The sequence below is a fragment of the Ranitomeya variabilis genome, chromosome 3 (assembly GCF_051348905.1).
Source record: "Ranitomeya variabilis isolate aRanVar5 chromosome 3, aRanVar5.hap1, whole genome shotgun sequence".
NCBI lineage: Eukaryota > Metazoa > Chordata > Amphibia > Anura > Dendrobatidae > Ranitomeya > Ranitomeya variabilis.
In genome coordinates this window covers 75,235,481-75,307,569 of record NC_135234.1, presented here as the reverse complement: position 1 = coordinate 75,307,569, position 72,089 = coordinate 75,235,481, and the positions used below count along the sequence as shown (strand labels likewise).

Sequence of the window (72,089 nt, the reverse complement as noted above, 5' to 3'; positions counted from 1 at the left end):
TCATAATTGCGTTCCGCAGGCGAAAACTTTCGGGAAAAGAAGGCACACGGTTTCATCAAGGAACCATCAGAATTCCTCTGTGACAAAACGGCCCCTGCCCCAATCTCAGAAGCGTCAACCTCAACCTGAAAAGGAAGAGAAACATCCGGCTGACGCAACACAGGAGCAGAAGTAAATCGGCGTTTAAGCTCCTGAAAGGCCTCAACAGCCGCAGAGGACCAATTCGTCACATCAGCGCCTTTCTTCGTCAAATCGGTCAGGGGCTTAACCACACTGGAAAAGTTGGCAATGAACGGCGATAAAAATTAGCAAAGCCCAAAAATTTCTGAAGGCTCTTCACAGATGTGGGTTGAATCCAGTCATGAATGGCTTGGACCTTAACAGGATCCATTTCTATAGACGAAGGAGAAAAAATAAACCCCAAAAAAGAGACCTTCTGAACTCCAAATAGGCACTTAGACCCCTTCACAAATAAGGCGTTATCACGAAGGATCTGGAATACCATCCTGACCTGCTTCACATGAGACTCCCAATCATCGGAAAAAATCAAAATATCATCCAAATACACAATCAAGAATTTATCAAGATAATTGCGGAAAATATCATGCATGAAGGACTGAAACACAGAAGGAGCATTAGAAAGCCTGAAAGGCATCACAAGGTATTCAAAATGGCCTTCGGGCGTATTAAATGCAGTTTTCCATTCGTCACCCTGTTTAATACGAACAAGATTATATGCCCCTCGAAGGTCAATCTTGGTAAACCAACTAGCCCCCTTAATCCGAGCAAACAAATCAGAAAGCAAAGGTAAAGGGTATTGGAATTTGACCGTGATCTTATTAAGAAGGCGATAATCAATACAGGGTCTCAAGGAGCCATCCTTCTTGGCAACAAAAAAGAATCCCGGTCCCAATGGTGACGAAGTCGGCCGAATATGCCCCTTCTCCAAAGACTCCTTAACATAACTCCGCATGGCGGCATGCTCTGGCACAGACAGATTGAAAAGTCGGCCCGTAGGGAACTTACAGCCAGGAATCAAGTCAATAGCACAATCACAGTCCCTATGTGGAGGAAGGGCACTGGACTTGGGCTCATCAAATACATCCTGGAAATCTGACAAAAATTTAGGAACATCAGAAGAGGGGGAAGAGGAAATTGACATCAAAGGAACATCACTATGTACCCCTTGACAACCCCAACTAGTCACAGACATAGATTTCCAATCCATCACAGGATTGTGTACTTGTAACCATGGAAAACCCAGTACAACAACATCATGTACAATATGCAACACCAGAAAACGGCAATCTTCCTGATGTGCTGGAGCCATGCACATAGTCAGCTGAGTCCAATACTGAGGTTTATTCTTGGCCAACGGTGTAGCATCAATACCCCTCAAAGGAATAGGGCTCTGCAAAGGCTGCAAAGAAAAACCACAGCGCTTGGCGAATTCTAAGTCCATTAAGTTCAGGGCAGCGCCTGAATCCACAAATGCCATGACAGAAAAGGATGACAATGAGCAAATCAGGGTCACAGACAGGAGAAATTTAGGCTGTACAGTACTGATGGTAACAGATCTAGCGACCCTCTTAATACGCTTAGGGCAATCAGAAATAGCATGAGCAGAATCGCCACAGTAAAAACACAGCCCATTCTGACGTCTGTATCCCCGCTGTTCTGCTCTAGTCAAAATCCTATCACATTGCATAGGCTCAGGACTCTGTTCAGAGGACACAGCCATATGGTGCACCACTTTGCGCTCGCGCAGGAGCCGATCAATCTGAATGACTAGAGACATAGATTCGCTCAAACCAACAGGCGTGGGGAACCCCACCATAACATCTTTAAGGGCTTCAGAAAGACCCTTTCTGAAAACTGCTGTCAGAGCATCCTCATTCCATTTAGTGAGCACAGACCATTTTCTAAATTTCTGGCAGTATAATTCTGCCGCTTCCTGCCCCTGACACAGGGCCAACAAGGTTTTTTCTGCATGCTCCACAGAGTTAGGTTCTTCATACAATAATCCGAGCGATTGAAAAAATGCATCTACATTAAGCAATGCCGGATCCCCTGACTCAAGGGAGAATGCCCAGTCCTGAGGGTCACCACGCAGCAGAGAAATGACTATTTTAACTTGCTGAATGGGATCACCAGAGGAACGGGGTTTCAGAGCAAATTTGCAGTTATTTTTAAAGTTCAAAAATTTGGATCTATCCCCATAAAACAAATCTGGAGTAGGAATTCTAGGCTCTAAAGTCAGAGTCTGAACAACATAATCTTGGATACTCTGTACTCTTGCAGCAAGCTGATCCACACGAGAAAACAAACCCTGAACATCCATGCCCGCGCCAAAATCCTGAACCACCCAGAGATTAAGAGGAAGAAAAAAGACAAAACAGACCAAAGAAAAAAAAAATGGTTCAGAACTCTTTTTTTTTCCTTCTTTTGAGATGCATTTAACTCATCTTTGGCCAGTTGTACTGTTATGGTCTGGTGATTTAGGAGCGACATGCAACGAGCTCTGAGCAGGTGGTAACTACTGACCGCAGTTCCTGATCTCAACACCACACTAGAAGTAGCCGTGGGATGTTCCTGTCACTCCCTAGACACCTCGTCACAGCCTAACTAACTACCCCTAAAGGTAGAAACAGGAAAGCTATCTTGCCTCAGAGAAAATCCCCAAAGGATAGGACAGCCCCCCACAAATAATGACTGTGAGTGGAGAGGGAAAATGACATACGTAGAATCAAACAAGATGTAGCAAAGGAGGCCACTACTAGCTAGACAGATAGTACAGGACAGAACACTGTGCGGTCAGTAATAAAAACTAGAAAAAGTCCACCGCAGAGAATGTAAAAATCCCCACACCTGACTAAAGGTGTGGAGGGCAAAATCTGCTGCCCAGAGCTTCCAGCTTAGCTGAATAGATCCATACTGATAAGCTGGACTAAAGAGAAAAAACATAATATGTGCTGAACAATAAGTCCACAACAAGTGGACTGCAAAAGGACAAGCAAGGACTTATCTTTGCTGAACTGGTCAGAGTGTCAGAGAAATCCAAAAGAGCCGTGACTCCAAGCAGGAACAATTGACAACTGGCATTGACTGAGGGATAAGGCCAGACTAAAATAGCCGAGCCAGAAAGACGATTAGTGGAAGCAGTTGCTGATGCTAAATCCAAGAAGCAGCCATTCCACTCAAAACCACCGGAGGAAGCCCAAGAGCAGAACTCACAAAAGTGCCACTTACAACCACCGGAGGGAGCCCAAGAGCGGAATTCACAACAATACCCCCTAGAGTACCATCATACTAACAGTCCTTCTAAGGGCTAATCCTATGCTTTGCTGTTTGTATCAGATAGATTCTTCATTTAGCCTAGGGACAGTTGCAGGAGTTGAGAGCATGGCAGAGTACAGCCTCTAAGCGGGGCTTAGGGCTTTGCAGTTAATTGTTAGATTTTCAGCTCTGGCAAAAATTAAGAGACCGCCACATTAAAACTCTGTCATGGGCAGCCCATTCTCCAGACCTGAAACCCATTGAAAAACTCTGGAATGTAATCAAAAGGATGATGGATAGTCACAAGCCATCAAACAAAGAACTGCTTAAATTTTTGGGCCAGAAGCAGTGTGAAAGACTGGTGGCAAGCATGCCAAGACGCATGAAAGCTGTGATTAAAAATCATGGTTATTTCACAAAATATTGATTTCTGAACTCTTCCTGAGTTAAAACATTAGTATTGTTGTTGCTAAATGATTATGAACTTGTTTTCTTTGCATTATTTGAAGTCTGAAAGCAAAGTTGTTGTTTTTTTCATTTTGACCATTTCTCCTTTCCAGAAAAAAACTATAAAATTTATTGCTTGGAAATTTGGAGACATGTTGTCAGAAGTTTGTAGACTAAAAGAACAATTTACATGTTACTCAAAAATATACTTATAAAGAGAAAAATCAGACAAACTGAACATTTTGCAGTGATCTCTTAATTTTTGCCAGAGCTGCATAGCTGCTACATATTACCAAATTTTGGGGGGAGGTGAAAAAATTGACGATATTGTCATTCATACAGTGTAACATGCTTAATGTTACATTATGGTGGTATTACTCTCCAAAAAAACATTCAAAAAATAATTCTGGATTGAATTTGTAATCCATACAATGTAACATGCATCGTGTTATATTATGGTGTTATAAACCTTCAAAAAACAGTTAAAAAATCTTTTTGGATCAAATTAGTCATCCATAGAATTTAACGTGCTTAGTGTTACATTAAGGTGATATATGAAACTGCAAAATAACGTTCACATTTTTTTTCTGGATTCAGTTAGTCATCCATACACTGTAACGCGGCTAGTGTTTCATTACAGTGGTATATAAATCTCAAAAAAAGGTAAAATATTTTTTATAACTTTTTTATAGTTTTATATAAATATAAAACTGAAAAAAGTAAACAAATTTTTTTTATGGATTCAATTATGATCCGTGCAGTGTAACGTGGTTAGTGTTATATTACGGTGGTATTGCGCTACAGAAAACCTTTTAAAACATCTGTCTGGAATGAATGAGTAATTCATACAGTGTAATGTGCGTAGTGGGCAACAAGGCGAAAAAGATGGCAGAATCCAGTGAGACTCAGAGAGTGACCGGAAGAATATTGAAGCCAGAGCAAGCTGGCACAACAGCTGAGGTGGCAGGAACCTGTGGTCCGAAACTGTCCACTTTCCCGGAACCACCAAGGCCCGAACCTAGGCTGTGGCCTTCACCACTGGGGTTCTTGCGGACTGTGGACGGGTGAGCCAAGATCCAGCAACTGGTGAGTGGACAGCGGGGCATAGGCTCGTCGGAAGAGAGAAGGAGGCGAGCCAGGACTTGGGCTGGAGACATGCTAACAGGCCCACTAGCTGCAAGGTACTAAGAGTTGGCATCCCAGGGGGAAGTTGTTAGACACGACCGGCAGCAGAGATGAGGGTCCATAGAATAGTTTGGGGCCCGTTATTACATTTTGTGGCTAACAGATATAAATCATTCAGCTGCAGCAATAAAAACTAAAACTCCGAGCACTACAAAATACTCAGAGGACACCCGAGCGTGCTCGGGAAATCTCGAGTAACGAGTATATTCGCTCATCACTAGTGTCAACGGACTCCTTTAACACATACCACAGTTCATGATGCACAGATAAGAAATATAGGTATAGTATAATGCCAAAGATTTCACTTCTTACATTACGTGAGTGATATCTATTGTAAATTGTAGATCAGCTCAGAAATTGACGAATCCTCGCAGCGCAAACAGAGTGATTGCAGACTTATCATTTTAGACCAGACAGTAAAGCCCTCCATACAGTATTATGAGCCTCACATAGTCCTCCAAACAGTATTATGGGCACCACATAGTCTATCCATACAACATTATGGCACTGCATTGTCTTCCATATAGAATTATGGGCACCCCATAGTATAATGGGCCCCATATATTGCTCTATACAGTATAATGGGCACCATATACAGTAATGTTCCATACTGTATAATGGTCCCAATATATTGCTCCATACAGTATAATGGGCCCTATATATTGCTCCATACATTATTATTATTATTATTATATGTTATAGCGCCATTTATTCCATGGCACTTTACATGTAAGGAGGGGTATACATAATAAAAACAAGTACAATAATCTTAAACAATACAAGTCATAACTGGTACATGAGGAGAGAGGACCCTGCCCACGAAGGCTCACAATCTACAAGGGATGGGTGAGAATACAGTAGGCGAGGGTAGAGCTGGTAATGCAGCGGTTTGGTCGATCGGTGGTTACTGCAGGTTATAGGCTTGTCGGAAGAGGTGGGTCTTCAGGCTCTTTTTGAAGGTTTCGATGGTAGGCGAGAGTCTGATGTGTTGTGGTAGAGGGTTCCAGAGTATCGGTGATACGCGAGAGAAATCTTGTATACGATTGTGGGAAGAGGAGATAAGAGGGGAGTAGAGAAGGAGGTCTTGTGAGGATCGGAGGTTGCGTGTAGGTAAGTACCGGGAGACGAGGTCACAGATGTATGGAGGAGACAGGTTGTGGATGGCTTTGTACGTCATGGTTAGGGTTTTGTACTGGAGTCTGTGGGCAATGGGGAGCCAGTGAAGGGATTGACAGAGGGGAGAGGCCGGGGAATAGCGGGGAGACAGGTGGATTAATCGGGCAGCAGAGTTTAGAATAGATTGGAGGGGTGCAAGAGTGTTAGAGGGGAGGCCACAGAGCAGGAGGTTGCAGTAGTCCAGGCGAGAGATGATGAGGGCATGGACATTATAATTGCCCCATATATGTTTCTCCATATAGTATATAATGTGCCCGTATAGTATATAATGGTTGCCATATAATGCTGCATACAATTTAATGGCCCCCATATATTGCTCCATACAGTATAAGGGGCCCCATATATTGCTCCATGGAGTATAATGGGCCCTATATATTGCTCCATACAGTATAATGGGCCCCATATATTGCTCCATACAGTATATAATGGCCGCCATATATTGCTAAACACACTATATAATGGTCCCCATGTATTGCTCCATACAGTATATAATGGGCTCCATATAATGCACCGTACAGAATAATGGCCCCATACTGTATATTGCTCTGCACAGTATAATGGGCACCATATAATGCTCCATATAATATGTAATAGACCCCATATAATGCTCTATACAGTACAAAATGGGCCTTATATAATGGTCCATACAGTATAATGGGCCTGGGCCCCATATAATGCTGCATGCATAAAAAAAATCAAATACTCACCTCTTCTGTTCCCTGCAGGTCCAGTCTGCTCAGTGTCTCCTAACTTTCTGCAGTGTTCAGCACAGAAGGCACTCTGTGGTAATCTCATCGTTCCCTCTGCCCTGAGACATCACAGAATCAGAAGATCCTGAAGACAACGGAGCTGTGGGGAATGGGAGATGTGAGTATTTGAGAAAGGGGCCCATTGACACCAGCCCTGGTCGTCAAGGCGGGTCAAGTCAGAGCATGCACGTGCCTCTGCCTCCTGCTCTTTTATAGGGCACGTGCCCCTAAAAAAAATTTTTTTCTTCTTCTCTGTCAGAAGGCGGGCCCACTGGGTATTTCACTGTTACCCAGCCAGGCCTCTAACCGATTTGCTTAAAAGGGTGCTAACATGGTGTACCTTGACCATAAGGAAAAAAGGAGTATTCCAGCTCCAGTTTAAAAATATTCATTTATTCATTTTTTTTTTAAAGACAGCAAAGGCATCATGCCAAAAATTCCATCAGGTATTAATCAGGCATTAGGACATGGTACAGGAGAGAGGGTGTCCATCAAATGGAGGACATAAAACATCCACTCTCATGTACCATGTCCTAATACTAGATGGAATTTGTCACATGATGTCATTGCTATCTTTTTAATAAAAACTTTTTTTGATATGAATAACTTAATATTTTCTAACCGGAGTTGGAATACTCCTTCTGTTTTCCTTCTGCTTGTCATAAGTCTGATCAGGACACATATCCATGCTCCACTCCAGGCACTACCGAAGCTGGCTAAACTTCTTTCTTTTCTGGACCACAGCAGCTGCCAGTTAACACCCTTTATCACATACGACGATGCCTGGTTGGAGGTTCAGTGGCAAGAGCCACCGATCTGTCTGGTCTGTTATTACAATAACTGATAGAAGTAGGGCCAGCAATCCTCGGTGTCAGTAGCACATGTGCCGTGCCAAGGTGGAACTCTGTCATGATCTCAATGGCAAGAGAACATAGCATAAGCATATATAGGAACTAGCTCTTGGAAGATGGGAACTGAGCTGACCATGAACTAAACCTAACGCACAACTAGCAGTGGCCGGGTAGCATGCCTACGTTGATTCTAGATGCCCAGCCCAGCCGGAGGACTAAATAAAGCTAGCAGAGGAAAATATTAGTCCTAGCTCACCTCTAGAGAAATACCCCGAAAGGAGACAGAGGCCCCCCACATGTATTGGCGGTGAGTTGAGATGAAATAACAAACGTAGTATGAAAATAGGTTTAGCAAATTTGAGGTCCACTTACTACATAGCAGAAGACAGAAAGGACACTTTCATGGTCAGCTGAAAACCCTATCACAAAAAACACCATCCAGAAATTACTTTAAAACTCTGGCATTAACTCATAACACCAGAGTGGCAATTCCCGTTCACAAGAGCTTTCCAGACACAGTAACGAAACTACAGCTGTGAACTGGAACAAAATGCAAAAACAAACATGGACAAGAGTCCAACTTATCTAGTAGTTGTCTAGGAGCAGGAACAAGCACAGAGAGGCTTCTGATAACATTGATGACCGGCAAGCAACTAACAGAGCAGCAAGGCTATATAGCGACTCCCACATCTTGATGGGAACAGGTGAACAGAGAAGATGAAGACACCAGTTCAATTCCACCAGTAGCCACCGGGGGAGCCCAGAATCCAAATTCACAACAGTACCCCCCCCTCAAGGAGGGGGCACCGAACCCTCACCAGAACCACCAGGGCGATCAGGATGGGCCCTATGAAAGGCACGAACCAGATCGGAGGCATGAACATCAGATGCATTCACCCAAGAATTATCCTCCTGGCCGTATCCCTTCCACTTGACCAGATACTGGAGTCTCCGTCTGGAAACACGAGAGTCCAAGATTTTCTCCACAACGTACTCCAACTCACCCTCAACCAACACCGGAGCAGGAGGCTCAACGGAAGGCACAACCGGTACCTCATACCTGCGCAATAATGACCGATGAAAAACGTTATGAATAGAAAAGGATGCAGGGAGGTCCAAACGGAAGGAAACAGGGTTAAGAATCTCCAATATCTTATACGGGCCGATAAACCGAGGCTTAAACTTAGGAGAAGAGACCCTCATAGGGACAAAACGAGAAGACAACCACACCAAATCCCCAACAGAAAGCCGAGGACCAACACGACGGTGGCGGTTGGCAAAAAGCTGAGTCTTCTCCTGGGACAACCTCAAATTGTCCACCACCTGCCCCCAGATCTGATGCAATCTCTCCACCACAGCATCCACTCCAGGACAATCCGAAGATTCCACCTGACCAGAGGAAAATCGAGGATGAAACCCCGAATTACAGAAAAACGGGGACACCAAAGTGGCAGAGCTGGCCCGATTATTGAGAGCGAACTCCGCCAATGGCAAAAAAGCAACCCAATCATCCTGGTCAGCAGACACAAAACACCTCAGATATGTCTCCAGGGTCTGATTAATCCGCTCGGTCTGGCCATTCGTCTGAGGATGGAAAGCGGACGAAAAAGATAAATCTATGCCCATCCTAGCACAGAATGCCCGCCAAAATCTAGACACGAATTGGGTCCCTCTGTCAGAAACGATATTCTCAGGAATACCATGCAAACGAACAACATTTTGAAAAAACAGAGGAACCAACTCGGAAGAAGAAGGTAACTTGGGCAGAGGAACCAAATGGACCATCTTAGAAAAACGGTCACAGACCACCCAGATGACAGACATCTTCTGAGAAACAGGCAGATCTGAAATAAAATCCATCGAGATGTGCGTCCAAGGCCTCTTAGGAATAGGCAAGGGCAACAATAATCCACTAGCCCGAGAACAACAAGGCTTGGCCCGAGCACAAACGTCACAAGACTGCACAAAGCCTCGCACATCTCGTGACAGGGAAGGCCACCAGAAGGACCTTGCCACCAAATCCCTGGTACCAAAAATGCCAGGATGACCTGCCAATGCAGAAGAATGAACCTCAGAGATGACTCTACTGGTCCAATCATCAGGAACAAACAGTTTATCAGGTGGGCAACGATCAGGTCTCTCCGCCTGAAACTCCTGCAAGGCCCGCCGCAGGTCTGGAGAAACGGCTGACAATACCACTCCATCCTTAAGGATACCTGTGGGCTCAGAGTTACCAGGCGAGTCAGGCTCAAAACTCCTAGAAAGGGCATCCGCCTTAATATTCTTAGAACCCGGTAGGTATGACACCACAAAATTAAACCGAGAGAAAAATAATGACCAGCGCGCCTGTCTAGGATTCAGGCGCCTGGCGGTCTCAAGATAAATCAAATTTTTGTGGTCAGTCAATACCACCACCTGATGTCTGGCCCCCTCAAGCCAATGGCGCCACTCCTCAAAAGCCCACTTCATGGCCAAAAGCTCCCGATTCCCAACATCATAATTCCGCTCAGCGGGCGAAAATTTACGGGAAAAGAAGGCACAAGGCCTCATCACGGAGCAGTCAGAACTTTTCTGCGACAACACTGCCCCAGCTCCGATCTCAGAAGCGTCGACCTCAACCTGAAAAGGTAGAGCAACATCAGGCTGACGCAACACAGGGGCAGAGGAAAAACGGCGCTTAAGCTCCCGAAAGGCCTCCACAGCATCAGGGGACCAATCAGCAACATCAGCACCCTTCTTAGTCAAATCGGTCAATGGCTTAGCAATATCCGAAAAACCAGCAATAAATCGACGATAAAAGTTAGCAAAGCCCAAAAATTTCTGAAGACTCTTAAGAGAAGAGGGCTGCGTCCAATCACAAATAGCTTGAACCTTGACAGGATCCATTTCAATGGAAGAGGGGGAAAAAATATATCCCAAAAAGGAAATCCTCTGTACCCCAAAAACACACTTAGAACCCTTCACACACAAAGAATTAGACCGCAAAACCTGAAAAACCCTCCTGACTTGCTGGACATGAGAGTCCCAGTCATCCGAAAAAATCAGAATATCATCCAGATACACAATCATAAATTTATCCAAATAATCGCGAAAAATATCATGCATAAAGGACTGGAAAACTGACGGAGCATTAGAAAGACCAAAAGGCATCACTAAATACTCAAAGTGGCCCTCGGGCGTATTAAATGCGGTTTTCCACTCATCCCCCTGCCTGATTCGCACCAAATTATACGCCCCACGAAGGTCAATCTTAGAGAACCACTTGGCCCCCTTTATGCGAGCAAACAAATCAGTCAGCAACGGCAATGGGTATTGATATTTAACAGTGATTTTATTCAAAAGCCGATAATCAATACATGGTCTCAAAGAGCCGTCTTTTTTTGACACAAAGAAAAAACCGGCTCCTAAGGGAGATGACGATGGACGAATATGTCCCTTTTCCAAGGACTCCTTTATATATTCTCGCATAGCAGCATGTTCAGGCACAGACAGATTAAATAAACGACCCTTTGGGTATTTACTACCCGGGATTAAATCTATGGCACAATCGCACTCTCGGTGCGGAGGTAACGAACCAAGCTTGGATTCTTCAAAGACGTCACGATAGTCAGACAGGAACTCAGGAATTTCAGAGGGAATGGATGATGAAATGGAAACCACAGGTACATCCCCATGAGCCCCCTTACATCCCCAGCTCAACACAGACATAGCTCTCCAGTCGAGGACTGGGTTGTGAGATTGCAGCCAAGGCAATCCTAGCACCAAATCATCATGTAGATTATACAGCACCAGAAAGCGAATAATCTCCTGGTGATCCGGATTAATACGCATAGTTACTTGTGTCCAGTATTGTGGTTTATTATTAGCCAATGGGGTGGAGTCAATCCCCTTCAGAGGAATAGGAGTCTCCAAAGGCTCTAAATCATACCCACAGCGTTTGGCAAAGGACCAATCCATAAGACTCAAAGCGGCGCCAGAGTCGACATAGGCGTCCGTGGTAATAGATGACAAAGAGCAAATCAGGGTCACAGATAGAATAAATTTCGACGGTAAGGTGCAAATGGAAACAGATTTACCAAGCTTTTTAGTGCGCTTAGAGCATGCTGATATAACATGAGTAGAATCACCACAATAGAAACACAACCCATTTTTCCGTCTAAAATTCTGCCGCTCGCTTCGGGACAGAATTCTATCACACTGCATACTCTCTGGCGACTTCTCAGTGGACACCGCCAGATGGTGCACTGGTTTGCGCTCCCGCAAACGCCTATCGATCTGAATAGCCATTGTCATGGACTCATTCAGACCCGCAGGCACAGGGAACCCCACCATAACATCCTTAATGGCATCAGAGAGACCCTCTCTGAAAGTCGCCGCCAGGGCGCACTCATTCCACTGAGTAAGCACAGACCATTTACGGAATCTTTGGCAGTAAATTTCCGCTTCATCTTGCCCCTGAGATAGGGACATCAAAGTTTTTTCTGCCTGAAGCTCCAAATGAGGTTCGTCATAAAGCAACCCCAAGGCCAGAAAAAACGCATCCACATTGAGCAACGCAGGATCTCCTGGTGTCAATGAAAAAGCCCAGTCTTGAGGGTCGCCCCGGAGCAATGAAATCACAATCCTGACCTGCTGTGCAGGGTCTCCGGCAGAGCGAGATTTCAGAGACAAAAATAATTTGCAATTATTTCGAAAATTCTGAAACCCGGATCTATTCCCCGAGAAAAATTCCGGCAAAGGAATTCTCGGCTCAGATACAGGTGCATGACAAACAAAATCTTGCAAATTTTGTACCTTCGTGGCGAGTTTATTCAAACCTGCAGTTACACTCTGAAGATCCATTACAAACAGGTGGACACAAAGCCATTCAAGGGTTAAGAGGAGGTAAGAAGCAGCTAGACAGCAATTAAGGGCTAGGCAGCAGAACTCTGAGGGGGAGAAAAAAAAAAAAAAAAAAAATTTCCCTTCAACACTTCTTTTTCTCCTGCTTCAGCCCAAACAATTAACACTTTGCGGGCCGGTCAAACTGTCATGATCTCAATGGCAAGAGAACATAGCATAAGCATATATAGGAACTAGCTCTTGGAAGATGGGAACTGAGCTGACCATGAACTAAACCTAACGCACAACTAGCAGTGGCCGGGTAGCATGCCTACGTTGATTCTAGATGCCCAGCCCAGCCGGAGGACTAAATAAAGCTAGCAGAGGAAAATATTAGTCCTAGCTCACCTCTAGAGAAATACCCCGAAAGGAGACAGAGGCCCCCCACATGTATTGGCGGTGAGTTGAGATGAAATAACAAACGTAGTATGAAAATAGGTTTAGCAAATTTGAGGTCCACTTACTACATAGCAGAAGACAGAAAGGACACTTTCATGGTCAGCTGAAAACCCTATCACAAAAAACACCATCCAGAAATTACTTTAAAACTCTGGCATTAACTCATAACACCAGAGTGGCAATTCCCGTTCACAAGAGCTTTCCAGACACAGTAACGAAACTACAGCTGTGAACTGGAACAAAATGCAAAAACAAACATGGACAAGAGTCCAACTTATCTAGTAGTTGTCTAGGAGCAGGAACAAGCACAGAGAGGCTTCTGATAACATTGATGACCGGCAAGCAACTAACAGAGCAGCAAGGCTATATAGCGACTCCCACATCTTGATGGGAACAGGTGAACAGAGAAGATGAAGACACCAGTTCAATTCCACCAGTAGCCACCGGGGGAGCCCAGAATCCAAATTCACAACAGAACTCACCCTGACCTGTGCCATCAGAGAAATGTTGCATCTTTGGCCACAAGCGCTTGTCTACGTGTCAGTTGTTAAGTGGATAATACCAATTGCTGCGTTGGAAAAAGCACAGGAGTTATTCCTGGACACATGCTTGTACAAGGCGGGGACGCCACAGTGGGAGAAATAGTGGCGGCTGGGGACCTAGAAATTTCACACAAACTAATTTCTACAGTATATGTGACAATAGCTTCTCCATTACTAATCTGTGGGCCTAATGTCACCTGACAATACAAAGGTGAGATCAGATCAACCACACAAATATTAACCCAACTTGCCACCACCACAGTGCAAGTGAGAAGAGCCGTGCAAAGCGTCAGAATTGGCGCCTTTAATAGATGCACCTTTTCCAGGGTGGCTGTGTGCACTGCTATTTTTAGGCTGGTGGAGCCAATATCCATAGCTCCTTGCCACCTGAGAATACCAGCCCCCATCAACACACACACGTTTACACTAGCGCATGGCCGTGCGGTCATGCGAAGCTTATATAGCTGCAGCATGAACAGGACCTTCCAAAAAAGGACCAATAGAAAGCTGCCACAGAGTTGAGCACCTTCAGGACCTTCCTGGAGGACCAATGGGATCTGCTGCAGTATCTGAGCATGTGACCCTCGATCTCCAACGGGAGATCTTGCCCTGGGCATGCTCAGAAGGGGAAAAGCAGGACTTAGTCCCAAAAGCGTCTGCTCGCCGCTTCCCAGCACTGGCTTCAATGGCAGAAGCTGGAAAAGCAGTAGTAACCCTATGCACAGAGTGGGACTGAGCAAGACGCTGGGACCAATGTCTCTGCTGAGCAGACTCCACTGCGGCTGGAGAAGAATGGGAGACCGCAGCAGACATGGTTCGAGATTCCCCCTGTGCAGCAGCGGGAACTCGACTCCTAACACCCCACGCCCTATTTTTAAAAAAATGTTGTTGGGACCCCTTTGTTCTTCATAATCAGCCATGATAAAGCTGACAGCTGGTATTTGTCCTCCACAGCAGCTGTCAGCTTTGCTATGCTGGTCATCAAAAATAGGACAGACCCCAAGTCATTTTTTTTTTAATTTATTTATAGCGCAGGCTGATGAATACTCCCATCAGTCATCACTTTTATGAGCGAGAGCATGTGTAGGATGATGGGAGTACTACTCACATCAGCCAACGCTTCTGTGACCGTAGGTAAACTGTTTACCACCCATTACAGCTGCTGGCTCACACTGTCATCTGACAGCGTGGGAACCGTAGCTCTGTGACCACTGATACTAATCTTACCACTGAACAGAGGTAGTGTATCTACAAAAGTGTAACAGAAAGCACCTAATACTGAATAGATGATTAATTGAATCCAGACAAATTTTTTAACACTTTTTTTGTAGTCTTATAAACCACCAAAATGTTACATAAAGAACCTAATAGTCAATGGATGACGAGTTGAATCTAGACACATTTTTCAATGTTTTTTGGAGTGATATATTACACCAAAATGTGGTTCAATAAAAGGTTTGTTCACCACTAATCTATTGCAGTGTGCTCTATAGCCATAGCGCTCCTTAAATTGACCACATTTTTTCCCAAAAAAATTTACACTCCCCTTGAAGGATTGTGGCTGGAACCGCTTGGGGCCATAAAGTTCATCTCCAGGCAACAGGACCTGAAGTGAAGTCACATCCTGTGAAGTGGCATCACATGACTGGATCTCGGGCCCACATGACCAGACCAGGAAGCACAGCACAGGAGCAGTCCTGGAGCAACAGAGCAGGATTGCAAGGAGAGGTCCGCTACCGGAGTTGTGCAGGGGTGCACAACCCTTCCAGGTGAGAGGCTAATCCCCCCACCTTCCATTGCAACATCCCAATCAAACCACCTGGTGCTTCTCATGCTGCGCTCTTCCATGTTTATTGTGTTATATTACACCAAAATGTACCACAGAGCAAGTAATAGTATATAGATGAGTAATTGAATACAGAAAAATGTTTCAATGCTTTTTTGAACTGTTATGTAATACTAAAATGTACCACAGACTGCATAGTTATATATAGGTTGAAAAAAGACCTAGGTCTATCATGTCCAACCTTTCTCCACCAATTATACATTTGGTCACCAATTTTACTATAACCCACAATGTTATGTGTATCGAGGAAATCACCAGCCCTTTTTTAAAAGCTGTCATAGTTTCTGCCACTACTACCTCTTGTGGTAGGGAATTCCACAGTCTGACTGCTCTAACTGTAAAGAACTCTTTCCTTTTAGCTGCCGGAATCGCCTTTCTTTCACCCGTAGTGAATTCCTCTTGGTCCTTAGTATTGCCTTTGGAAGAAATAAGTCATGCGCAAGTCCTTTGTGCTGGCCACACGTATATTTATACATGTAAATGAGAGCCTCCTGAGGTGTCTTTTTTTCTAAACTAAACATGCCAACTTTTCCAACCTCTCATCATATGAGAGGCTTTCCATCCCTCGTAATAATTAAGTTGCCCGCCTTTGAGCTGACATTATATGGATGAGTAATTAAATACAGAAAAATGCTTTAACACTTTTTGAATACTTAAAAAAATTTCAACTCTTTCTTGCAGTTTTACCTACCACTATAATGTACCACACAGCATATTCTATGAATCTGTAATTCAATACTGAAACATTTTTTACTGCTTTTTGGAGGGTTATATACTACTGGAATGTACCCCAGAGCATGTAATACTCTATGGATGAGCAATATAATACCAAGAGAAATTTTAATGCTTTTTTGCAGGGTTATATACTAGAGAAATATACCCCAGAGAACGTAATACTCTATGGATGAGTAAGTAAATACTGAAAAAAATGTTCAAACTTTTATGAAGGGTTATATACCAATGAAATGTACCCCCGAGGACACAATATTCTATGGATGAGTAATTGAATATTGAAACATTTTTTAAAGCTTTTTAGGAGTCTTATATACCACCGAAATATTACAGAAAGTACCTAATGCTCTAGGGATGAATAACTGAATCCAGACAAATTTTTAAACACTTTTTTGGAGGCTTGTATACCACTGAAATGCAACAGAAAGCACTTAATCCATAAATATTTTATATTGCTATTTTGGAGTGTTATATATTACAAAAATATAAAATAAAGCACTTAATACTGTATTGATTACTATTTGAATCCAGAAAAGTTTTTCAGCACTTTTTTATAGTTGTATATACCTTTGTAATGTCACAAAAAGCATCTAATACTGTATGGATGACTAATTGAATCCAGACACATTTTTCAACACTGTTTTATAGTCTTATATATGACTGAAATGTCACAGAAAGCACCTAATGCTGTATGGATGACTAACTGACTCCAAATCAATTTTTCAATGCTTTGTTTGGAGTATTAAGCTACACCAAAATGTAGCACAGAGCATGTAATAGTTTATGAATGAGTGACTCAATACAGAAAAATGTTTCAATGCTTTTTTGGACTGTTATGTAACACCGAAATGTATGACATACCAAGTAATAGTATATGGATGAGTAATTGAATACAAAAAAGTTTCAATGCTTTTTTGGACTATTATATAACACCAAAATGTACCACAGACCACATAATACTCTATGGATGAGTAAGTAAATACAGTAAAATGTTTCAGTGCTTTTTTGGATTGTTATGTAACACCAAAATATATCACCTACCACGTAATAGTATATGGCTGAGTAATTGAATACAAAAAAAATGTTTCACTGCTTTTTTGGACTGTTATGTACCACCAAATTGTTCCACATACCACGTAATAGTCTATGGATGAGTAATTGAATATGGAAAAATGTTTCAATGCTTTTTTTGGAGTGTCATATACAACCGAGACTATATTCAGCCACTCTACCTGCTCCTGCAGCTCTCTCTCCCTCTGCTAAATGTAGATTATAGTTGATACAAACAGCAAAGCACAAAATTATTCCTTGGGCTATTAGTATGATGGCTCAGATTTTGCATCAGTATCAACACTGCATGACTCTGATTTGTTAAACTGTGCACATACAAGCCTGAACAAGCACACTCTTCCTCCAATCACAACTGTCGCAGAGTTGTGCAATGGCTTCAGTGTGCTGAGCCTGGCGGCACCTATCCATTTGTGAACCCTGATGATATCACATGGCCAGCCAATCACAGTAATGCCATTACCAAGAAGGCTATGGCATTACAGTGATGCACAGGCAATCCCTGCATGCTTATTGGCTGTGTAACAGGAGCCAAACATGCAGAGTGGGGTTTCTAGTTTGAAATTGAGTCCCGGCTAATGCTCGCTGAGTAACAAGCACATGTAAGCGCTCAGATACTCGAGTGATATCCGAGTAGAACAAAGCACGCTCACTCATCCCTACTCAGAATATTATAATAAACGTATTTTCCCACAAATCAGGGCATTTTCAATTTGAACGGATATTATTTAGATTGAATCAAATCTATGGGCAGAATCAAGTTATACATCTACAAGAGACATCCATTTGACATTGTGCTACATGTACATGAGACTTAATTGCAACAAAGCTAGAGAAGTAGTATTGTTATAGGGTTGCAAATGTTATAGATGCATACTTAATCTAGGGCAGGATGGGGCCAAGCTTTACATTTTCCTTTAACCACATAGGAGGACACTAGTATCATAAATGGTAAATGATTGTTTGAGGCTCTGGAAAACATTTGCAATGAGTCCTAGATGCCTCTTGTTGCTGCCCTTACATCCAGCATTAAGACCTAGTCATTTGCCAGCGTTGTACTCATTGGGCGTTGCAGTTATCTGATAATTTATAGTAAATAAAAATTTGCAAAAGTTAACTATGTAAAAAATAAAGTATGTATATTTATATATATATATATATATATTTATGTATATATATATATATATATATATATATATATATATATATATATATATATATATATATATATTCTGCTTTTCAGATTTCTCGATGTTTCCGAGAAAGCAGATCTTTTGCTTTCATGTCACAGTTTTCTGTTCTTGGACTTCGCTATACCAAATGTATCTCAGGTTTTATTTTTTTTGACTGACCTTTCATTGCCCACTTGATAATAGGAAGAACATTTGCTTCACTTGATATGGCCAAAGTCCATGTGCTTTATCACTAGACAGCGAATGTATCTTTGTGTCCGGTGACAAACGAGTTGAACCTGCGCTAAAATATTTCACAAGACGACTTTTGCAGGTGACGAGGGGAATAGAGAGGAGATTAATTATATAAATAAATAATAATAATTATAAGCAACAAATGTGTGCATGTGAACATGTGTCTACATCTTTGCAGTGAGCGTGATGTGAGGAGGAGACGGGAAGTCATTTGTCACTGATTATTTGCAATTCAGGAAGCTACTGCTTGTTCGAGAGCCAATGGCTGCTGTAATTACTGTCACTTCTTACGCAGAATCTAGTCAGTTGGCTGCAAAACATATTCGTGCTACATGATCCTTTACCAATCAATCATCTTATATTTCCGTTTGTTACACTTTGTTGGAAAAGTCAGATAATTGGTACAGGGCTTTAAGCTTTTACATATTAATTGTGGAAAATGTAAACAAGTGTGACATTTATTGTGATAGAAAAATATTTGTGCTGCAGTATTCGGGCTGGAATAATTACTAAATCAATAGTTTATACTTTAGTCATATAAGTTTACATTTGAACATGATTTCTTTACATTACATCCGAGGTAGGAATAATTACTTAGTAATGTTGTATTGATCTAGAGTTTGGCAAAGGCTCTAAATTGCACTTTCCATATTTTTTACTGGAAGAAAATATGCCACATGCTGTAAGTTTTTTCAGTTAAAATGACAGACACAACAGCAACACCAATGGCGCACAAAAGACTCATTGACCATAATGGTGATCATTAGGTCTCCATTATGAAGAACGACAACTTACTTAAAAAAAAATGTTTCAAATGCAGATGTGAACCCAGCTTTAATTAAGATTCCTTAGTGCAATAAAATATAAGAATATAATTGTATATTTGCATGCAGCTGATTTGTTGCACAAACTTCGGCATCTGTCCTTTATAAATGGATTAGGACTTACAGAAATGTATGTACTTGTTGGCCGAACAACCCCACTGAAAACAATGTAGTTTAGATTCACCCTAATGTCATACCTGGCTTATATCACATCTCAAAGAGTAGACTTTTAGTTAGAGATGAGCTAACATGTTTGGAAAACGTTCGCCAATCTCAAATTTCGCACGAACGTAGCACATTCGGATTCGTGTTCGCTTTCACGAGCATTATTACTCAAAGTCGGCAAAATTCGGTCACAGTTCAGTAAATCATCACGTTTCCACTAATTCTTTTGTTATTACTTTGGCTAGGATAGTGGTGCTGTATGATGAGCAAGGGGGATGGGTTTGATGAGGAGAGGGGGTATGGAGAGGTTAGATGGGCATGTGAAGAGATTATAGGAGCAGCGCGCACTTTTTTTCCCTTAGCTGTATGTGTGTTGATTCCAGCAACATGTCACATGTCCCTGGCCTTATAAAAAGCAGATATCTTGTTTTGCTGGTGCCATTGTCTCAGTGTCACAGTGCAGAGAGGTCACTCCTGTGCTAGTGCAGTTGCTGAAAGTGAGCTTGTCAGTTAAATACCGTAGATAGGATCCTGTCCTGTGTAAAATCGATCTTCCAGCATTGAAGTAGATGCAAAATCTGTGTGGCAATCTCCGGAAGCCCCATTTGAGACTCCAAATAGTTTGTCCTTAAACTGTGTTACAGTGGCAAATCAGAAGGCCAGATTTCCACGTAAAAATCGTTAGGCCTAATATTGAGGTGCAGCCAGGAGGCCCAATTACCTAATCAAAATCATTTGTGATAAAACTGTCTTTCAGCGGCAAATCAGAAGGTCAGATTTCCACATAAAAATTGTTAGGCCTACTATAGTGGCACAGCCACAAGGTCCAATTAGCTACTCCTAATCGTTTGTGCTAAAAATGTGTTTCAGTGGTAAATCAGAAGGCCAGATTTCCATTTATAAATCGTTAAGAGTGGACTAATATATCTAATATAGGGTTGCAGACTGGAGGGACAATTAGCTGCACCAAATAGTTTGTGCTAAAACTGTATTTCAGTGCAAATCAAAAGGCCAGATTTACACTTTAAAATTGTTAGGCCTAATTTTGGGGTTCAGCCTGGTGGGCCAATTAGCTGCTCCAAATAGTTTGTGATAAAGCTGTGTTTTAGAGACAAATCATAAGGCCAGATTTCCATTTAAAAATCATTAGCCCTAATATAGTGGTGCAACCACGATGCCCAATTAGCTACTCCAAATCATTTGTGATAAAACTGTGTTTTAGAGACAAATCAGAAGGCCAGATTTCCACTTAAAAATCGTTATGCCTAATATCGGGGTGCAGTCTGGAGGGCCAATTAGCTACAGCAAATTGTTTGTGCTGAAACTGTGTTTCAGAGGCAAATCAGAAGGCCATTTTTCCACTTAAAAATCGTTAGGCCTAAAATTGGGGTGCAGCCACGAGGCCCAATTAGCTACTCCAAATCGTTTGTGATAAAACTGTGTTTCAGTGGCAAATAAGAAGGCCAGATTTCCACTTATAAATCGTCAGGTATAACAGTGTTGTTCAGGCACACTATCTAAGAAAATAAACACTGATTTCTCATTTAGTGACAGGTGATTGACAGCTGTGGGCCTAAGGTTGTGAAACAGCAGGTTACAAGAGGGTAAGCTGCTTACAACATGAGTGGGGAAAAGCGAGGTTGTGGTGGAAGGGAGAATAGGCTTGGTGTTCGAAGTGTACGTGGGTTATGTGCTAATGTGAATGAAAGCTAAATTGAACAAACACCATCTCGGCCTATCCACAGACCACTGACATCCGTTACTGGATGGGCTACTCGACTTCCTTTCTTTGACAGCCGCACAGCGATACAACCTTGCAGATGAGGCTCAGAAAGAGCATGTGCTACACTGGATGGCAAGCACTGCATCAAGTTTCCTCTCCTCCTCTTGCTCCACCTTAACATCACACACAGTACAATCCTCCCCAATAATCCTTGATTCCCCCAAGTCAAAAATTTCCAACCGCCCAACTGACTATGGGAAACCTGAGATGGGCCATTGTGCAGAGCTGTTCACACATTCTATTCCATGGGCATCAGAGGTCTGCTCCAAAGAATCACAGAATCCAAAGGAGGAAAGCACAAATTTTTTTCATGTTGTAAACACGGCCGGATGAAGTAGGATCCGAGCATAATCCAAACCATCATCACCAGACGTTAACCACAAAGGGTGAAGTTGATCCTGATGAGACTCAGATACTAAAGGTGCATGCGGACTGTACCGTGGTGTCAGGGTAGGAAGAGGAGGGGGTACTCTCAGCGTGAGGAGTGTGAGAACAGAGAGGATAATGATGAGATACATCCCACTTGGTATTAACTCAGCGGCTGAGTAGCTCAGCAGAGGAGGTGGAGGAGAAGGAAGACTGTATCCTCAGCACCAACTGTGGCCTGCACGGGTTGCAAGTGTGCAGTTCACAGGGGTAGCAAGGGTTGCCTAGTTTGGGCAGTTTTTGAGACTGCAAAGGATGACCCAACATATGTTATCTGTCAAATTTGCTGAAAACTCAGTAGAGGCAAAAATTGCAATAATTTGATTACATGCAGGAACCAGCAAATGCACAATCAACATGCCTTAGTGTGTGAATCTCACTGCGCTAAAATGCAGAATACCAGGCCTCACCAACAACCGGCAGTCTCATCAAACCAATCTGCAGCTTTTTACTCCTCCATCACCATTCCAGGTCTCCAGCCACAGAAACTACAATTGTTTACCCACCACAGTCCGGGTGAGTGAGAACCAGTCAGCAGTTACGGAAGTAGACATGACTGGTCACATAAAAGAATGTTTCCTCCTACACATGGCAAAGCTAAGAGCTTGAACTCCACCATCTCTAATCTGTTGGCCACTTAAATGCTGCCTTCCACCTGGTGGATACAGACAGTTTCAGAAAGTTGATGGCTATCACAGTCCCCCAGTATCAGTCGCCATTACTTTTCTAAAAAAGCTTTGCCTGCGCTACACCAGCATGTTGCTGACAACATCACCTGTTCCCTTAAAAAAATTATGTCTGTTAGGATGCATTTTACCACTGACACCTGGATGAGCAAACATGGGCAGGGGCGCTACATCTCGTTGACTGGGCACTGGGTGACTCTGGTGGCTGTGGGGGAAGGCAGTCTTTTTGCCACATCAAAAGTTTTGAAATTCTGAAAACTTGTGGGACAAACATCTGTATCTAGCTAGCAGAGTGAGAAAAACTCTCACGCTGCTAGCTGGGATCTCACCGAGGTCACCGCAGTTCAGCCCAGCTGGGAAAGCAGCCTCAGTGACTGAGGTATCCTCGATGACATCACCGCCAGTCCTTGAGGCTGCGCTCACAGCAGTTCAATCATCAGTGGTTCTCAGCCTGGACGGTCACATCTTGGCACCGTTCACGTTGAAAACTGTTTATCCCCAGACATGGATGACGGCGTGGGAAAGAATGACAAACAGGTATGGTATATTGTTGTTTTTTATTTTAGCTTTATTACAGGAGAACGAGAGCTTCGGTGGAATTAGGCATTAGATGAGTATAACTGTGTTTGTTATTTTTAAATAAAAAAGTAAAAGTGTGTTTTGTTTTATTTCTAGTAAAGGACTTTATACCATATATCATACCACTATAGGATTAGTAATGGAGAGGTGTCTTACAGACACCTCTCCATTACTAAGCCATGGGCTTGATGTTACCTGACAATACAAAGTTCACATCAACCCCACAAGTATTAACCACGTGCCACCACTAGAGGGCAAGTGGGAAGAGCAGGGCAAAGCATCAGAATTGGCGCATCTAATAGATATGCCTTTTTTGGGCAGCTGCGGGTTGCTATTTTTAGGCTGAGGTGGCCAATATCAATAGCCCCTTACCACCCTAAGAATACCAGCCACCAGCTGTCTGCTTTATCAAGGCTGGTTGTCAAAAATGGGGGGCTCCAACATAGTTTTTCTAATTATTTATTTAAATAATTAAAAAATACAGCTTGGGGACCCCTCTATTCTTGATAAGAAGCCTTGCTGAAGCAGACAGCTGGGGGTTGCAGCGAGAGCAGTAGATGGCTAATGAATACCCCCATCAGCCACTCCTGCTCTCGCTGTTACTAGCGGCAGCAAGCGTCTGATGATGGGAGCTGTAGTCCCATTAGCTGACACCAGTGACCGGAGGTGAACTTTATACCTCCGATCATAGCAGAGCACTCATGCTGCTTTTTGACAGCATGGGAACCGTGGCTCTCTGACTAATGGGGATGATTTCACCAACGATCAGAAGTGGTGTTTGCTGAGCTGTCATGCACATGACAGGATGGCAAACACTGGATGTTCGGGCCCCCCATTCAAGTGAATGGGGTCCAGTTTGGGTTCGGATCCAGGTACTGTTCTGGTACCCGAACTCGTACTTTTTGTAACTGTTCGGTCACTGGACCCGGACATCCAGGTGTCCCCCCACCTCTAACCTTGAGTGTTACTTCACCACCAAAACAGCATAGACCTGGACCTCATGGAAGCATCTGACACATGAGCACCTTCTTGTTACACGATCTTCAACACAATGCCCATATTCTTAGGGTTAGAAATAGTGCTGACTACTGGTTTGACACTCTGTTAGATCTACGGTACAAGAGTACTAATTAGGACATTAGCTAAGAGAATTCTTTACTTTATACATAGTTACATAGTTACATAGTTATTAAGGCTGAAGGAAGACTTTAAGTCCATCTAGTTCAACCCATAGCCTAACCTAACATGTCCTAACATGTTGATCCAGAGGAAGGCAAAAAAAACCCATGTGGCAAAGAGTAAGCTCCACCTTGGGGAAAAAAATTCCTTCCCGACTCCACATACGGCAATCAGACTAGTTCCCTGGATCAATGCCCTATCAAGGAATCTAGTGTATATACCCTGTAACATTATACTTTCCCAGAAAGGCATCCAGTCCCCTCTTAAATTTAAGTAATGAATCACTCATTGCAACATCATACGGCAGAGAGTTCCATAGTCTCACTGCTCTTACAGTAAAGAATCCGCGTCTGTTATTATGCTTAAACCTTTTTCCTCCAGACGTAGAAGATGCCCCCTTGTCCCTGTCTCAGGTCTATGATTAAAAAGATCATCAGAAAGGTCTTTGTACTGTCCTCTCATATATTTATACATTAACATAAGATCACCCCTTAGTCTTCATTTTTCCAAACTAAATAGCCCCAAGTGTAATAACCTATCTTGGTATTGCAGACCCCCCAGTCCTCTAATAACCTTGGTCGCTTTTCTCTGCACCCGCTCCAGTTCAGCTATGTCTTTCTTATACACCAGAGACCAAAACTGTGCACAGTATTCTAAGTGTGGTCGAACTAGTGACTTGTATAGAGGTAAAATTATGTTCTCCTCATGAGCATCTATGCCTCTTTTAATGCATCCCATTATTTTATTTGCCTTTGTAGCAGCTGCCTGACACTGGCCACTGAGTATGAGTTTGTCATCCACCCATACACCCAGGTCTTTTTCATTGACGGTTTTGCCCAGAGTTTTAGAATTAAGCACATAGTTATACATCTTATTACTTCTACCCAAGTGCATGACCTTACATTTATCCCCATTAAAGCTCATTTGCCATTTATCAGCCCAAGCTTCTAGTTTACATAAATCATCCTGTAATATAAAATTGTCCTCCGCTGTATTGATTACCCTGCAGAGTTTAGTGTCATCTGCAAATATTGAAATTCTACTCTGAATGCCCCCTACAAGGTCATTAATAAATATGTTAAAAAGAAGAGGGCCCAATACTGACCCCTGTGGTACCCCACTGCTAACCGCGACCCAGTCCGAGTGTGCTCCATTAATAACCAACCTTTGTTTCCTATCCCTGAGCCAGCTCTCAATCCCCTTACACATATTTTCCCCTATCCCCATTATTCTCATTTTATGTAACAACCTTTATAAGCTAGTGTAACTCAATATTGTTAGGAGAACCCTTTCCTAACTACTGTGTGTGACTGTGAATGATGTTCTCATCAGTTGCAATTTTTCTCTATTCACAAGGAAGAGCCTGCTGTTATACAAAGGAGGATACCCTAACATACCTGATATGTATTTGTTCTTTTTAATAAAAAAAATCATAGAATATAAGATTGAAAAATAGATGGAGCATTACAAATTTTAGTTGATGCGCTGTTGATGTATGTCACAAATCAACATTTAACATTTCTACTATGATATTTAATTTCAATAGACCTAATATCTGATGTTATTACAACAAAACACTTAAATCAGATGTTTTCCACTTAATCTACTTAATTCATACAATGACATGCACTTACACAGCAGAGAACCTAAAATTCCATATTTTTTCAAGATTTAAAGTGCCATTTTACGTGACATTTTTGTAATGTTCTCTAAACATAATGGTGAGGTATCAAATCTATAAATGATAGCATGAACTGAGGCATTTCAGCCACCCTGCATGCAAATAGAGAAATGTCATTAAACTTTTCATTACAAGGCATCGTGGGTTTCCCTGATTTCCCTGCATTAAATGATGTGTGCAATGAGATGGTAACCAGATACTTTGCACTGGTCTTTAGGACATATAATAGCATAGAATAAGCATGGGGGGACACAGAGAAAAGACGGCCCCTATGCAAGAACAATATAAGGGCCCTTTGCAGTCCAATAGCTCATCATAATGCATAATTTCACCTGCTCTGGAGATGGAATTGGACCCCTTACTTCTTAGGACCCTGTCCGGCTGCCCAAGTTGCACCTATGGAATGAGTACAAATAGATACACACGTGGTCAAAATTGTTGCTCTTCAAGAGCAAACTGCTCCAGTTGTCTCGTGTTTGAAGGTTGCCTTTTCCAGACTGCATGTTTCAGTTTCAACTCTTTCCAAAGATGCTCAACAGGATTTAGGTCAGGGCTCACAGAAGGCCACTTCAGAATAGTCCAATGTTTTCCTCTTAGCCATTCTTGGGTGTTTTTAGCTGTGTGTTGTGGGTCATTATCCTGTTGCAAGACCCATGACCTGCGACTGAGACCAAGCTTTCTGACACTGGGCAGCACATTTCTCTCTAGAATCCCTTGATAGTCTTAAGATTTCATTGTACCCTGCACAGATTCTAGACAACCTTTGCAGCCCCAGAACATAACAGAGCCTCCTCCATGTTTCACAGTAGAGACAGTGTTCTTTTCTTGATACGCTTCATTTTTGCGTCTGTGAACATAGAGCTGATGTGCCTTACCAAAAAGTTCAATTTTTGTCTCATCTGTCCATAAGACATTCTCCCAGAAGCTTTGTGGCTTCTCAACACGTAGTTTGGCAAATTCCATTTGGCTTTATGATTTTTTTCAACAATGGTGTCCTCCTTGGTCGTCTCCCATGAAGTCCACTTTGGCTCATACAACAACGGATGGTGCGATCTGACACTGATGTTCCTTGAGCTTGAAGTTCACCTTAAATCTGCTTGGAAGTTTTTTTGGGGTCTTTTGTTACCATTCGTATTATCAGTCTCTTTGATTTGTCATCAATTTTCCTCCTGCGGACACATCCAGGGAGGTTGGTTACAGTCCCATGGATCTTAAGTTTCTGAATAATATGTGCAACTGTACAGGAACATCAAGCTGTTTGGAGATGGTCTTATAACTTTTACCTTTAACATGTTTGTCTATAATTTTCTTTCTAATCTCCTGAGACAACTCTTTCCTCTGCTTCCTCGGCATCATGTTGAATGTGATAGACACCATGTCACCAAACAGCACAGTGAGTATCTGTAGCCCTGTATACAGCAAAATAATATTGAAGTAAGCATATTTAATAAAATGATTGTGAGTAACCAATGTATCATCCCAGGGCTGAGAATAAACAAATATACATAAAGGACCAATGAGGACCAGCTGCCAAAACATAACAAGGAAAAAGAAAAAAGGAACAAACAGCCATAGAGGTCCAGTAAAAAGTAGATTTATTAATGCAAATAGTTAAAACCACCAGACAAAAAAGGCAGTATGGCACAGGGAAAAAGGGCACACATATAAACACGGCCAAACAAAACCGGGCCAAGACACCAACCCATAGCCAGATCACTTGCAGAGGTGCGATATGTTAGAGCAAATATCCATGTTGATTAGAAACAATGCAATAGATCAGTGCCTAAACATGGGGACATTATACATAACATTGCTGTATAATTGCCATATCAGCATATTTCACGTACCTAACACCTGCAGGATCAGCAAATAGGATGAGCAGCCGGACCAGACCCCGACGCGCATTTCAGAGCAGACTGCTCCTTCATCAGGGGGTAAGTATACCATCTATATGGTGTGCTTTATATACCGCCATATGCGGAAGTGTGTAAACCATCAAACCGCCACACCTGAATGCCGGGCAGCACGAGCGACATCCAAGATGGCCGCCAGCACCGGAAACACGCAGGGCCCCACGTGATCACATGCCGGACGGCAAGAAGGAGCGCTCACACCGCCAAGCAAACAGGCGCATGCGCGCACGACTAAAAACTAGTATCCACGCCATATTGAAACAGGGCAATGATAAGGCAACATTAAAAAAGGTGCAACAAGGGGGAACAAGACAAACAATGCCGTAGAGCGGGGTACAAAAAGGTAATGACAGCATCCCACAATCACCAATGTATGACTCTAATATTAGTATTATTAGCAAAGTGATCGGTCAAAACTATAAGGGTACGTTCACACAGGACTTTTTTGCTGCGTATTTTTGCTGCGTTTTTTTATGCTAATTTTCAGCTGCTTTTTACAGTACCAGCAAAGCCTATGAGATTCCAGAAATCTCATGCACACACATTGGGTTTTTGTTTGATCAGTATTTTCTGCTTTGCTGCGTTTTTTGGACATAGGGCATGTCACTTCTTTCAGCGTTTTTGCTGCGTTTTTGCAGTGTTTTTTCACCCATTGACATGAATGGGTGATGGAAAAAACGCTGCAAAAACGCAGCAAAAACGCATGTAGCATTATTTGCTGCGTTTATTGTGCAGAAAAATCATGGCCAGCAGGAAGTGATCTCACAGCCAAGAGCTTAGGGGTGTGGTTAGTGAGGTGTGAAGAGCCATTGTGAGCCATTGTGAGGTGTGAAGAGCCATTGTGAGGTGTCCTGATTGTGATCTATTGTGAGGGAGTTTCTGGTAGTGAGGTGTTAGCCATGTCTTGGTATAGGAGGATGAGCATTAATGTTTCCCAACTAATCATTGAGGTAATATTTTTTTTAATTTGTGATTAGTGTTGAGCGATACCGTCCGATACTTGAAAGTATCGGTATCGGAAAGTATCGGCCGATACCGGCAAAGTATCGGATCTGATCCGATACCGATACCCGATACCAATACAAGTCAATGGGACTCAAGTATTGGAAGGTATCCCTGATGGTTCCCAGGGTCTGAAGGAGAGGAAACTCTCCTTCAGGCCCTGGGATCCATATGAATGTGTAAAATAAAGAATTAAAATAAAAAATATTGATATGCTCACCTCTCCGACGCAGCCTGGACCTTACCGCTGTGAACCAGCAGCCTTCTTTGCTTAAAATGAGCGCGTTCAGTACCTTCCATGATGTCACGGATTCTGATTGGTCGCGTGCCGCTCATGTGACCGCCACGCGACCAATCAGAAGCCGTGACGTCATCCCTCAGGTCCTAAATTCCTAGAAGGGAATTTAGGACCTGAGGGATGATGTCGCGGCTTGTGATTGGTCGCGTGGCGGTCACATGAGCGGCACGCGACCAATCAGAAGCCGTGACGTCATGGAAGGTGCTGAACGCGCTCATTTTAAGCAAAGCAGGCTGCCGGTTACTACCAGGGCGCGTCAGAGGGTGAGTATATCCCTATTTTTTATTTTAATTCTTTATTTTTTACATGGATATGGATCCCAGGGCCTGAAGGAGAGTTTCCTCTCCTTCAGACCCTGGGAACCATACACTGGGAACTTCCGATTCCGATTCCCGATACCACAAAAGTATCGGATCTCGGTATCGGAATTCCGATACCGCAAGTATCGGCCGATACCCGATACTTGCGGTATCGGAATGCTCAACACTATTTGTGATATATCTATCTATCTATCCGATTGTTTGCAATGGTACACTTTGCGATGCTCATGTGCTGTTATGTACATGTTCATGTGTTCTGCATATGTATGTTTGTATCTTCCTTGTCATGAATGTTGGCTTCATTTCATCTTGCATTTGGTAATTACTTTTTCATTTATTTTTCCAAGGTGGACGCAATGCCTGTAATTTGGGATGTAGCTTGCCCAAACTACAGTGATCGTCAAAAAAAGGCCGATGCATGGCATGTAATTTGCCGTAAATTGTTCCCCCGCTGGGATGAAGGCGATGCTAAGCTCCACTGGGGTCACTCAACTTTATTATCATGCACAAATAGACAAAAAAACGCACCAAAACCGCACAAAAAACACATCTATAAGCAGCTGAAAATTGGCATAAAAAACGCAGCAAAAATACGCAGCAAAAATATGCAGCAAAAAAGTCCTGTGTGAACTTACCCAAAAAACGCACCAAATACGCACCAAAAAACCGCACCTAAATTAGCATAAAAAAACGCAGCAAAAATACGCAGCAAAAAAGTCCTGTGTGAACTTACCCTCATACAGCATCACTGGGACTATGCCTACAATAATCAATACAAACATTGAATACAGGTATCACATAACAAACATTAAGTAGTAACCCATATTAAATATATTAAATATATTGTACCCCATATACTAAACACCGCTAATCATGCAAATATAACACATATATATAAATACCAACACTAAGAACAACACATATACATATATACATATAAATGTGAAATAGCCGACTGACGATATTGACACGCAGAAGCACTTGATAGAAGAATTCTCACGAATACGTAGACACTTCAATATTCAGGATATCCAAGTGCTGAATAATGCAAATTAAATAAGATAAACACACAGACAACACACATAATGTAATGAAATAAAATAAAAATAAAAACCAGGCCGTGAATCACGCTACCCACATGACACGCAACAAAGAGTGGATCACAGGAATGGGGCGAATGAAATATTCTCATTCAGCCCATCCGGGTGGATGGTGCGTAGGGTCCATATCCACCTTGTCTCCAATTGAGCAAGGTGTTTGGACAATGCACCCCCCCTAATGTTAATATTAAGGAGATCTATACCCCTTACCCTCAGCAGTGCTGCATCGCAGGAGTGGAAGTCCCTAAAATGCTTGGGCAATGTTTTAAGCGTAGTAACATCCTTACATTCGACCGCTGCCTGTATACCCAGAACATGCTCCCTAACTCTAACTTTGAGCTGCCTTGTGGTCAAACCAACATAAATCAGACCACAAGGACAGGTGGCATAATATATCACATACCTAGAGGTACATGATATATATTTTTTAATGATGTAATTCTTAGTGCCATCTGAGTTAGAGAAAGAGGAGCAACGCTCAATATTCGGGCAGGCAACACATTTGCCACAAGGGGTACATCCACTCCGCACAGCAGCACTGCTGAGGAATGTGGTCACTGGCTGGCCAACATAGTGACTATGTGTAAGCTGATCCCTAAGGTTTCTAGCCCTCCGGAACGTGAGTAACGGATGGGCCGGAAGAAACTTTTTTATAATTGGGTCAGCTTGTAAGATTGGCCACGCTCTCTTCATCGCTGCCCGCATATCCATATGTTGGGGATGAAATGATGTAATAAATCTTATCTGATTATTCATCTTGGGCCTTGTCACAGCCTTCCCATAGAGGAGGCCATCACGGTCTGAGTGTTTCGCTCGATGGTAGGCTTTTTTCAGGCTACGTCCACTATACCCCCTCGATAGAAAGCGCAGTCTTAGCTCCTTAGCACGAACCTCAAAGTCCTGTTCGCTGGAGCAAATGCGTCTTAGGCGCAGAAATTGACCGACAGGGATAGCCCTAATCATATGGGAAGGATGGCACGATGAGGCATGCAGGAGGGTATTGGTAGCAGTAGGCTTCCGGAAAATGTCCGTTTGAATCATACCCCCCGCATCCTTACAAATCGTGACATCCAAGAAGTCAATCTTCCTCGTATCCCACACCGGGGTGAGGCGTATATTCAGGTCATTGTTGTTCAAAGTGGAGATGAATTGCGCAAGGTCGATGGAGGTGCCCTGCCAGACAAAGAAGATATCGTCGATATAACGTGCCCTTAAAAGAACACGCTCAATCAACCCCTGTTTGTCGGACAGGAATAGGTCCCTCTCCCACAGACCCAGGAACAGGTTGGCATAGGAAGGCACAAAGGCCGCCCCCATGGCTGTCCCCTGGATCTGTAGGTAGAAGGAACCCTTGAACACAAAAAAATTGTGTGTGAGAGTGAACTCGAGTAGCTCCAGGATGAGATCCCTCAACAGTCCCTATATACAGGCCCACCCACTGATTCCCTTTTGTCACAATATTTTCAGGGGTACAATCATTTCTGTCCAGGTCTATTTCATGAGTTTTATTTTTTAAAACATTATGTGGAAGCATGGTTGAAAAGCAATGTCTGACTTTCTTTCATTTGTTCATTTTCAGAGATTTTTTATTTATTATTACTTTTGTCAGAATCAAGTTATTTTTGTGACCATTGTGGGTTTTTCTGCATTAACCTCTTTCTGACCTCAGACGGGATAGTACGTCTGAGGTCAGATACCGCGCTTTGATGCAGGGCTCCGGCGGTGAGCCCGCATCAAAGCCGGGACATGTCAGCTGTTTTGAACAGCTGACATGTGCCCGCAATAGCGGCGGGTGAAATCGCGATTCATCCGCCGCTATTAACTAGTTAAATGCCGCTGTCAAACGCAGACAGTGGCATTTAACCTGTGCTTCCGACCGGGCGGCCGGAAATGAGCGCATTGCTGACCCCCGTCACATGATCGGGGGTCAGCGATGCTTCTGCATTGTAACCATAGAGGTCCTTGAGACCTCTATGGTTACTGATCGCCGGCAGCTGTGAGCGCCACCCTGTTGTTGGCGCTCACAGCACACCTGCATTTCTGCTGCATAGCAGAGATCTGATGGTCGCTGCTATGTAGCAGAGCCGATCACGTTGTGCCAGCTTCTAGCCTCCCATGGAGGCTATTGAAGCATGGCAAAAGTAAAAAAAAGTAAAAAAAATGTGAAAAAAATAAAAAAAAATATAAAAGTTTAAATCACCCCCCTTTCTCCCCAATTAAAATAAATCAATTAAAAAAAATCAAACCTACACATATTTGGTATCGCCGCGTTCAGAATCGCCCGATCTATCAATAAAAAAAGCACTAACCTGATCGCTAAACGGCGTAGCGAGAAAAAAATTAGAAACGCCAGAATTACGTTTTTTGGTCGCCGCGACATTGCATTAAAATGCGATAACGGGCGATCAAAAGAACGTATCTATGAACGAGACTGCAACCTTGTGTCCACGTTATTCACTGTGCCTCACACCATCCACCATCTACACTCTGGGATGCCTTGGGGATACACTTCACCTGTGGGAAGGTATACCATCAAGCTGCCATAACATCACCCCAGCGGACCCTGTTGTGAATTCCGTTCTCGGACTTCCTCCTGTGGTCATGAATGGTACTTTGGTTGGTTCTGCTCTTGGACTCCCTCTGGTGGCTTTGAGCGGAACTGCTGGTCACTGAGGTTGGCTTTATCAGCTGCTCTCGTTTATTTCTATGCGGGCTTACCTATTTAACTCCACTCAGATCATTACTTCATGCCAGCTGTGAATGTATCAGTATTGGTTCAGATCTCTCTTGGACTTCTCTGAGGACCTGTCTACTCCAGCAGAAGCTAAGTCCCTGCTAGTTCATTTGTTGTTACTGCTGCCGTTTGTGACTTTCCTTTCCACTATTCCTGTGTTTGTGACTTTCCTCTTAACTCACAGTCAATATATGTGGGGGGCTGCCTTTACCTTTGGGGAATTTTTCTGAGGCAAGGTTAGGCTTCTATTTCTATCTTTAGGGGTAGTTAGCTCTTAGGCTGTGAAGAGGCGTCTAGGGAGAGTTAGGTACGCTCCACGGCTATTTCTAGTGTGTGTGTGATAGGAGTAGGGTTTGCGGTCAGCAGAGTTCCCACTTTCCCAGAGCTGGTTCTGATTACTAGTTTACTCATCAGGTCTTTCCGGGTGCTCCTAACCACCAGGTCCATAACAGTACAGCTGGCCAATAAAGTGTTAATGCATCTCACAAGAGGGATAAGAGAAGTTCTGAACCCATTTTTTTTCTTTGCAGTGTGTTTTGTCTCTCTTTTCCCCTTAACCTCTGGGTGGTTCAGGACTCAGGTGTAGATATGGATATCCAAGGTCTGTCCTCTTGTGTGGATAATCTCACTGCAAGGGTACAAAGCATTCAAGATTATGTAGTTCAGAATCCGATGTTAGAGCCTAGAATTCCAATTCCTGATTTGTTTTCTGGGGATAGATCTAAGTTTCTGAATTTCAAAAATAATTGTAAACTGTTTCTTGCTTTGAAACCCCGCTCCTCTGGTGACCCCATTCAGCAAGTAAAAATTATTATTTCTTTGTTGCGTGGTGACCCTCAAGACTGGGCATTCTCCCTTGCGCCAGGAGATCCTGCATTGCTTAATGTAGATGCATTTTTTCTGGCGCTTGGATTGCTTTATGACGAACCGAATTCAGTGGATCAGGCAGAGAAAATTTTGCTAGCTTTGTGTCAGGGTCAGGATGAAGCGGAGATATATTGTCAGAAGTTTAGAAAATGGTCTGTGCTTACTCAATGGAATGAGTGTGCCCTGGCAGCAATTTTTAGAAAGGGTCTTTCTGAAGCCCTTAAGGATGTTATGGTGGGATTCCCCACGCCTGCTGGTCTGAATGAATCAATGTCCTTGGCCATCCAAATTGATCGGCGTTTGCGTGAGCGCAAAATTGTACACCATTTGGCGGTGTCCTCTGAGCAGAGGCCTGAGCTTATGCAATGTGATAGAACTTTGACCAGAACTGAACGGCAAGAACACAGACATCAGAATAGGCTGTGTTTTTACTGTGGTGACCCCACTCATGCTATCTCTGATTGTCCTAAGCGTACTAAGCGGTTCGCTAGGTCTGTCACCATTGGTACTGTACAGCCTAAATTTCTTTTGTCTGTTACTCTGATTTGCTCTTTGTCATCCTACTCGGTTATGGCATTTGTGGATTCAGGCGCTGCCCTGAATTTGATGGACTTGGCGTTTGCCAGGCGCTGTGGTTTTTTCTTGGAGCCTTTGCAGTATCCTATTCCATTAAGGGGAATTGATGCCACGCCGTTGGCCAAGAATAAACCTCAGTACTGGACTCAGTTGACCATGTGCATGGCTCCTGCACATCAGGAAGATATTCGCTTTTTGATGTTGCATAATTTGCATGATGTGGTCGTGTTGGGTTTGCCATGGCTACAGATTCATAATCCAGTATTGGATTGGAAATCAATGTCTGTGTCTAGTTGGGGTTGTCAAGGGGTACATGGCGATGTTCCGTTGGTGTCAATTTCTGCTTCCACTCCTTCTGAAGTCCCTGAGTTTTTGTCGGATTACCAGGATGTATTTGATGAGCCCAAATCCAGTGTCCTACCCCCTCATAGGGATTGTGATTGTGCTATAAATTTGATTCCTGGTAGTAAGTTTCCTAAGGGCCGACTTTTCAATTTATCCGTGCCAGAGCACGCCGCTATGCGGAGTTATATAAAGGAGTCCTTGGAGAAAGGGCATATTCGCCCGTCTTCATCACCGTTGGGAGCAGGGTTCTTTTTTGTGGCCAAGAAGGATGGTTCTCTGAGACCCTGTATAGATTACCGCCTTCTCAATAAAATCACGGTCAAATTTCAGTACCCTTTGCCTCTGCTGTCTGATTTGTTTGCTCGGATTAAGGGGGCTAGTTGGTTCACCAAGATAGATCTTCGAGGGGCGTATAACCTTGTGCGTATTAAACAGGGCGATGAATGGAAAACAGCATTTAATATGCCCGAGGGCCATTTTGAGTACCTGGTAATGCCATTCGGGCTTTCAAATGCTCCATCTGTGTTTCAGTCCTTTATGCATGACATCTTCCGAAAGTATCTGGATAGATTCATGATTGTACATTTGGATGATATTTTGGTCTTTTCGGATGATTGGGAGTCTCATGTGAAACAGGTCAGAATGGTATTCCAGGTCCTTCGTGCTAATTGCTTGTTTGTGGAGGGGTCTAAATGTCTCTTCGGAGTTCAGAAGGTTTCCTTTTTGGGCTTCATTTTTTCCCCTTCTACTATCGAGATGGATCCTGTTAAAGTTCAGGCCATTTATGATTGGACTCAACCTACATCTGTGAAGAGCCTCCAGAAATTCCTGGGCTTTGCTAATTTTTACCGTCGCTTCATCGCTAATTATTCTAGTGTGGTTAAACCTTTGACTGATTTGACAAAGAAAGGTGCTGATGTGGTGAATTGGTCCTCTGCGGCCGTTGAGGCTTTTCAGGAGCTGAAACGTCATTTTTCTTCGGCCCCTGTGTTGCGTCAGTCAGATGTTTTGCTCCCTTTTCAGGTCGAGGTTGATGCTTCTGAGATTGGAGCAGGGGCTGTTTTATCTCAAAGAAGTTCTGATGGCTCTGTGATGAAGCCATGTGCCTTCTTTTCTAGAAAGTTTTCACCTGCTGAGCGTAATTATGATGTTGGCAATCGGGAGCTGCTGGCTATGAAGTGGGCATTCGAGGAGTGGCGACATTGGCTTGAGGGAGCCAAGCACCGCGTGGTGGTCTTGACGGATCACGAAAATCTGACTTATCTCGAGTCTGCCAAGCGGTTGAATCCTAGACAGGCTCGATGGTCGCTGTTTTTCTCTCGTTTCGATTTTGTGGTCTCATACCTTCCAGGTTCTAAGAATGTGAAGGCGGATGCCCTTTCTAGGAGTTTTGTGCCTGATTCTCCGGGAGTCCCTGAGCCGGCTGGTATTCTCAAAGAGGGGGTAATTCTGTCTGCCATCTCCCCTGATTTGCGGCGGGTGCTGCAGGAGTTTCAGGCTGATAGACCTGACCGTTGTCCAGCGGAGAAATTGTTTGTCCCTGATAGATGGACTAGCAGAGTTATTTCTGAGGTTCATTGCTCGGTGTTGGCTGGTCATCCTGGGATTTTTAGTACCAGAGATTTGGTGGCTAGGTCCTTTTGGTGGCCTTCCTTGTCATGGAATGTGCGTTCTTTTGTGCAGTCCTGTGGGACTTGTGCTCGGGCTAAGCCCTGCTGTTCTCGTGCCAGTGGGTTGCTTTTGCCCTTGCCAGTCCTGAAAAGGCCTTGGACGCATGTTTCAATGGATTTTATTTCAGATCTTCCTGTCCCTCAAAGGATGTCTGTCATCTGGGTGGTTTGTGATCGCTTTTCTAAGATGGTCCATTTGGTACCCTTGCCTAAATTACCTTCCTCCTCTGATTTGGTGCCATTATTTTTTCAACATGTGGTTTGTTTGCATGGCATTCCGGAGAACATTGTGTCGGACAGAGGTTCCCAGTTTGTCTCTAGGTTTTGGTGGTCCTTTTGTGCTAAGATGGGCATTGATTTGTCTTTTTCTTCGGCTTTCCATCCTCAAACAAATGGCCAAACCGAACAAACCAACCAGACTTTGGAAACCTATCTGAGATGCTTTGTTTCTGCTGATCAGGATGATTGGGTGACCTTCTTGCCATTGGCTGAGTTCGCCCTTAATAATCGGGCTAGTTCGGCTACTTTGGTTTCGCCTTTTTTTTGCAATTCTGGTTTTCTGTTATGATCCTTAGTGGTTGAGGATCACAAATTACTCCAGCTAAGTAACAAACATAGGACAAGCTCTAGGGAGGTGGCAAACTGGACTGACCGCAAATCTGAACCTATCCAAACACACTAGAAGTAGCCGGTGAACGTGCCTAAAAATCCTAGACGTCTCGAGCCAGCCTGAGGAACTAACTACCCCTAGAGAGAAAGAAAGACCTCTCTTGCCTCCAGAGAAATAATCCCCAAAGATATAGAAGCCCCCAACAAATAATAACGGTGAGGTAAGAGGAAGGCACATACACAGGGGTGAAAGCAGATTCAGCAAATGAGGCCCACTAATACTAGATAGCAGAAAATAGAAAAGGGAATCTATGCGGTCAGTAAAAAACCCTTACAAAATATCCACTCTGAGATTTCAAGAACCCCCTCACCAACTAACAGTGTGGGGGGAGAAACTCAGTCCCCTAGAGCAACCAGCAAGCGAGGAAATCACATTTTAGCGAGCTGGACTAAAAACATAATGAACGCTGATGATAATCAAAAAATGATCAAACAAAAACTTAGCTTGTCTTGGAGAGACTGGGAGCAAGGTAGACACAAGGAATCTGAAGAGCACTGAATACATTGATAGCAGGCAAGGAACTAAGTATCCAGGTGAGCTAAATAGGAAACCAACCAAGGATAACGAACTAGCTGATGCTGCCAACCTGCAGAAAGACAACACTACACAGTACCGCTTGTGACCACTAGAGGGAGCCCAAAAATAGATTTCACAACAGTTTTCATCCTCGTTTTTCTTCGGGGCAGGTTGAGCCTTCTGACTGTCCTGGTGTGGATTCTGTGGTGGACAGGTTGCAGCAAATTTGGACTCACGTAGTGGACAATCTGACGTTGTCCCAGGAGAAGGCTCAACGTTTCGCTAACCGCCGTCGTTGTGTTGGTCCCCGACTTCGTGTTGGGGATTTGGTTTGGTTGTCTTCTCGTTATGTTCCTATGAAGGTTTCTTCTCCTAAGTTTAAGCCTCGTTTCATTGGTCCTTATAAGATTTCTGAAATTCTCAACCCTGTGTCATTTCGTTTGGTTCTTCCAGCTTCTTTTGCCATCCATAATGTGTTCCATAGGTCGTTGTTGCGGAGGTACGTGGCGCCTATGGTTCCCTCCGTTGATCCTCCTGCTCCGGTGTTGGTTGAGGGGGAGTTGGAGTATGTGGTGGAAAAAATTTTGGATTCTCGTATTTCGAGACGGAAGCTTCAGTACCTGGTTAAGTGGAAGGGCTATGGTCAGGAGGATAATTCCTGGGTTGTTGCCTCCGATGTCCATGCTGCCGATTTAGTTCGTGCCTTTCATTTGGCTCGTCCTGATCGGCCTGGGGGCCCTGGTGAGGGTTCGGTGACCCCTCCTCAATGGGGGGTACTGTTGTGAATTCCGTTCTCGGACTCCCTCCTGTGGTCATGAATGGTACTTTGGTTGGTTCTGCTCTTGGACTCCCTCTGGTGGCTTTGAGCGGAACTGCTGGTCACTGAGGTTGGCTTTATCAGCTGCTCTCGTTTATTGCTATGCGGGCTTACCTATTTAACTCCACTCAGATCGTTACTTCATGCCAGCTGTGAATGTATCAGTATTGGTTCAGATCTCTCTTGGACTTCTCTGAGGACCTGTCTACTCCAGCAGAAGCTAAGTCCCTGCTAGTTCATTTGTTGTTACTGCTGCCGGAATATATTTCTTAGTACTGCTAAATTCTAGTCCAGCTTGCTATCATGATATTTCCTTGCTAGCTGGAAGCTCTGGGGTGCAGTGTTGCACCTCCACACTGTGAGTCGGTGTGGGGGTCTTTTTGCATACTCTGCGTGGTTTTTATAGTTTTTTGTGCTGACCGCAAAGTTTCCTTTTCTATCCTCTGACTGTTTAGTGAAGTCTGGCCTCCTTTGCTAAAACCTGTTTAATTCCTGTGTTTGTGACTTTCCTCTTAACTCACAGTCAATATATGTGGGGGGCTGCCTTTACCTTTGGGGAATTTCTCTGAGGCAAGGTTAGGCTTCTATTTCTATCTTTAGGGGTAGTTAGCTCTTAGGCTGTGAAGAGGCGTCTAGGGAGAGTTAGGTATGCTCCACGGCTATTTCTAGTGTGTGTGTGATAGGAGTAGGGTTTGCGGTCAGCAGAGTTCCCACTTTCCCAGAGCTGGTTCTGATTACTAGTTTACTCATCAGGTCTTTCCGGGTGCTCCTAACCACCAGGTCCGTAACAGGACCCCTAAGCAGCGTCGGTCACCCTGACCGAATACCACAGGTGGCGTCACGAACACTTCCCTTTTAAAGACCTTTCCCAAAACCATAAAAACTCCTTTCTTTATTGGACGTCCCTCAAAGGGCCACGGATCGGGTCGGGCCACCGTGACATCCCCGCTGAGAACCGAAGGACCCGGTGCCGAGTACCCCATTGCCCTTACGTGGGGGTGATCCATGTGCACCAGGGCCGGCGTTAGGGGCAGGCAGACCAGGCAGCTGCCTGGGGCCCCCGCTCCTCAAGGGGCCCCCAGCTAGCTGCAAGTCACGCAGCTGCTATGGGGCCCCTGTGGGGCAGGAGGGCCCGCCTGACGCCAGCGCCGACTCCCCTGCCGCATTGAACTATACCGGCGTCTGCCGGTACAGTTCAAAGCAATGATGGAGGAGAGAACGTCACCTGATGCTCCCTCTCCCATCATTCCCCGCTCTGCCTCTGAGACAGCGGGTGCGCGTCATCACGCACTCACTGTGTGCCAGGCAGTGCGGCGGCAGCCACCGACACAGGGGCAGGGAGCAGCGCGGGTTCGGGGAGAGGTGAGGAGCTTGTGTTTTTTTGGTTTTTTTTACTGGACTGTGTGGCCATTCTCGGGAGAAGTGAGGCGGGGAGGGAGGGGGGGATGTGGGCAGTGCTGTATACTACTTTATGGGCAGTGCTGTATACTACTGTGGGCAGTGCTGTATACTACTGTATGGGCAGTGCTGTATACTACTGTGGGCAGTGCTGTATACTACTGTGGGCAGTGCTGTATACTAATGTGTGGGCAGTGCTTTATACTACTGTGTGGGCTGTTCTATATACTGCTGTGTGGGCTGTGCTATATACTACTGTGTGGGCTGTGCTATATACTACTATGTGGGCTGTGCTATATACTACTATGTGGGCTGTGCTATACACTATGGGGGTATATTATATTCTATGGGGGAGGCTGTGTTATATATTATGTGGCTGTGTTATATATTTGGGGGGTACATTATACATTATATTCTATGGAGGAGGCTGTGTTATATACTATGGGGGGCTGCATTATATTCTGTGGGGGGCTTTATTAGATTTTATGAAAGATGATTGCATCATACCCTTTGATGGGGCTACATTATATTCTATGGGGAGGTGGGCTGTAATATATCTTGTTCGGGGCTACATTGTATTCTATGTGGGGGCTGTATTATATTTATATTCTATGAGGGGTGATTGCATCATACTCTATGAGGGGGCTACATTATGCTATATGGGGGGCTGCATTATATTCTATGGGGAGGTTACATTATACTCTGTGGGGGGTTACATTATACTCTGGGGTGGCTGCATTATACTCTGTGGGGTGGCTGCATTATACTCTGTGGGGTAGTGGCTGCATTATACTATATGTGGGCTGAATTATACTGTATCGAGGACTATGGGGAATACATTATACTATATGAAGAACTATGGGGTGCATTATACTATGGGAAGTGAATTGTACTACATGGATGACTATGGCGGTGCATTATACCATATGGAGCACTGTGAGGAGTGTATTATGCTATATGGAGGACTGAGGAGTATATTTTAATATATGGAGGACTATGAGGAGTGTATTATACTATATGGAGGACTATGGGAAGTGTATAATACTATATGGAGGACTATGAGGAGTGTATTATACTATATGGAGGACTATGGGGCACATTATATTATATGGAGGACTATGGGGTGTGCATTTTACAATATGGAGGACTGTGGTGCACATTATAATATATGGAGGACTATGGGGTGTATTATACTAAACAAGCAAAATGCTGCATATTCATTGGGTGATTGGATTGTTTATGCCGGAATAAAAATAATTGTTCTCAGCAGGACATCGCCGGTGTAAACTGTAGATGTGCTGCTGATAACATGATACTGTATGGTGATCTATTAGTGATCGTTCTGTCCCCTTCATTCTTTCTCAGACAGTGGAAAGAGGCCGGGAAACAAGCGTCCAACGACTTCAGTATTGTCGATCACACTCGTTTAGCGGCCTGAGATCAGTGCACGTAAATACAACCGAAATGCTTCTGTATGATGTGCAATATATTAGCATTTGGGGCCCCATTTTAAACTTTGCCTAGAACCCACTTTGCCTAAAACCGGCCCTGGTGTGCACATACCCTTACAGTGGCTGTGGATAGTGTACACCCTGAGCCACTAAGGACAGTTCCCTCTATGTCCCTCACAATTCCATCTCCGCTCCTCCTGCACGGTCTGCCTGGGGAAGAGAGGATGGTGTCCTTTGTGCCATGGATAGTAGCCATCATGCTCCTGGCGGCGCGATAGATAGGGAAGGTGAAGCTGCTACTTCCCTTGTGCAGATAGAGGTGAGTGGAGTGTCTGGCGGCTTCTATCCGCAGCACACAGGACACCCTCTCCCATGCAGGCCATGAAGAAGAAGCAGAGGGGGAACCACAGAGACACAGAGGCTCTGGCGTTTTTTGTAGTGTGCATTAGAGCGGCCGCTCCCCTCTGTCTGTACATGACTCAGGTACGGCCCCCTCCTCCCCTATTAGTGTTGATGCTGCCACTAGCTCTATGATAGGCAAGATGTCTCAGCAGTTGATTGGGCCCCCACCCTTCAGGGCCCTTGTTCAGCTGCACTGGTGGTATGTCTGCCTCTGAGGGGCATGCTATAAATCAGAAGAGGCTGACTAGATTGATAGATAGTTTTTGCTAAAAAAAAACCCATATAATTTGCATTATGCCTCTAAATCCCTGCCGGTTCTGTAGTTAGGTGTTAAGTGGGTGGTCTTAATTAGTGAATAATCATTTCCCTTTTATCAGTGTTTATAAAGGCATAAGTATCAATCACTGATTAGGACCACCCGTTTACAAATACTGATATAAAATACCGAGGCTGTGAACGTGGCCTCAAAATGAGTCTTTTCCACAAAGGTATATATCAATCTGCTTACCTTCTCCTACTCTTTCACATATTGCCTGCAAATCAGACTGCACATTCAATATAACAGGTTCCCTATAAGTTTACTAAGAGCTGTATGAATAAATGTTGTTTATGCCTCCTGACAGGTAATGATAGAAATAAATATCTTAAAATACTTCACATTAGCTCATAATGTATTTGTATATAAAATAAGATAATACTAGTGTTGAGAAAACTAAAAGCTAAATAAAAACTATCTGAGAAAAAACAACACAATTTTAAAATAGTCATCTTTAGTTTTAAGGTTTTTTTTAGTATAAGCAAAGCATAATAAATGAATAAATAGAATTAGAAGAATATGACCGCTTTCTTTTGAAAACAGAGCCCCTAAAGGTTGTGCATGGTATTGCAACTCAGCTCCATTCATTAAAAGGAGCTGCAATTCCACACTCAATCAGGTGAGGCGCTGTTTTTGGAAGAAAGCAATCATCATTCTCTCGTTCCTTTAATCCAGGAAACCCCTTTCAGTAAAAATTGGCCATAATCCTGCATGAATATTGAAAGAGAGCAAAAAAGTCAATGTCTTTCTATTCAATTAAAATAAAATTGAATTGACGTTAGTATTAGATATCTGATGTACAAGTTCTCACCTTGCAACAACAGCTTTATTCAGTACCTGAATGTGACTTTGATTTATCAGTCATGCCAATCCATTCTATACTGTAGTCACAAGTTATGTCTGAGCATAACTTTGCTGAGAAGAACTGATAACATACCCTCATGAATATGGCCATGTCAAAGGGAACTGCGATGAAAGCCTCAAACAGTTGTATAAAGATAAAGATATCAAAAAACTTTGGCTGTGCTGCATAAGTCAATCCGGGAACATCTTGAAATAGCAAAAAAAAAAGTTTTTATTGTGAGCAAGAACTTTAAAAAGAAAATGTAACATTGCCCAAAGGGCTTATAGCGTAAATTAATGTTCAAATAGCTTTTCAGAATAAGCTGTCATGTGTGTACATAAGGAATAACACTATTTCTGGCTCTATTTTTAAAGGGAACCTGTCACCCCGTTTTTTCCGTATGAGATAAAAATACTGTTAAATAGGGCCTGAGCTGTGCATTACAATAGTGTATTTTGTGGACCCTGATTCCCCACCTATGCTGACGAAATACGTTACCAAAGTTGCCGTTTTTGCCTGTCAATCAGGCTGGTCTGGTCAAATGGGTGTGGTGACATCGCTGTTCCTTCCCCCAGATCTTGCTTATTTTTCCGTTGGTGGCGTAGTGGTTTGCGCATGCCCAAGGCCCGAATTCACTTCATAGGTGTGGAAAAAGAGCGCGATCTGCACTATTCCCCTGGTGATCGGTGGGGGCGGCTATCTTCCTGTGGCCGCGCGTGCGCAGATGGAGCGCTCTGCTGCCCGCGGCTTCAGGAAAATGGCCGCGGGATGCCGCGTGTGCGCAGATGGAGATCGCGGCGGCCATGTTCCTGAAGCCGCGGGCAGCAGAGCGCTCCATCTGCGCACGCGCGGCCACAGGAAGATGGCCTCCCCCACCGATCACCAGGGGAATAGCGCAGATCGCGCTCTTGTACTTGTGCTTGCACATTGCCCTCTTCGGCATACAGTAGCGGTGGAGCAGGAAGTGACGTCTTGAGGGCTTTCCCTCTGCCTGCTCGCAGCGCCGTAGATGCCGGGGATGGGATGTGCGACGCTCCGTAGACGGCGGCGCGCATGCGCCAAATTAAGTGCGCGATGGCCTTTCCAGCTGACAATATACCCATAAATACAGCCCAGCGTGACACACAAACATGTCCCCCCGAGGAAGCTCACGCGAAACGCGCGTCGGGGCTATCGGGCACACACTGGCACCTCAGGATACTTGGGTAAGAATGACAGGAAGAGCTGGACTTTTCCACTATGCTGTTTGACTTATGATTCATGATACAGTTCACCTTGGGGCATAATTACCACTTATACATAGCACTATGCACTTTATAATTATTGTTACTAGCTATTGAGTGAACAATTTGCCCCTATGTGATTATTTTCACGTGTCACTTCTAAGCCCCAGGTGCTATTTTTCAGTGTGGTTGTCCCGCCATACATGTGCTTGAACGTGTACCTTGTCCTTTTATATTGTTGTTTATTATTTGTGTATATGGTTTCCCAATAAAATGTTTATTGCTTTTACAAATCGATGGGTGTCCATACTCCGTAGTTCTTTGTAGGATATATACACTATAATATATAAGTGAAATGCTAGAAAAAAAGACGTAAATAAATCACTCACCGTGCAGTGAATGATTAGATCTGTCCTTTGTTTGGGTGCTGTTTCAAATACTGCATACCATCAGGAAATAAATCCAAGAGAAATAAAGTTGATCGGCACATCTAAAAAATAGATAAAATCTTCCATTTTTATTCCATAAGTATAAAAAAATTAAAATCCACATGCTAGTGATAGAATAAACCCTGCGATTGCATCCCAAATTCAAACCGCATGCACCCTTATAAGTCTATGGATGTGTGTGAAGCATCACGCTGCACTCAGATATCACCCGAGTGCAGTGCGATTCCGGCCGATGCCAGTAGCAGAGGAGATGGAGAAACTAACTTCTCTGTCCCCACCACAGCTGTGCTGCTATCCTCTAACACGAGAGGATCGGAGCTCAGAGCACTGACACTCGGATCACGCTCGCAGCAGAGCAGAAGCCGAGGGTCATTATCATCTCGCATCCGATGCTCTTACATCAGATGTGATACAATAATGTGACTCCAGCCATAAGAAGGTTGTGTCTGTAAGATTTCTCTACTTAGTCATGAACAGGTCGAAATTACATGTTTGATCAATTCTATGTTAAAAAAAATACTGTTTCCCAGAGATGATAAAATCTTTTGAATTTCAAATTCGACAGGTTCTTCAAATTTTTTCAAAAAGTCTTTATTTGAGGCAAATTAATTTGCCAAGTATAGCGCATTCTCCAAATACTCTGAAAATTTGTGAAAAACTCTTTGTGGTCTCCTAGGATGGCATCCAATTCTTTTCAATCTCATTAACACAAAAACAACCTTAGTAATGACATAGTGACCTCTCCAAAGAAATGGATGGTAATCTGGTTGTAACCAACAGTCCATTTAATAATATAGTGCACTCACAGACTCGTGTGTTTAAAAATGAAAAAAAAAAAGTTAAAAAACGATCCTTCCTAGTCATTTGTGATCAGGTAGACTTTTTTGTGCACAATACTTAATTAAACTAACGATGTCACTGTCAGAGGTGACATCATCCAGCTGTGACTGAGATGAGTGATGTGCCACATATTGGATAAAGCCTTTGCGTATGTTTCCACGATCAGTATTGGCAGCGCTTTGGACGCAGCACATGTCCGCTCTGTCCAAAGAGCTGCCGGCTTTTGTACGCGAGGTGATTCCGCATGTGTTCATTGAACCATGCGGAATCACCGCATCCTATACATTGTATGGGTGACTTTATCTTGTGGAGACAGAGCGTCTACGCAATATAATTAGACATGCTCCGGTCTGGAAAGACGCGCCGCATGTCCGGTTATGAAGGGAAGCTGGAGGCGTCCCTGCACATAGTGGAGATGGGATTTCATGAAATCCCCTCCACTATGCTGTAACTTCCGGCCGCTGCGGGTTGGACGCTGCGGCTGTACTCCTCAATAATACACTTGTCAGAGGCAAAGGAGGCCAATTGTTACCTGCGTTTGGTAATCTACTGATCGGACAGCTGGTGACAGTGGTGCCTGTGGTGCTTTTATTGATGCTAACAGCTACCACATTTTTAGCTATTCCATGGCCATTGACACTTTTCCTTTTACCATATATTTTCCATAACACTACAGTTAACTTTTGACAATCTTTTCAACACCAATCATTCACCCCTTGCCATAAGGGCTTGTTTCCATTTGCGAGAAACACGTCCGTGTCTCGCATGTGGAAACCAAGCTGTGGTGCCGGCACTTGGGAGCAGAGCGTGCGGCCGCATAGCAACACATGGAGCCGCACGCTCCGCTCTGGAGTGCCGGCGCCACAGCTTGGTTTCCACATGCGAGACACGGACGTGTTTCTCGCAAATGGAAACAAGCCCTAAAGGACATAATAGCAAATACAAGGTAGTTAGATGTACAGAGAACAAAATGTGGCAGCAGGATGCAGTATACTGTTGTCTAATTGGAAAAGTCAAACAGGTGTGCAAAAACAGAAATGCATAGTTAAATGTCTTTCTTTTACTTTTTCTCTTTTTCTATTTCTTCATCAAAATGTATTCCTTCTTCCAAAAAATGACAAAATTAGAAATTCCAGCACCTGCAAAAAAACGCTGTATTTGTGTGGCATGTACTGATGTAAAGTTTGACTATTAAAACAGATGTGCCAAAACCAAATTTGTTTATAGCACACACACTGTGAGGTGGACAGCCGCTTGTGACAAAGATGCACACTGCCTGCCACTGATTGCAGGTTTTATTTATACAAGAACTAATGTGCTGTTTTGCTTCTGCTTTCCAGTGCATTAAGAAAGAAGAAAAAAAGTGCAATTATAATTAAAATGCAGAAAGACAGATGCCAGGTGCACCATAATACTGATCAATCACACTGAAACTGATACTGCTGCTGGCACTTCTCCTACCTCTCTCTCCCTTTAACAAATTAATCTCTGTATTGTTCCTTGATTACAAGACTTAGCTTTTTCCTTGATGTAGTTGTGCAACACATTACTGTCTTGAGTGTTTATTCAACGTTTTAGGGCTTTCTCTTTCTATTTCTTGTTTAGCTAGAAGCTCTTATATCACCCAAAATTGTTGCTGAATTCTCTGCCTAGGCTTTCACACAGGCTATGATAGTAAGTCCTGAATGGCTGCACTATACCATGTGATATGGTACAATACAAGGCATGCTGGGAAGTCCACACATTCTTATATGTGGTCATGTCAGTGACTGATGCAACATATAAAAAGACAACATGCATTTCTTGGCGATTTGCATGAATCGAATTGCAAAGTAATGAAACTCTATAGAGAAAAAACGCATCCTGCGGGCAACTTTGCAGGATGCGTTTTTTCTACATAACGACGCATTGCGACGTGCGTTGAACGACGCTAATGTGAAAGTAGCCTTAGAGGAAAACAAAAGGTCAAAGTTAAGTAGCATTTGTTGTTTCAAATCAGGACTGCGTAGTATGTAAGCGATTTTGAAGTTTTACACTAGGCTATATTACATAGTGTCTCGAATCTCAAATTCACTTTTACACATTATGTTTCTATTTATAGCTTCCGAGTATTAAGAAGTGTTGTTATATGTTATTTTGTAGCAATTCTTATCTCATAAAAAATACTATCTTGCGGACTTACTTTTAGTAACTATAATTGTGCATCAGACTATTACATTTACTTATATGCTTTATCAAGAGCGTGTTTGTGATAATTGTGAGATCTATTCTAAGCTCTCAGCAATATTTGTTTAGCATTTGATTTCCATTTTAAGTAATAAGTTCTCTAATTTATCTGACACACAGTAATTGTATTGCTTCAAGACGTCACAGAAGCTTGGTTATACAGATTACTCTAGGGTAAAATGAAACTTGTCAACTAAACAAATCTAAAAAAGTACAAATTGGTACTGTAAGGAACAGTCTTGTGAAAGAAGCAGTAATGTTGCTAGTCAGTCTGGAATGTACCTAGGTCTGTACAAAATCTGCTGAAATTATGCCATTAAAACATTAAATCCTGTTATTTCCCATTGGGAAAGTTTTTTTACCTATAGGCTAAAGAAGACAATTCCATATAACCAGAATAATAATAATAATAATAATAATCTTTATTTATATAGCGCCAACATATTCCGCAGCGCTTTACAGTTTAACAGTTTCAAACACAACAGTCATAGGTAACAATGTTAACAATACAGCAATAAAGCAAAATAAGACGACCCTGCTCGTGAGAGCTTACAATCTACAATGAGGTGGGGAGATACAAAGTACAGGTGTGTATTTACAATGATGTATTTACAATGATGGTCCAGCCATCTTCAGGGGGTGGGGGGTAGATGAGATAGTGAATGGGCTACACACACACACAAACATAAAATGACTGATTAGGGAACGTGATAGGCCGCTCTGAACAAATGAGTTTTGAGTGAGCGCCTAAAGCTATGCAAGTTGTGGATGGTCCTAATATCTTGGGGTAGAGCATTCCAGAGGATTGGCGCAGCACGGGAGAAGTCTTGGAGTCGGGAGTGGGAGGTACGGATTAGTGCAGAGGTTAGTCAAAAGTCGTTTGCAGAGCGCAGCGGTCGGCTAGGCCGATAGACAGAAATGAGGGAGGAGATGTAAGGGGGTGCCGCACTGTGGAGAGCTTTGTGGGTGAGAACAAGTACTTTGAATTGTATCCTGTAATGAATGGGCAGCCAGTGTAATGACTGGCAAAGAGCGGACACGTCCGAGTAACGATTAGCCAGATGGACGACCCTGGCTGCTGCATTAAGGATAGACTGGAGAGGGGAAAGTCGCGTGAGGGGGAGGCCAATTAAAAGAGAGTTACAGTAGTCCAGGCGGGAGTGGATTAGGGTGACAGTGAGAGTTTTTGTTGTCTCCATGGTGAGAAAAGGGCGGATTCTAGAGATGTTCTTTAGGTGTAAGCGGCACGAGCGGGCAAGAGATTGTATGTGGGAGGTGAAGGAGAGATCGGAGTCAAACATGACACCCAGACAGCGTGCCTGCTGCCTAGGTGTTATTATGGTGCCACCCACGGAGAGGGAAATGTCAGATTTAGGGAGGTTAGTAGAAGGCGGGAGCAGAAGAAGTTCAGTTTTGGAGAGGTTGAGCTTCAGATAGAGAGCGGACATGATGTTAGAGACTGCAGACAGACAGTCAGTGGCGTTCTGTAGTACAGCGGGGGTAAGGTCAGGGGCTGACGTGTATAGTTGTGTGTCATCAGCGTAAAGATGGTACTGAAAGCCAAATCTGCTGATGGTCTGTTCAATTGGGGCCGTGTAGAGGGAGAAGAGAAGGGGTCCAAGGACTGAGCCCTGAGGTACCCCGACAGTGAGAGGAAGAGGAGATGAAGTGGAGCCGGAGAACAGAACACTGAAGGAGCGGTCAGAAAGATAGGAAGAGAACCAGGAGAGAGCAGTGTCCTTAATGCCTAGTGACTGGAGCCTAGAGAGTAGGAGAGGGTGGTCAACAGTGTCGAAAGCTGCAGAAAGATCGAGGAGAATGAGCAGAGAGTGGTCACCGTTACATTTTGCTGTCAGAAGGTCATTGGTCACCTTGATGAGTGCAGTTTCTGTTGAATGTAGGGGGCGGAACCCGGACTGTGAAGGGTCTAGGAGGGAATGAGTGGAGAGGTATCGGGTAAGGCGAGAGTAGACTAGGCGCTCCAGGAGTTTTGAGATGAAGGGTAGATTGGAGACCGGTCTGTAGTTGCTTGCACATGATGGGTCAAGGGTGGGTTTTTTTAGTAATGGAGTAATGATAGAGTGTTTGAAGGAGGAGGGGAAAATGCCAGAGGAGAGGGAGAGATTAAAGATTGCAGTTAGGTGAGTTGTGACGACTGGAGAGAGAGACTGGAGGAGGTGTGAGGGAATGGGGTCGGTGGTGCATGTAGTCGGACGAGAAGAGGAGAGGAGCTTGGAGACTTCTTCTTCTGTGATGGGATCGAATGTGGAGAGTGAGCCAGGGGAGATGCATGGAGGAATGGGAGTCATTGCACTTGGTGTCTGGGAGCGGATTTCCTGACGGATGTTATCTATTTTCTCTATAAAGTGGGAGGCCAGGTCATCAGCACAAATGTCTGTGATAGGGTCTTGTGCTTTTGGCCTGAGGAGGGAGTGAAACGTGTCAAAAAGTTTCTTGGGGTTGTTGGATAGTGAGGAGATCAGGGTGGTGAAGTAGGTCTGTTTGGCAAGGTGAAGGGCAGAGTTATAGGTCCTTAACATAAATTTGAAGTGCAAGAAGTCTTCTGGGGTGCGAGTTTTCCTCCATAAGCGTTCAGCACACCTGGAGCATCGCTGGAGAAATCGGGTTTGCGATGTGAGCCAGGGCTGTTTCACTCTGTGTTTGAAGGTTCTGAAGGTGAGGGGAGCTACTTGGTCTAGGGTGCTTCTAAGAGTGTCATTGAAGTAATGTACAGCCAGATCAGGACAGGAACAAGAGGAGACTGGGGACAGTGATGAGTGTAAGGAGTCTGAAAGTGTGTGAGGATTAATAGCATGTAGATTTCTGAATGTGTGGTAGGTAGGAGAGTGCTGGGGTGGGCGAGGAATTGTGAGTGTGAAGGAGAGAATGTTGTGGTCAGAGAGGGGAAGTGGTGAGTTATCTAGGTGGGGAATTGAACAGAGCCGGACAAAGACCAGGTCCAGGGTGTTACCGTCTTTGTGTGTTTCAGAGGTTAAGAGCTGTGAGAGGCCGAGAGAAGTGGTTAGTGATAGAAGCTGGGATGCAGATGTGGACGTGGGGCTGTTAATGGGAATGTTGAAGTCTCCCAGGATAAGGGTTGGTAATTCTGAGGACATGAAGTGCGGCAGCCAGGCTGAGAAGTCGTCCAGGAAGTGGGTAGGTGAGCCTGGGGGCCGGTATATGACCGCTACTCTGAGGGAGAGGGGACGGAAGAGCCTGATGGTGTGGACCTCAAAAGAAGGGAATGAAAGTGAAGAAACTGGGGGTATAACCTGGAACGTGCATTGGGGGGACAAGAGTATGCCGACTCCACCACCAGGTCTGTTAGTGGGTCTTGGGGAATGGGAGAATTGTAAGCCACCATGGGAAATGGCAGCAGGGGAGACAGTGTCAGAGTCTTGGATCCAGGTTTCAGTGAGGGCCAACAGATTGAGAGAGTTGTTCAGAAAGTAGTTGTGCAGGAAAGGGAGCTTGTTACATACAGACCGTGGATTCCAAAGGGCACAATTGAAAGGGAGAGGTGAGGGAGTGCAAGTAATATTAATAAGGTTAGTATGGTTTTGATATGAGATAGGGTAGCAGTTGAGGTTGGGGGATGGGGGACCGGGGTTGGGGGATATGTCCCCCGAAATCAGTAGGAGTAACAAGATAAAAAGCAAGTGTCATGCAGCGCTCGCCCCCGGCTTCTGCAGCTCGCCGGGTGCGCGCGCACGGCGCATTCAGCTCTGCGCGTGCGCACATCTGATTCCTCTGTTGGCACTCCTTCCTGTCCTCTCCGTCATCCTGGAGGACTGTAACCCGGAAGTAGCTCTCATGCTGGTATATAAGCTGCTTCCTGCTGCTCCTCTGTGCCTGATGATCATTTGTGTTTACAAGTGCTTCTGGTCACCTGTGGTCTCTGTGCATTCCTAGCTTTCTGACCTTGGGACTCCTCCTTCCTCTGCAGTACCTGCCTGATTTTCCTGTGTTCCTGCTTTGTTCCTTCAGTTCCTGTTTCTGTGCGGTACCTGCCCGGCTCCTTTACCATTTCCTTGCTCCCGTCAGCCTCTGTGTCTCCATATTGTCTCGTCAGCCTCCGTGTCTCTGTAGTATTCCCATCTTCTCCCTCGTCTCAGTAGTTCCTTGCCATTCCCTCTGTTTCCTCCGCTGTTTCCTTCGGTCCCTGTGTTCCTGCAGTGTACCCTTCTTATCTCAGTCGACCCTCCAGCTTCCGTGGCGATAGTCCCTCACGGGCCTGCCCCTAACGCTCCCTGTATAGGGGGCGGTCCACCTGGTCAGCTCGTCCGAGAGGGGTTCGTCGTCACGGTCCAGTGGGTCCACTCTCCGTTGTCCCTGTTTGAATCCACTCTCTCAAATGGGACTGCACTCGGATGACATCTGAGTGCAGCCTGATTCTTACAGCATCACAGTATCATCAGGCCATGGACCCCGCTGGAGCTTCCGCTACTCAAAAAGACTTACTCTTTTTGCGTGAAAACCAAACTAGGATCATGTCGTTTTTAAAAAAATATGGAGTCTCGCCTAGCGGCTTTACAGCCTTCTGATCCTGGTATTGCTCCGCAGTTGGTTGCCCTTCAGCTGGAGCTAGGTCTACAATGGGACACTCAGTCCCATATTTCGAATTTTTTGGCCTCTATTAATGATCGGCTTCTCGCCCTCCAGAATGTGGCCTCTGTCTCCACTCCTGTCTCAGCGCCACAACCCTCGCCCCGACTTGCTAGACCTCCTCGGTATGGTGGGGATCCTAAAGCATGCCGCGGCTTTCTTATTCAATGCCAGTTGCATTTTGAATTGTCTCCGCTACTTTATCCCACCGATCGAGCTAAGGTTGTTTTTATAGTATCCCATTTGGAGGGTGAGGCTTTGGCATGGGTTAATCCCCTCTGGGAGCGTAATGATCCTTTGGTCTCCCAACTCAATCCGTTCCTGGATACCTTCCGCAAGGTTTTTGATGAACCTGGACGTCTGGTCTCTACCACAGAGTCCCTCTTTAACCTTAGCCAGGCCACTCTCTCTGTAGCTCAGTACGCCATCCGTTTCCGGACTCTGTCTTCAGACCTTGGGTGGAATAATGAGGCTTTGGTTGGAGCGTTTTGGCGTGGTTTGTCTTCACGGATTAAGGATGAGCTGGCAGGACGGGACACTCCCACCTCTTTGGATGATCTTATCTCCTTGGCCATACGCATTGATCTGCGTTTTCAGGAGCGCACTCGCGAGCTTGCCAGAGAAAAGAGACCTCTTCGCCAGACCACTATTGCTCGAGGGACTTCTTTTTCTCAAACAGCCCCAGTGGTTTCTTCATCTTCTCCTGAACCCATGCAGGTCGATCGCTTTGAGTCTTCCGAGCAGCGCCGCAAGGAGAGACTCGCACAAGGTCTCTGTTTTTACTGCGGTAGTGCCTCTCATCTCTTACACGCCTGTCCTCAGAGGTCGGGAAACGCCTCCGCCTAGGACAGGTAAGAGAGGCCTTCCTAGGTGGTTATGACTCCTCTCCACCTCTGGTTTTGTCTGTTATTCTACATTTAGGTTCCCGTCACTTTTCTCTGGAGGCTTATGTTGATTCAGGAGCGGCTGGGAACTTTGTTCAGCTTGAGGTTGTAAACAGGCTTGGGATACCTGTTAGACCCTTGGAGACTCCTAGACAAATAGCTTCCGTCGATGGTCAGCCTTTGCGGGAGACCGTCAACTTAGTTACGGAGGAAGTTGAACTTCAGATTGGAGCTCTTCATCGTGAGAAACTGGCCTTTTATGTTTTACCTTCATTGTCTCATTCTTTCCTTTTGGGTCTTCCTTGGCTGAGAGATCACGAACCCACTCTGGACTGGCGCACTGGAGATGTTCTACGGTGGGGACAGTCTTGTCTGAACAGGTGCCTGCTTCCTGTCAAGCCTGCGTCCTCCTTTCGGTCTGCTTCGGAATCCACGGGAATTCCTCCAGCCTATTGCGCCTTCTCGGATGTCTTTAACAAGAAGGAGGCGGAGATCTTGCCGCCGCACCGCTCTTATGACTGCCCGATAGACCTTGTTCCTGGTTCTACTCCACCTCGAGGACGTATTTACCCATTGTCTCCTACCGAAACTCAAGCCATGTCCGAATATATCCAAGAGAATCTGGCCAGAGGCTTCATTCGAAAGTCCTCCTCACCTGCAGGAGCTGGGTTCTTCTTCGTCAAGAAGAAGGACGGTTCTCTTCGCCCATGTATAGACTATCGGGGTCTCAACACTATCACGATCAAGAACAAGTACCCACTTCCTCTCATACCTGAACTCTTTGATCGTCTACGTGGAGCACGAATCTTTACCAAATTGGATCTCAGAGGAGCTTATAATTTGGTCCGTATCCGTTCCGGTGACGAGTGGAAGACTGCGTTTAATACCAGAGATGGTCATTATGAATATTTGGTTATGCCATTCGGTTTATGCAACGCACCCGCAGTCTTCCAGGAGTTTGTAAATGATGTTTTTCGGGATCTACTTTACACCTGTGTTGTAGTGTACTTGGACGATATCCTTGTGTTCTCTCCAGATCTGTCTACTCACAGAAGAGATGTACGGCAAGTACTTCAGCGTTTGAGAGAGAATCGGCTGTACGCAAAACTGGAAAAATGTGTCTTCGAACAGTCATCTCTTCCCTTCTTGGGTTTCATCATTTCCGACGCTGGTTTGTGTATGGATCCAGGAAAAGTTTCTGCCGTGCTCAACTGGCCACGTCCTCTTGGAGTGAAAGCAATTCAGCGATTTCTTGGATTTGCTAACTACTATCGGCAGTTTATCCCTCACTTTTCCTCCCTTTCTGCTCCAATCTCCTCCATGATTCGGAAGGGTGTCAATCCTCATCTATGGTCGTCTGAGGCCGAAGAGGCTTTCCGGTCCATCAAGCAGGCCTTCGCCTCCGCTCCTATTCTTCATCGTCCTGTGGCCAATAAACCCTTCATCCTTGAAGTAGATGCTTCTGCAATTGGAGCTGGAGCTGTGCTCTCGCAGAAATCCTCTTCTGGTCGTCTTGTGCCCTGTGGTTTTTTCTCTAAGATCTTCTCCTCCTCTGAAAAGAATTATTCTATCGGTGATAAAGAACTTTTGGCAATCAGGTTGGCATTGGAGGAGTGGCGGTACCTCTTGGAGGGGGCTTTACATCGTTTTGTAATTTACACAGATCACAAGAATCTGGCATATATCCGCTCTGCGCAAAGACTAAATCCTCGGCAGGCCAGGTGGGCCTTGTTTTTCGCCAGGTTTGACTTTGAACTTCGTTTCCTGCCAGGAGATAAAAACTCCAGAGCCGATGCTCTGTCTAGGTCATTCCAGGCGGTGGATATGGAGGAAGAACCTGCGCACATCATCGATCCTGCAAGAGTCATCACAGTTGCTCCTCTCTCTCTTTCCTCGTTGCCTCCGGGTAAGACCTTAGTTGCTGAAGAGAACAGAGAACGCGTCTTACTTTGGGGTCATGCCTCCAAATTAGCTGGACATGTTGGTCTCAAAAAAACCCTCCGTCTGATCTCTCGCTATTACTGGTGGCCTACGTTGTCCAAGGACGTCCAAAGTTTTGTCGCCTCTTGTCCCTCCTGTGCCAAGAATAAAATTCCCAGGCAACTACCTTCCGGGCTTTTGCATCCTTTACCGGTACCCTCCACTCCGTGGCAACATTTATCGATGGACTTCATCACTGACCTGCCTTCTTCATCTGGTTGTACCGTCATCTTCGTGGTCATGGATCGTTTCTCCAAGATGGCTCATTTCATTGCACTACCTGGTTTGCCTTCTGCTCCCGAATTGGCAAAGATTTTTGTTCACCATATTTTTCGTCTTCATGGTCTTCCTTTACATATTGTTTCTGACCGAAGTGTTCAATTCACCGCCCGCTTCTGGAAATCCCTCTGCAAATCTATGAACATTTCGCTTGACTTTTCTTCAGCCTACCATCCGCAGTCCAATGGCCAGGTGGAACGTACTAATCAGACCTTGGTAACTTATCTCCGTCATTTTTCCAATTCCCATCAGAATGATTGGTCTGACTTGCTGCCATGGGCTGAGTTTTCCTACAATAACCATTCCAGCGAAGCTACTAACAAATCTCCATTTTTTATCGTCTACGGTCAACATCCTGGTCTTCCTCTTCCGGTTCCTCCTGTCTCTACTGTACCAGCGGCTGATCTTCTGTCTAGAGAGTTCTCCAGGGTCTGGCAGGAGACCAAGTCTGCCCTTGAGTTGGCTCAAGTCAGGATGAAGAGACATGCGGACAAAAGACGCCTCGATTCTCCTATATTCCATCCTGGGGACAAGGTTTGGGTTTCTTCTAAATTTATCCGTCTCAAAATTCCTTCACATAAGCTGGGTCCTCGCTATATCGGTCCATTCGAAGTTTTGTCTCGTATTAATGACGTTTCTTACAAACTTAAGTTGCCTGCCTCTCTGCGTATTTCTAATTCTTTTCATGTGTCTCTCCTTAAACCCGTAGTTTTTAATCAGTTTCATTCTTCTAACCTTTGTTCTCCTTCGCCTGTTTCCGAGGATGATGTCTTTGAAGTTAGGGACATTTTAGCCATGAAAAAACTTAGAGGGAGAACTTTGTTTTTGGTTGACTGGAAAGGTTTTGGTCCTGAGGAGAGGTCCTGGGAGCCTCGTGAGAACATTCAGGCCCCTCGCATTTTGTCCCGGTTTCTTTCAAGTCTTAAAAAGGAGGGGCGTAAAGACGGGGGTACTGTCATGCAGCGCTCGCCCCCGGCTTCTGCAGCTCGCCGGGTGCGCGCGCACGGCGCATTCAGCTCTGCGCGTGCGCACATCTGATTCCTCTGTTGGCACTCCTTCCTGTCCTCTCCGTCATCCTGGAGGACTGTAACCCGGAAGTAGCTCTCATGCTGGTATATAAGCTGCTTCCTGCTGCTCCTCTGTGCCTGATGATCATTTGTGTTTACAAGTGCTTCTGGTCACCTGTGGTCTCTGTGCATTCCTAGCTTTCTGACCTTGGGACTCCTCCTTCCTCTGCAGTACCTGCCTGATTTTCCTGTGTTCCTGCTTTGTTCCTTCAGTTCCTGTTTCTGTGCGGTACCTGCCCGGCTCCTTTACCATTTCCTTGCTCCCGTCAGCCTCTGTGTCTCCATATTGTCTCGTCAGCCTCCGTGTCTCTGTAGTATTCCCATCTTCTCCCTCGTCTCAGTAGTTCCTTGCCATTCCCTCTGTTTCCTCCGCTGTTTCCTTCGGTCCCTGTGTTCCTGCAGTGTACCCTTCTTATCTCAGTCGACCCTCCAGCTTCCGTGGCGATAGTCCCTCACGGGCCTGCCCCTAACGCTCCCTGTATAGGGGGCGGTCCACCTGGTCAGCTCGTCCGAGAGGGGTTCGTCGTCACGGTCCAGTGGGTCCACTCTCCGTTGTCCCTGTTTGAATCCACTCTCTCAAATGGGACTGCACTCGGATGACATCTGAGTGCAGCCTGATTCTTACAGCATCACAGCAAGTAGTTTTTTGAAATGTTTGAAGTTTTTTTGTGCAGTGTGTTTGGGTAAGATGGGCTGAGGTTTTTCAGGAAGGTGAGAAGTGCATGGGAGCTGTACATGGGAGAGGGAAGCAGTGAGGAGCTGATGTGTATGAGTCGTGGTGGAGGGGGGATTGGGCGGTGAATGTGCATTGCAAGGGAGCATAGGAGGATAGGAATAAAGCACATGGTGAGAAGGGAAAACAGAGTGTGGGTTACCTGACTCCTGCCCTGACTAACTGCCATGGAATAACTGCGGTATCACGACGCTTATCTTCCGTGACGCTTTGCTTATGTGACGCGTGCACCCCCACTAGCGTGCCCCCCTAAGGATGGTTCTACATTTATAGTCCAGTGATGGGTCAGAAGAGATGGATTATGGGACCAGGGTGGGGATAATTTGGCAGCTGGGGCCAGCACACCAGGGGGTGGTTAAATGATCAAAGGCATTGTAGCTGGCAACATGCTATAACACCTTCACCTGATTGTATCTAGAGTGGCCACAGTAATTGATATACATCAAACAGTGAGTACATCCTACAATACAACCAAGGAATTATACCAAACATTACGCAGGCACATTAAAATAAGTTGCTAGATGGTATAGTGGCAGATGAGACATGGACAGCAAGCAGAGGTGGGAAGCTATACCATTAATTCTAATGCAGCAGATGAGACATGGACAGCAAGCAGAGGTGGGAAGCTATACCATTAATTCTAATGCCTCTCAATTCACAAAGGTATAATCTGGATAGAGGAGGCTTCTTATTTCTATGCCATTTCTAGATGTTTGGTAAGAAGTTCTTGAGGACAACACAAATAAATATTATTGTATTTTTTTGACTATAAGACAAACTTTTTCCCCCCAAATTTGGGGGGAAAATGGGAGTGCGTCTTATGGTCGGAATGTACTTACAATTAGCGTGGTGGCAGCAGGAGTCAGGCGATTCTTGCGGTGGTCTGACGCTACAGGGTGATGATCTCACTCCCATCCCAGGTTGGTGCGACAGGTTCAGCGGTGCTCGGTGGTGCGGAGGCTTTGGCGACATATTGTGATAGCATGGAGCCCCACACTTCCACTGTCCCAATACTGTGGTCTCGGGGAAAATGGCCACTGGAAGCGGCGCATGCGCAGATTGAGATCTCGGCACCGATATCTCATCCCAAGATCTCGGGAGACGAGATCTCGGTGCCGAGACCTCAATCTGCGCATGTGTCAAAGAGGGTATGAAAGTCTTTCTTGAAAAAATATAATATTGCAGGTTGTGGGTACTAGATGCTGTGATGGGATGTTTACCCATTGCCGTATGTGGAGTCAGAAACAAATTTTTCTATGAAAATGGGGCACTTAGCATTTGCCTTCCTCAAGATTAACACGTTAGTTTAAGGATTAGACTTGATGAACTTGTGCCTTCTTTTAGTCTTAAAGGGAACATGACAGCTGATACATCCTGCCCATGAATTGGTTTGTATGGCTATATTATTTTAGCCAGGTATGTTTCACTCTGAAGTGCTGCGACTCAGGTTGGGAGATCTGCTGCTTGTCCGAACATGGGTGATCTGTACTTGGACCATGAATTTTGAATGGATGAAACTGGCCTAAGGCTAATAGTACAAGGATAAATTAAAATACCTATCATACAAATATGCACTCACAAACAACAGAGGGGAACACCAGGAAGGAAAAGAAGGAAAACCAAATAGGTTTGAATGAGGATTTGCACAAAGCCGAAATACCAAGCAGCAGTCACAGATAAACACTGCAAACACTTCTGTCATTAACTGACTCTTTAACTCCACACCAGGCAGTATAAGACTAACACTGAGTATATATAGGAGAGGGGAGTGGCCAATACTGAACAGCTGAGATCATCCAAGCAGGAAAGCTTCAGAGACTCTAAGCTGAACAGTTGAACCCCTGCACTGCTAACAGAAACCTGCACCATTTAATATGAAGGAGAACTGCTTTTAATCAGTGCAGGAATACATGAAAACTCTACGGTTCCTCTCTGCCTTGGGAAATCTGTGACAGAAACCTTTTAAATAATTTATGGTAATTTTCAATGCAATTACCATGAATTTCTATTATAAGATCCTATTATTGGTGCCGTATGTGTCTATAAAATAAATCAAGCATTTCATCCAGGAGCAATGAATGATCCAATAACTGAGTTAAATAAATTTCCCTCTCTAGAAATTTGAAGTGTTTTTGGCTGATATGAATAGGCTGAATAAAGATTGGGATTTGTTTACATGAAACTTCCTCCGTTACCCAAACAATGCTGCCAAAAATCATATCTGTTGAGAATATCTGCACCGTGTGCCTGCCAAAGAATATATCTGCTTTACATCCATACTGTAAGTCAGGGAATCCAAATAAAATGACACCTTGAGCATTTTCCCATCATCATGTTTGAGTCAGAAAAGGAATTTTACGTCAAAATATTCATCAGCAATCTGCTTTCATGGGAAGATAGATGGGAAATATTTCAATGGTTACATCTGTCACATTCATTGATGTGATAATTACTTTGTCATACTGAACAAAGCTTTGTACCGATATACATGTCAGTACATTACTTACATTATGAAACATTTATACTGCTATATGAATAATAATAATAATATTAATGCATAATATTAATGTTTCATTTTTTAATCATTTTTAGAATTTTTCCTTCAATGTGAGCGTAGATGTGCACAAGAAACTTCGCCCTAACTATTGTCCAGAGAACACAATGTGTCATGTTCTACAGTTCTCTTCCATATTCCAATGGCAAAAGGGTGAGGGTTAAGACTTAGCAAAGAGGTTTTGCTTAATCTTCAGTATGTCTTCCATTGCGGGCAGTGCGGTGAGGCAGACTCATCTGCAGTGAGAGGTCTCATATCAAGATAAATGACTGTGAGATTAAAAAAATAAAGGAAAGGGACATGGCTGGTCTCCTAGGACATATATAACATTTCTTTATATATTTCTCAGTTTTGATTGCAATGTCAGACATAATACAATTGAAGGAGGGAAGGATTTACAATAGGGATTGCTGAAAGGTATTTTTGTTGTTTTTTTACATTTAATGTTCTTCTCGGACAGAAATATATTGTCAGATAAAAAACATACTTTTTACTGGCTTAAGGTCATCAGGAATACAAACCAGAAATAAATTAATACAGTCTTATACAAAGTTGGGCAAAAAACGTCTGCTCAAGAATTTTATAGGCACATCCTCAATATACGATTTGAGGAAAGACGCTAAAATGCAAAGTGTGAAGTTTAAAATAAATCTTTATTATGTTTTTAGACAATTAAAAAATGAAATATTTTATTTTAATCAAGCGGGTTAGACTATTAGTAGTGGAGAAGCACCCGATGACCTCGATTCATCCAATCATGTTCCCTTTATGGGTATTTAAGGCACCACCTATGGCCATGTTTAATCACGCCCTCATTGAGGAAGCATTTGCAAAACGGCTCTGTCGGGGTGAGAGGACATGGCAGCTGGAATTTTTGCACTCTGCACTTTATAGGTACTCCATTCTTTTTTACCTTCACTAATTCATTTAATTTGATGCCTACACTTATATCAACATGACGCTAGAAAAATTGTTAGTGTAAGATACACGTTGGCCAATGTTTAGTCATGTGAATCTTTTTGATACAGAATTAATTTTATCCACTTGGGATGTTTTCAATTCATTATGAATGCTTACAGCATGCACTATGCACTTTATGGATCATTCATTTATGAATTGGTATTGGATACATTTTCTCTTTTTTTCAAGGCTTTTTTCATTTTTTGAGTACTCCATGAGCACGCCATTGTTCACATTCCATGCTCCCATTCTCTCTTCATTATTTCTGTCTCTTGTTTAAATTAAAATATTTCATTTTTTTTATCGTCTAAAAACATAATAAAGATTTATTTTAAACTTCACACTTTGCATTTTAGCGTTTTTCCTCAAATCGTATACTGAGGATGTGCATATAAAATACAAACCAGAAAGTAGTCTACTATTTGCTTATTGCATTACTGAAATTACCTTTATATTATTAATATTTTAAAACACATTTTGCTCGCTCGTTAACTTGTATGTTGTGAGTGAAACTTTAATAATTTAAAAAATTAAAATATTTTCAGCAGATGTTTTGTCGAATCAAGGGCATTGTAATTGGATACTTCCATTAAACATTTATGTTCTGTAGATTCTTCTCTGCTGCAACAAGGACAAGATTTAGTTTTATTTATCATCCTCAAATTAAGACAAATGTTGTGTCATATACAAGGCAGGAGCAAGATGTGGAATACTAATAATACCATAACATTATAAACTGTACCCTCTTAGGCCTATTTCTAGACAGATAGGTGATAATTAGCAAAACATTGCTGCTTTAGTCCAACTATAGCACCATGACTGTTCACAGGTTATTTGTAATGTTGCCACACGGTCTTTTGCACTTTAAGGCCTCCTTCACACGTCCATTTTTTTGTGTTTTTATACAGTCCATTTTTTAAGGACTGGAAATACAATCACATGCACACCCATTGTCATTTTCCAGCTCGTGTGGAGATCACTGATGTGACTGCTCATGGGACATGGCCCTTAATGGATTATCGTCGGACAGGTGAGGAATATGGTGTTTTATTATTTTTGGTCTTTTACAGGGGATATGGGCTTCGATGGATTAAGGTGGAAGGGTAGGTATAACTTTGTTTTTGTTTTGTTTTTGTGAATAAATGGGTAAAAGAGGGTGTGTAGTTTTATTTCAAATAAAGGACTTTATTCTTGCTGTGTCTTTTTTTTACAATATGACTATGAGGTTAGTAATGGGGGCGTCTTATAGACACCTGTCCATTACTAAACCCTGGGCTTGATGTTGGCTGACAATAGAAAGCTGACATCAACCCCAACCCTGTTACCCCACTTGCCACTGAACCAGGGCAAGTGGGAAGAATGAGGCTAAGCACCAGATTTGACTCTTCTCATTGATATGCCATTTCTGGGAAAGTTGAGGGTTGATCTTGGTAGCCTGGGAGGGGAGCAATATCCCTAGCCCTTTCCTAGGCTATTAGAATCAGCCCAAAGCTGTCTGTTTAGCGTTTGCTGAATTTATTAGGCGACTCTATGTCATTTTTTTCTGGGGTCCCCTGTAAACTAACCTGTCAAGGTTAAGCAAACAGCTGTGAGCTGTTATTGATAGCCTGGGAACCGTTTGGGTCAGTGTCCCCGTTCCCAGTTTAGTGTTTGGTAACATTAGCCCTCAGCCATGGATTTTCCCTCTACTGGTTATCAAAAATACGTGAGAGCCCATACCATTTTTTTAAAATTAATTATTTATTTCACACACAATGTACAGAGTGGGTGCTGAGTACTCCCATCATTGTTGCCTGGTCATGGTGATCACAGGGAGACCAAGCGACAATGATGAGAGCTGGCATCAGCATCCGGCACCTTGGAACAGATAATTGTACTGTGCAGTTATGTGGCACACGGGCACCAAATGGATACATGGACGTCACATACGCACATAAGAGTGGCACACAGACCATTGATCTCACCACAGTACTGGTTTTTCCTGTACAGGAACCATTAGGACATGTGAAGGAGGCCTAATGGAGTTAAGCTGCAATACTAGACAGAACCCATAGACAAGTGTAGCGATATTTCTGGGAGAATGCAGTCATGCTTTTATAAACCTGTATAATTTTAACACATACATAAAACATATTTTTTGAAAATAAAAGTAGGGATTTTGAATGGTATATTTAAGTTATATAGCCACTAGAGAATTGGGACACATCTCCACTCACTGCCATAACCTGGAATTTGCTAGACTCATCCATGTGCTTGGTTCTCTATGCACTTTTTCCTATGTGAAAAAAAGTGCAGAACAAGAAGCAAGCTTACTCAGCCGCTAGAGTAGTGAGTGGATAAGCCATAAATGACTGTGATAGAAATATCCATTTACATCCATAGGGAATAATGAACATTGAATCTGAAGATAGTGCAAACTACCATGTGGTGGAATGCCGTCCATACACAGGATGACAGTCAACCAAACTTTCGATTGACAGACAGCTATCTTGCCCAACTCCCTAATACATATGAGCACTCAGCTGCACATTCATGTATTTTTCAGAGGAAGAGAGGGGAACGCTGGGAAGAAGGAGGGGTGTTTGCAGCACGTAAATCCAGTTTTAAAAATTGAGAGAGACTCTCTGCCTGATGCGTTTCTGGCGCATCATGGCGCCCTTAGTCATAGATGATTATGAAAACGGTGATACCAATATGTGTATATTTCATTTTTTTATTGTTATATTATATTTTATTGTTTTATTGTTATATTTTGAATGGGGCTGATTTGAACTTTTATATTTTTTTTATTTTTTTATATTTTAAAACTGATTTTTTAACTTTTTGCATGCTTTAAGTTTCTATGAGAGACTTAAAGTTGCAGTTCTTTGATTGCCTCTGCTACACACATGTGATGTTCAGATCGCATGTGTGTAGCAGAAATGGTCACTTGCTACGAGCGCTGACCACGGTAGTCATAGCAATCTGCGGCAGACCTCTGGTTGTCATGCTGATGGGCAGGATTAGTGACGGGCTTCCTGTAAGTGTGAGTTAAGTGCCGCTGTCAGAGATTTACACTGACAGTTAACTAGTTGCAAGCACATGTCAGCTGTATAGATCAGCTGTCATGTGCACGGAAAGGTGCTGGCTCAGCGCCGTAGCCCTCACCAAACAGGGGGAATCTGACATGTGTGCACATGTCAAAAAGGGGTTAATTATATAGGGTGGCTGAGCTGTTACTCACTGCATCCATAGGATACCATGAATGGTGGATTCATGACATTCTGATATTTGTTTTACAATTGTTATTACAATTGGAGATATGTTATACATATACAATCAGTACACAATCAAATGCAAAAAATAATAGTGAAAGGTCCTACTAAAAATTAGCTTTTATTGCAAAAAATTAAAATTCACCTCACAAATGTATATATGTATTCCAAACTTACTGTACACAGAAAACCAGCAACAACAAAAATGGTCAAAAAAGTGGGTCAATGTGTGCTCGCTTCGGCAGCACATATACTAAAATTGGAACGATACAGAGAAGATTAGCATGGCCCCTGCGCAAGGATGACACGCAAATTCGTGAAGCGTTCCATATTTAAAAAAAAAAAAAAAGTGGGTCAATCTTAACTGTGGCATAGCTAGAATCAGATGGGCCCCGATGCAATATTTGCATGTTGGTTAGATGTATGGGCAGTTTTGGGGTGTCAATGTACTTGGAAGAAACAGTCCAAGTACTTTAACACACCCTTTGTTCCAGACTGATTTGCATATGGCTTCTACACTAGATTTCTCATGACTAGCACATCGTATCTCTACAAAATAGACTTACTTTTATGAAGGACAAGCACATATACAGTCATTAACTATTCCCATATGTAAAAATGAGCTGAGAGGTGTTATTGTTTAACAATATCCAAGAACATATTGAGTTTTGAACCTATTTTACAAGTAATAATTTTTTATCTCCAGTTTTAGGGTTAAGGAGAGGGTCATAAAAAAACAGCCATCACATTCCAAATAATCTGTGCTGTGATACTTTTTAAGCTTAACACATTTACATATATATGGAATCCCAGATAGCACCAAGAATATGGGATGATTTGCAGAATCGTACTCTGTTATTTCTTGATGGTAGTCAAATAAAATTAGTGAGAAAAATGAAGCTAGACATGTTAATTTCTGGGAAAAGTGTGAAGATGTATTTTCTTGGTACATGCTTACTAAACTCTATAAGAGAAAGCGTATGAGAACCAACTATGAAATCCGTACATACTGGCTCACGTTTACTAATGTTACCTCTCCTGCTTATTGATATAATTTGCATAAAAAATCTGGCATAACATTTTAAGACTGTTTAATACTATTCTCCAAAAATAATTTGGATTTCCACCAACCGCTTTTGATTTTCCAGCTCCAAAATTAGTGTGGCCGAGTGAAGTTGTAAATTGTACCTAAGGGCATTTTTGGCATGCAGTCTTTTGGTTTAAATTACTTACCTAAATTAAGCAAGCTAAAAGTATTGTCAGTAGGAGAAAGGTGTGTAAGAGTGTGCCACTTTAATACATTTGTGGTATAGCTAGAAAATGACAAAAAATGCACAACAGGGCATCATTTGGACAGTAAAAGATATTAATAGTATGGTATTGTTCACCAAGTTGGGTTGTCTTATGTACAACGCCTATGCAGGTGTAGATACCGGCTGCTGCCGTTCTCTGAGCTGGAATAAAATCAGCAGTAAATTCAAAAGTAAAAACAGGAAGCAATGGCAAAACAGGAGATGAGGAACCTGGGCCCCTGAACTGCCCCCCCCCCCCCCCCCCGTATAAGGGGGAACGGTGTGGTGGCAAAATTTCATAGGAGAGGATGTTATGTACCATAAGAGGGATGATGTGGGTGTTACTTTTTGGGGCAGAGAGCACAATGAGGAGAAGTTATTTATTTAGGGCACAGCATGGACAGCTATTTTAATTCAGGTGGCATTATAATGACACGTGTTTTGTTTTAGGGCACTGTGTCGTGATGTGCTGAAGAATACTGGAGAAGAGGGACGTCTGCGGAAATGAGCAACAGCATCGGTACCAGATGAAGAAGAAAAGGATTAGAAGAACTGGAGATGTCACCTACATCTGGACCTAAGGAGGCATTAACACTGGTTAATCGTGGAGCTTCAATGACCACTGACCGGTTTTATGAAGCCAATCGGCAGCAGTTTAGTAGCCTGTTTAGACTGGCCAACTGTACTTTCATGCGCAGAAAGCAATCCTTAATATGATCCCTGTGTGAGCATAGAATAAAAATGTTCTCGGCAGCACATGTTTCCACAGGATGATCTGCCGATAACAATGATCTTTAACTAAGCTTAAAGTGGATCTGTCACCACATTTGACCTATCTAAACTATTATTATGAAGATAAGTTACGTGGCACAACTGTAAAACGATGCTCAAGTGGGGTCCCAAACCGTAATATATAATAGAAAAAACTTGGCACTCAAGCTTGGATAATGAGTAAGTAAAGTTTTAATTCACTCCACAATTAATACATAACAGATGTTTCGGTCATCAAGACCTTATTCAGTGTAAAGACTGCTCTGTGTAATGAGAATGAAAGGAAATATTATTATTATTATTTATTTATATAGCACCATTGATTTCATGGTGCTGTACATGAGAAGGGGTTACATACAAGTTATAGATATCACTTACAGTAAACAAACAATGACGGACTGATACAGAGGGGCGAGGACCCTGCCCTTGCGGGCTTACATTCTACAGGATTATGGGGAAGGAGACAGTAGGTTGGGGGTGTCCTATTTAGGCATTGTCCATCAGTGGCAGTGTCAAGTTAACTAGGACAGAATGCAGCATCTACCTGTGAGACAGCAGGTTTTCAATACACATCTGTAGGATTTGGCCTTGTGGGGTTGATTGAATATCGATGTCAAGAAAATTAGGTTGACGGCCATGAGAAAAGATAAGTCTGATGTTCAGTTCATTTTGATTGAGAGTTGTCATAAACCTATTCAATTGTTCTGATGATCCTTCCCACACAAACCCTACGTCATCAATAAACCTAATCCACTGATGGACCTTGTCTATTTGAGCTATAGGATTGCTCAAAAAAACTCTCTCTCCTATGCCCCCAAGAATAAGTTCTAGTAAATTAGGGAGACAAAAAGCGCATATAGGGTCTTATCCTCAGATTAAGTGCATTTTTTTAACAGGGAGCTGCTCAACTGATGGTATAAAGCAAAAGCATGTGCGTATCGGCTGCTGCAGATCCACGGGCCTCCCACGTGACCTTCTCAGAGACGTTGTACGGAATAGTTTGTGGATTAAGTCCGTGCTGCCACAATGATACAGATTCAAATGTAAAGAAAACTCTGGTGGTTTATTCAATGCGTTTCAAGGTGTATCTGACCCCTTCATCAGGAAAATACCACAAAGAGAAAGAATCTGAATTATTGTGGCAGTGCAGACTTAATCCACAAACTATCCTGTACCTATCCCAAGAATAAGTTTGCATATGATGGAGTGCAAGCCACCCCCATGGCAGTTCCTTGAAGCTGTAAGTATATTTGGTTGTTGAAAATAAATCAGTTATGAGTAAGTAAATACTTCAGGAGTTTCACAATAAACTCAGCCAAAAGTTTCAAAATTACCAGCTTGAAGGAACCAGGAGACGGCTTTGAGACCATCGCTGTGTCGGATTGAAGTGTATAGACTTTCCACATCTGCAGTTACCAAAATCATGTTATCTTGTATATACAATCTGTTGAAACTGCAGAGTGCAGATGTGGTGTCCTTTTCATAAGTGCAGCGCCTCAGAGTCCTGGTCGTTGCAGAGATGTAATTCTTCCACCAGGGGGAGTGATATTACGTCTGATGGCAATAAAGGAGATCTTCCTACCAGGTATCACAAACCATACACCGCACTTCACACTCCAGACCACCAGGGGGAGCCTTGCTCCTATCTACTAGGGCACTCCTCACAGAAGGGTAAAACTGGTGGGCTGGATAGAAAATTAGAGAGACGCTGACTGGGCTTTGCCCAGGCAGCCGCTGTCAGGCAGACGGGGGGAAAGGAGGAACATCGGAGCTGCAGACAGAGGGCCCCTGACAGGGGTGAGATCCTATCAGAGGCATAGCAAGACAGAAAGACACGGCGCTGCGCCTGCCCCACGTGCGGCAGCATCCTAAGAAAGGACACGAAGAGAATTGTATTGTAGAGGGTGAGAAACGAAGTCATAGCACAAGGAGATAACACCAGAAGGAGTTCTGCCCTGTAATAGGTTGCCTCCTTCTGAGGCGTGTAGCCGGTGGCCAGAACACCGAGGGAGCAACCGTCTCCATGCCTTGCTCCAGAGACCGGCAAGACAGTCAATTCCAAGTTGGCTGCCCGACCTTAATACCTAGGAGACACGGTGGCAACTTGTGGGGGCCGGGGCGTCTCTAGGGTCCCTGTAAAAAGCCTCAGGCCATCAGTCATACAGGTTTGTCCTATCCATACCATCTGGGGGACAGAGAGGAAGACATAACATCTAGAACATCTACAACAGTTGTGAGAAGCTCAGCAGAGAGGTACTACAACACACAGGCGCTAGAGAAAGGCTACTGATTTCCACCTGGATAAGGGGACTCTGGATTTGCCTTCGGACCGGCCGGACTCTGCCTACCCTGTGGTCTGTACCCTGGACTGTGGATGCTGAAGTCTTCAGTAAAGGTAAAGAGACTGCAACCTTGTGTCCTCGTTATTCACTGCGCCTTACATCATCCATCATCACCATCTACACTTCTGGGAAGCCCTGGGGATACACTTCACCCCAGCGGACCCCTAGGCAGCGTCGGTCACCCTGACCGAATACCACAGGTGGCGTCACGAACCTCCCCTTTAAAGACCTTTCCCCAAACCATAAAAACTCTCTTCTTTCTTGGATGCCCCTCAAAGGGCCACGGACCGGGTCGGGCCACGTGACATCCCCCGAACCGAAGGACCCGGTACCGAGTACCCCATTGCCCTTGTGTGGGGGCGATCCATATGCCTCATATCAGATGCCTTGTTGCTGATAAATCATTTTTTTATCTGTTTATGTAAATGACCTCTTTCAGGCTCTGTGGAGGACACTGCCTGGAGGATAATGCTGCTTCCGCACTTCATCTCCATATATTTCAACTTCCATGAGTGTCACTCTGCCCTGGTGATGTCAGCTGCTTGAGAGGAAATCCTGCACGTGTGCATTACTGTTCTCTTCTTTCCTCCACATTTTTCCATCCTTCCATATTCACAGACATCAAGTGCCTTTGTGCAGGTTCTGTTCCCAGTGTTCCCAGCATGATTAGACACATGTGCCGAGAACACTGGGAAAGGCACCTATGCAGAAGATACTTGACGCCTGCACCTAAAGAAGGGCAGAAGACTGCAGAGGAAAGAAGAGAACAGTAATGCTCACGTGCAAGATTTCATCTCGAGCAGCCGACTTCACAGGGACAGAGTGACCGTGATGGGAGGCTAATTCACGTCCGAGTGCTGTCTAATTTTTGTCTCATAAAGTAGAATGGATGTATTCAAACAGTTAAAATCATGGATCTGATCCCTGTCACTCAGAGAAGGTCTCATTCTGATCCTATGTGGATCCTTTCTGGGCATCAGACTCTGTCATTCAAGTCTAAGGGAATCTGTGAGACACAGATGCAGATCGGAGACTTCATATTTGCTTCCATTTTGCATCACGGATTTGTTGTTTACTGGTAAACTAGTAAAAACGTGATCTTCCAAAGATTATCTTATTGACTTGGAAGTAAGGACTCCTCTACACACAAAAGCAATTAGATACAGCTAGGATGACACCTGAGAAAAAATTGGTCTGTTTCTCTTGGATCTTAACAGTCACATGGTTCATACAGACAAGCATTTAAATCGGCCGTGTGCTGTCTGATTTTTTTTATCAGATCACACACACAGTGCACTGATCAATATTATTCAAATAGGGCTGTTCAGATTTTTTTTTTCTCAGTCCAACTGTCCATGAGAATAACATTTTAGCATTCAATACTTTCCACCGAGTCTCAGATGAGACTAACATATTCAAGTCTATGTGTTTGGGAAAAAAAATCTGATTGCATACAGAATATCCAAGTGACATCCAATTTTTAAGGATACATTTTTATTATAAATCTAGGAATCTGTATGTGATCATGTACATGTTTTAAAGTAGTTGAATAAAATGGATCACATACGGACATAACAAAAATTAGAAAAAATACCGTATTTTTCGCTTTGTAAGACGCTCCGGATTATAAGACGCACCCCAAATTTTGAGGAGAAAAATAGGAAAAAACTTTTTTTTATAAATTGGGGGGGCTTCTTATAATCCATGCATCTTATTGCTTACCAGGGGTTGTGGCTGCGGTGGATCAGGGTCCCAGGGTCGTTGCTGGAGGCAGGAGTGGAGCATTGCTGCAGGCTGGGATGATGGGGTCTGCAGGGGGGCTGCTGTGCTGCAGGCTGGGATGAGGGGTGCTGCAGGGGGCTCTGGTGCCGCAGGGGGCTCTGGTGCTGCAGGGGGCTCTGGTGCTGCAGGGCTGTCTCCAGTGCTGCAGGGCTGTCTCCAGGGCTGTCTCCGGTGCTGCGGGGGGCTCTGGCAACATTTTGTGAAAGACCAGAGCCCCCAACAGTTCGTCCATATGATCCTGTATAGATAAACTTGGCACACACGTGGTCAGATGCAAGTGAATTTAATATAAAGAGAGTACATACAGTATGACGTTTCGGTCATAGATTAGACCTTCATCAATGTACCTCCAGGGTCAGTTCAAGGGATATATCTTGAGTGCAGCGATTGTGGGACGCGGTATCCACCGCTCGTCCTGTATACCGCGTCCCACAATCGCTGCACTCAAGATATATCCCTTGAACTGACCCTGGAGGTACATTGATGAAGGTCTAATCTATGACCGAAACGTCATACTGTATGTACTCTCTTTATATTAAATTCACTTGCATCTGACCACGTGTGTGCCATCTATAACTCTGTACAGTTTGGGCACCTACTTGAGCACCACAAACGTATAGTAGTGCCTACGGTTACTTTCACATACATTCCTGTATGACTAACTCCGGGAAAATGGCCGCCGGAATCTCGAGAGATGAGATCTCAGCGCTGAAATCTCATCTCCCGAGATTCCGGCGGCCATTTTCCCGGAGATAGTCATACTGGAACGCATGGACGAACTGCCGGGGGGCTCTGGTATTTCACAAAATGTCGCCAGAGCCCCCCGCAGCACCGGAGCCTCCAGCATCACCCGGGGCAGCAGCGGACAACCCCGGCAGCGGCGGCGGGCGACAGCGGCGGCGGCGGGCGGTAGCGGCAGCGGACACCCCCTCATCCCAGCCTGTAATGGTAAGCGGTATATCCGCTTTGTTAGACGCACCCACATTTTCCCCCCAAATTTGGGGGAAATAAAGTGCGTCTTACAAAGCGTAAAATACGGTAGTCCAAGTGTTTTGGATGAAACTCAGATGATTTCTCAAACACTTGTCTGCAGGTGCCCTTAGACTGTCAGCTGAACGCGGTGATACCGGTGATATAGAAGGGTTAATAGTTTGCCTTTAAGTGCCTTTTGCCTTTAAGTGTTAGAATTACTAGAATCTGTTGACACAGTAGTCTGATGGTCTCCTCTTCAAGGAGACTATACTTCTTATCATTTATGTTCTCAAAAGTCAGCCACAACATGTTCTGGGTGCGTGGTAAATAAAGTATGACCCTGGGTGATGGTGGGGGCTACATGACTTACATTGAAATGCATTTGTTGTAAATGGTATAAAACATTGCCTTGTTTTTTGATATATCAGATAAAAGTGACTTGCTCACAGAAATATGTGTGCATTTGTCTCCAAGCGAGCTTGTAAAATGATGGGCGTACTTCCACAATTTGGCCTCACTGGTGATCTGGCATACTGACATTGGGTCAGAAGCAAACAGCTACGACAGTTTTGGTGCCCAACGTGGGGCCGTGGTAACCAGCCTATTCGGAATCCGTATGTGGGAGCTTCCTGGGAGATTGGATATGCAAAACACCAGCTGCAGCAAGGTGAGAAATTTTATTCTTACATTCTGTTTTGCACTTGCAATCTCTCTTCTGGATCTCTCCATATCTCT

The 72,089-nt window shown here is 43.9% G+C and overlaps 1 long non-coding RNA gene and 1 other non-coding gene across 2 annotated transcripts; both read left to right on the top strand.

Annotated features, from left to right (window-relative positions):
• Nucleotides 1-28,467: 28,467 nt before the first annotated feature.
• LOC143817953 (uncharacterized) lies at nt 28,468-66,262 on the top strand. The gene is made up of 3 exons (XR_013224225.1): nt 28,468-28,765; nt 60,020-60,134; nt 65,938-66,262. It is a non-coding gene; the product is annotated as an uncharacterized LOC143817953 (long non-coding RNA).
• On the top strand, nt 64,425-64,531 carry LOC143763825 (U6 spliceosomal RNA). Its single transcript, XR_013212836.1, has one exon. It is a non-coding gene; the product is annotated as a U6 spliceosomal RNA (small nuclear RNA).
• Nucleotides 66,263-72,089: the final 5,827 nt, after the last annotated feature.